The sequence below is a fragment of the Tasmannia lanceolata genome, unplaced genomic scaffold (genome assembly GCF_043159265.1).
Source record: "Tasmannia lanceolata isolate RefF3 unplaced genomic scaffold, GAP_Taslan_0.1 ptg000011l, whole genome shotgun sequence".
In the NCBI taxonomy this organism is placed as follows: domain Eukaryota; kingdom Viridiplantae; phylum Streptophyta; class Magnoliopsida; order Canellales; family Winteraceae; genus Tasmannia; species Tasmannia lanceolata.
Window position 1 is genome coordinate 850,032 of NW_027518688.1, and position 72,089 is coordinate 922,120.

At 40.0% G+C, this 72,089-nt stretch overlaps 3 protein-coding genes and 1 long non-coding RNA gene across 5 annotated transcripts in view; 1 reads left to right on the forward strand and 3 right to left on the reverse strand.

Moving 5' to 3' along the window:
• The first annotated feature begins 22,516 nt into the window (after window positions 1-22,516).
• Window positions 22,517-46,379, forward strand: LOC143886356 (ABC transporter F family member 1-like). The gene is made up of 6 exons (XM_077390295.1): window positions 22,517-22,674; window positions 22,845-23,086; window positions 43,642-43,715; window positions 43,828-44,038; window positions 44,321-44,555; window positions 45,073-46,379. Exons 2-6 carry the CDS (start codon window positions 22,865-22,867, stop codon window positions 46,128-46,130), a joined length of 1,800 nt encoding a protein of 599 aa, XP_077246410.1. The 5' UTR covers window positions 22,517-22,674; window positions 22,845-22,864; the 3' UTR covers window positions 46,131-46,379.
• Window positions 46,380-62,202: 15,823 nt separating this feature from the next.
• Window positions 62,203-64,854, reverse strand: LOC143886358 (uncharacterized). Of its 2 annotated transcripts, none has more exons than XR_013253753.1 (4): window positions 64,788-64,854; window positions 64,037-64,144; window positions 62,609-62,805; window positions 62,203-62,499 (listed from the first exon to the last, which is right to left on the reverse strand). It is a non-coding gene; the product is annotated as an uncharacterized LOC143886358 (long non-coding RNA). The 2 variants fall into 2 exon arrangements; XR_013253752.1 differs by having other exon boundaries at window positions 64,466-64,842.
• A 2,298-nt stretch (window positions 64,855-67,152) lies between these two features.
• The window catches only part of LOC143886357 (uncharacterized), a 9,122-nt gene continuing 4,185 nt past the window's right edge, over window positions 67,153-72,089 (reverse strand). Inside the window, exons 2-8 of the mRNA XM_077390296.1 lie at window positions 68,760-69,488; window positions 68,591-68,683; window positions 68,411-68,512; window positions 68,005-68,304; window positions 67,840-67,913; window positions 67,516-67,740; window positions 67,153-67,418 (exon numbers count right to left, since the gene is read on the reverse strand). Of these exons, the coding sequence (XP_077246411.1) occupies window positions 68,041-68,304; window positions 68,411-68,512; window positions 68,591-68,641 (417 nt within the window). The 5' untranslated portion in view covers window positions 68,642-68,683; window positions 68,760-69,488 and the 3' untranslated portion in view covers window positions 67,153-67,418; window positions 67,516-67,740; window positions 67,840-67,913; window positions 68,005-68,040. The remainder of the gene's footprint in view (window positions 67,419-67,515; window positions 67,741-67,839; window positions 67,914-68,004; window positions 68,305-68,410; window positions 68,513-68,590; window positions 68,684-68,759; window positions 69,489-72,089) is intronic.
• Window positions 69,869-72,089, reverse strand: part of LOC143886926 (uncharacterized) — a 2,908-nt gene continuing 687 nt past the window's right edge. The window contains exons 1-3 of the mRNA XM_077391097.1: window positions 71,263-72,089; window positions 70,864-71,172; window positions 69,869-70,391 (exon numbers count right to left, since the gene is read on the reverse strand). The exon at window positions 71,263-72,089 is cut by the window's right edge and continues 687 nt beyond it. Coding sequence (XP_077247212.1) covers window positions 69,869-70,391; window positions 70,864-71,172; window positions 71,263-72,089 — 1,659 coding nt within the window. The remainder of the gene's footprint in view (window positions 70,392-70,863; window positions 71,173-71,262) is intronic.

Here is a 72,089-nt window from a genome sequence, read left to right on the forward strand (position 1 = left end):
GGCATACTGGCTTGATCAAAATGTTCAATGTGGGCCCACCAAATAGGTCTAAATTCTCTCTTGCTTGGATTCTTGTGAATTGCCCTTCTCAACTCTTGGTTGGAAAATGCAAAATATGGTGGAAAAGATTGAGAAAATGTAAGAGACGGAAACGAAAATGGAAAACACTGAAAAACCGATAGAAAAACACTAACTTCTTTGTTAATTAAAGCGGAGCAAAATGGGGGTGTCCACATATATATATATATATATATATATATATATATATATATATATATATATATATATATATATATATATATATATATATATATATATATATATATACATGTCTTTGTTAGGAAAGTAACAAGAGACAGTAAGAGAATTTTTTGAAGACAAATTGGAGCCGAAATAACTCCCATTAGATGTGAGTTATTAATCGATTAAATTATTAATTTATTTATTAATTAATTATTTAATTAATATACATTATTATGTATTATTAATTTGATTAATAATTAGCATAATAATGTGTAATCCAAAGGAGGATAGTATTTCCAAACCGGTTTTGCAAAAGTTGCAGAATTGGAACGGAATTGGGAATTGGGATATGACTACACATTTGGATAAGGTTTGTGGGGCCCACAACACTCCTAAATCAGTTGGAGATTTGGGAAAAAGAGTTCCAATTGCTCAAGGACTTTAAGTTGCACTCAAACTCTTTATTGGATAAGAATTGCTAAATTCTAGGATTTACAAAGCAAGCAATTTGTTTCCAACACCAACTCTTATAAGATAAGGCCACAAGAGCTGGAGGGAGGCCTCCATACACGTTCTCCCATGTATCTTTAGTGTCCTCACATAGCCTTGCAGGTTTGGGAGAGTCTCATTCACTCGAGGAGTCTCAATTCAAGTCGGTTTCTCAATTGGATTGGAATTGGGAGAGAGAAACAAGGATTTATCAAACCAAAACTCTACTTTATATAAAAGAGAGAGGGGAGAACGAAATTTCAAGTGTCGAATACTCAAAAATTCGTTCTCCCTTGCTTCCCCCTTGGGAAAATAGTTTTCCATCTCTCTCTGCCTTTCTCTCTTCCAATTGAAATAGTTTCAAAGAGAAAGGGTTTCAATCAATTTATCTATTCTCTACAACAAAGGTACTGATTAGATCAGACCTTAAATAGGTGAATAAGAGTTATTCACATCCACAATAGTCTAAGCAAAGAAAAAGAATCCATCGGTTCAACTTGCGGGGTCCGCGACGTTTAGAACGATCGCAACCATTCGAGGAGTAGATCAAGCAGCATGATTCCTTGATTTCTTCTTCAAAGAGGTATTTATTTATGTTTGATTAATATAATTAACTAATATAGACTCTAGGATCTTGGGCAAAAGCAAGATCGAAAAGAAAAAATTAAAGTTCTATGAGATTTTTGTTCCGCTAGGCATAGCGATCTTGCCGGAAAGGGATAACCTTCTTTCAATTTGCACTATGGGATACATTGGGAACACCAAATGGTTAAATATTAACCATAAGGGTATTTTGGGAATATCATAAATTATGTTGGAGCTTTAATCCTATTGGATAGGATTGGATTACATTTATTTAATTAGGAATTGAAAATAAAATGAGATTTTGAATTGGATAAGTGGACCCACATGGGACGAATTTGGGTGGGACCCATGGCCACATGCCCCCATGTGGTGTGCCATTATCAATTTTGAATTCAAATAATATTTAAAATATTATTGCTTGATTTGTTTTCTCAAATTAAAGCAACACATGTGTTTAAATTGGAAAGAGAGAGAGAGAAAGAAAGAAAGAAAAAACAGAATTAGAAACTTGGGAACCACATGGGGCAACCAAGGGTTGCTTGGGCAGCAAGCAAACCCTTAGAGGACGTCCCATGTGGCTTTCCCTAAGTGGGGTTGCTTGCTTTCCCAATTGGAGCTTCCAATTGTGGCTAGTTTCCATTGTTTTTTAGATTTCTCTAGAAACTTTAGATTGTGCATATGGAAATTGAAAACTCTATAAATACAAGACATATTGCTGGAGTTTTCAAGAGCTCTTCCATAATTCCATGTGCTAGGAATTGGTGGAGACACTCTAAAGTCTCGCTTCTTCTTCTCCTTCAATCCTTCAACTAGTTTTATCTTTTCTAGGTCAAAGACAAACATCCAATCAAGCTCCATTGATCTAAATACATATTCCCATATTATAATCTGATTTGGATCAGATTATAAAGTGAACAAACAGCTGTATACAAGATCCTTTGCACAACAAAAGGAATCCATCGATTCAACTTGTGGTTTCGCGTCGATTAGATCGCCGACGAATTTTCGAGGAGTATATCAAGCGAACGAGTTCTTTTCTACATAAAGGTATTTATATTTGTGTTTATTAAATCACAATAAAATCAATTAGTCCCTAGGAATCCTAGGTTAGAGCAAAACTTTTGTTCTACACGGTTATTCTTCCGCAACGTATAGCAATTTTGCTCGGGGTTTTACAACCAATCTAACAAATTCGGCAGAACAACAACGCTATTTGGATGAAGGGACCCCGAGTTTGCCGAGATTTTGATAGAACAACGGCGCTATTAAGACGAGAAGGGCCTCGAGTTTGCAGAGATTTCGACAGAACAATGGCGCTATCTGGATAAAGGGGCCTTGAGTTTGTCAGGATTTCGACAGAATAACAGCACTATTTGATGGATATCGCTCTGAATCTTTCGAAATTCGGCAGAATGCCGACGCCTAGTGTGATCTACCTAAGAATTTCTCTAGTATCTCTCTCTCAAGTAAAGAAACTAAGAATTTTTTAAGACCAGATGAGGTTTTAGACTAAAAACCAAATATAAAACAGAAGAAATCTCTCCAAAAATAACTTCTGAATTCAGTAAACTCTGAAATCTGATTTTTACTTTACCCCCTATTTATAGGAATCCGGGTGGGGATTTCGCAAACTGCGAAAAATTTCACAATTTGCAAAATTTGAAAAAACCATTTTCGTAAATTGTGAAATTGGACCTGACCTGGCATGTCAGTGTCAGGTCGGCAACATTTCGGAAACTGTGAGTTTTTGTCTTTTTTGGTGATTTTAGGGGGAATTTCGACGGGCTGTAACTCCTCCGTTTGGACTCCAAATCGCACACGGTCAAATCCATTGGATTCCTTATTTCGGAGAGATTCCAACGAGTCTAATATCACTAGCTTTCGAGACGTGAAGTATTTTTGGGTAAAAACGGATGGTTTTTTTACTCAAAGTTAAATACTCAGTTGGAATGCTATGTGAAAACAGGCTCTTTGGGTGTGCCATAAAAGGCGGGTGCTGTGTAAAGACAAGCTTTTGTCGCATCTCTGGGATAAAAATTATTTTTGAAAAGTATTCTCATATGAGAAAAGTGTTTCTAGTCTGCCGACTAGAGATCATTCTCTAGTCCAGTGACCAAAAACACTGGGGTCCCACATTTTTTGTGGTCATCTAAAGCATTCATTTGATAGGCCCCATCATAGATAGGGTTTCCACAAAAAATCAGCTTCATAGGATCATCTTAACCCTTCCATTTGTGGAGCTAAAAAATGGACAGATTTGTGCCAATTTATAACCATCCATTTTAAGCTCCACAAATCACAGAATTGGGATGATCCTATGGAGCTGATTTTTTGTGGACACCCTCTCTATGTCAGGGCCCATCAAATGAATGTTTTGCATCACCCAAATAAGGTGGGACCCAAGTGTTTTTGGTCGCCGGACTAGAGAATGATCTTTAGTCGGCAGACTAAAAACACTTTTCTCTTCTCCTATTTCAATAACCTAGAGAGAGAGGTTGAGGGAAAATAAAGTGCTTTGGGACTCGTTATGAGACTCTTCCTCGCGACAACCTATCATTAGTTCCACCTTGACAAAATTGGGTGTCTACAACCGCATCCCAATCGGACCAGTGAAAAAAGGGACCTGATCGTGCACTCAAGCGGATCTGGGCCCAACAAAGAGTAAGGAATGAAAAAATGAGAAATGAACAAGAACAGCATTTTCCACCTGCGATTTCCATCATTTTAGATAAGGGTGTCATTGGATCCAGACAGTCCGATGGATCATCCGAATCCGACTGATAATGAACAGGATTTGGGCATATCAGTAGGATCCATGGGCATATTTTGGATCCCCAATCATAGGATCCGAAAATTTTCGGATTGGATCTACGCATTTAGCAAATGTTCAATGGATAGTCACAATACGAACTTACCTTACAAAAATACCCTCAAAATCTCTGTAATAGCAACTGTTTCGTGGGGGCTATTTTCATATAAATACCCATATTTCTATAATAGTTTTTGGTTTCCATCTTTTACAAACAAAATCTCCTCTTCCTTGTCGTAATCGTCGAACAAAATCACCTCTTACTTATCATGTAATTGTGACACTTCCCCCATTGTTGAAAAAACATCTTACCAACTGCGAGGCTAATTGGCATCTTGCAAGCATCTCAACTTATCTTCAACCCCCACTCTCAGGGTATTGATTACTCTTATCTTGTTTAAGTTGTCCTTTTTCTGGTTTTTATCTACTAAAAACTTAAGTTTTTGGATTCCTTTATTTGTTTTTTTTTTTTTTTTGAATGGCTGGATTCCTTTATTTGTAATGGGATTTCTTTGATTTCTCCCATGGCGGTGATTTTGGATTAAAATTGGTGTTTCTGTGGTGTTATATTTTGTTTCGGTGTCGATGAAATTGCCAGCCATTATAAAAAAAATGTTTCGGCGTCTAGGTAATGTTTTTTTTTCCTGATTTTATTGGTGGTATTCCGTTGAAATTTGTGGTACTTTTGGCTTCTTTTCTTCGCTTTTGTAATCAGTCTTCTCTAATTTTCGATATGGTGGTGATATTTTATGGAAGTATGGGCTATTTATGCTCTCTTTTTATTTCAAGTTTAGGGTTTTGTCTCACTGCTATTGATGATGCTATTATAGATGGGAAGCCAGAACAACTGGTCTCTAGAGGAATGCAAGCGGGCTCTAGAGAGCTTTTCCCATAACACCTTATTGTTTAAGCTTTATAATACTGTTAGGCCTAAAATTGGTAACAGATATGACAGTGACGTAAGAGCCGAGCTGGAGGACCCAAGAAGCCGAGGTGAGGGAGCTGAGTAGCTGAGCCCTGCGTAAAGAGCAAACGAGGTCAGAATGATCAACCCGGAGTGTTACTCCGGACAGGCCCTTCGATACTCAAGTCAGTATGAGAAGGAGTGCAGAGCGAGTTTAAGAGTGGTGGGTGAGAAGTTCTTGCATTACCCTTTTTATGAGCTTTGGAAGCCCTTTTATAGAGGGAAAACTGGGGTAGTTAGGGAGTTATTACTCCAGGACAGGTGTCGGCCAGCTATAGGTTCGAGCTCACCTACTCTGCTGTAATTACCAAACTACCCCTGCTGACGCGGGGTCTGCGGTGGGCCATCCTCGGGCCACGTGTCGATAGCTAATAGGCTGCTATTTTTATACCCCATCAGTTGCCCCCCAGTTCTCCAAGTCATTATGGTGACTTGGGGAAGTGTGGTGAGTTACATCTCTGATCGGTGGGAGTCTGTCCGGCCTGGGAATCAGTCTGGAAATTTGTCAGTCCGGCCTGGGAATCAGTCCGGAAATTTGTCAGTCCGGCCTGTGAGTCAGTCCGGAAATTTGTCAGTCCGACCTGGGAATCAGTCAGGAAATTTTGTCAGTCCGGCCTGGGAATCAGTAAGGAAATTTGTCAGTCCGGCCTGTGAGTCAGTCCGAAAATTTGCCAGTCCGGCCTGGGAATCAATCCGGAAATTTGTCAGTCCGACCTGTGAGTCAGTCCGAAAATTTGTCAGTCCGGCCTGTGAGTCAGTCCGGAAATTTGTCAGTCCGGCCTGGGAATCAGTCCGGATGTTTGTCAGTCCGGCCTGTGAGTCAGTCCGGAAATTTGTCAGTCTGGCCTGGGAATCAGTCCGGAAATTTGTTAGTCCGGCTTGTGAGCCAGTCCGGAAATTTGTCATCTAGCGGACGCGTCATATTCAGTGCGGATAAGCCGTCAGTCCGACCTGGAAAAGCAGTGCGGCCAAGTCGTCAGTTCGGCCTGGAAAAGCAGTGCGGCCAAGCCGTCAGTTCGGCCTGGAAAAGCAGTGCGGCCAAGCCGTCAGTGCCGTCAGTGCGGCCTGGGAAAGCAGTTCGGCCTGGAAAAGCAGTGCGGCCAAGCCGTCAGCCCGGCCCGAAAAATCTGATTTTTGTCATCTAGCGGACGCGTCATATTCAGTGCGGCCTAAGATGAAGTGAATTTTGTCCTGTAGCGCTTTGCGCTATATCCAGTTTGGCTTGAGATGAACTGAATTTTGTCCTGTAGCGCTTTGCGCTATATCCAGTTCGGCTTGAGATGACCTGAATTTTGTCCTGTAGCGCTTTGCGCTATATCCAGTTCGGCTTGAGATGAACTGAATTTTGTCCTGTAGCGCTTTGCGCTATATCCAGTTCGGCTTGAGATGAACTGAATATAGCGCAATCTGCTAAAAGATGAAATTGAATTTTGTCTTGTAGCGAATCACACCGAGTCCTGGTCGGCTTTAGATGACCAGAGTTTTGTCCTGTAGCACACTGCGCTATATCCAGTTCGGCTTGAGATGAACTGAATTTTGTCCTGTAGCGCACTGCGCTATATTCAGTTCTGCTTGAGAGGAACTAAATTTTGTCCTGTAGCGCTTTGCGCTATATCCAGTTCGGCTTGAGATGACCTGAATTTTGTCCTGTAGCGCTTTGCGCTATATCCAGTTTGGCTTGAGATGAACTGAATATAGCGCAATCTGCTAAAAGATGAAATTGAATTTTGTCTTGTAGCGAATCACACCGAGTCCTAGTCGGCTTTAGATGACCAGAGTTTTGTCCTGTAGCACACTGCGCTATATCCAGTTCGGCTTGAGATGAACTGAATTTTGTCCTGTAGCGCACTGCGCTATATCCAGTTCGGCTTGAGATGAACTGAATTTTGTCCTGTAGCGCTTTGCGCTATATCCAGTTCGGCTTGAGATGACCTGAATTTTGTACTGTAGCGCTTTGCGCTATATCCAGTTTCGGCTTGAGATGACCTGAATTTTGTACTGTAGCGCTTTGCGCTATATCCAGTTCGGCTTGAGATGAACTGAATATAGCGAATCTACTAAAAGACGAAATTGAATTTTGTCTTGTAGTGAATCACACCGAGTCCTAGTCGGCTTTAGATGACCAGAGTTTTGTCCTGTAGCGCACTGCGCTATATCCAGTTCGGCTTGAGATGAACTGGATTATGTCCTGTAGCGCACTGTGCTATATCCAGTTCGGCTTGAGATGAACTGAATTTTGTCCTGTAGCGCTTTGCGCTATATCCAGTTCGGCTTGAGATGACCTGAATTTCGTCCTGTAGCGCTTTGCGCTATATCCAGTTCGGCTTGAGATGAACTGAATATAGCGCAATCTGCTAAAAGACGAAATTGAATTTTGTCTTGTAGCGAATCACACCGAGTCCTGGTCGGTTTTAGATGACCAGAGTTTTGTCCTGTAGCACACTGCGCTATATCCAGTTCGGCTTGAGATGAACTGAATTTTGTCCTGTAGCGCACTGCGCTATATCAAGTTCGGCTTGAGATGAACTGAATTTTGTCCTGTAGCGCTTTGCGCTATATCCAGTTCGGCTTGAGATGACCTGAATTTTGTCCTGTAGCGCTTTGCGCTATATCCAGTTCGGCTTGCGATGAACTGAATATAGCGCAATCTGCTAAAAGACGAAATTGAATTATGTCTTGTAGCAAATCACACTGAGTCATGGTCGGCTTTAGATGACCAGAGTTTTGTCCTGTAGCGCACTGCGCTATATCCTGGTTTGCTGGAGATGACGGATGAACCTTCTTCAGGTTAAGTTTTACCCACGCGTTATATCGAGTCTGGCTGGAGATGTTCTGAACGGCTCAGGATGACCAAGTTTTATTAAACTTGGGTTTCCGAGCACCGAGTACCTTAGTTTTAGCGAACTTGGAAGAGTACCCTAGTTTAAGCGAACTGGGTTTCCAAGTAATGAGTACCCGAGTTTTAGTGAACTGGTATTTCCAGAGTACCCGAGTTTTAGTGAACTGGGTTTCAAAGCGGCGTTGGTTTTTGCATCCGGGCTGGTTCCGGACCAAGAGTGCGCTCCCGATCTTTGCGGAGAGGAGCCGTGGCAAACCAAGCAGCGAGGACCCAGTTTTAGCGAACCGGGTTTCCAAATAGCAAGTACCCGAGTTTTAGTGAACTGGGTTTCCAAGCGGCGTTGGTTTTTGCATCCGAGCTGGTTCCGGACCAGGAGTGCACTTCCGATCTTTGCGGAGACGAGCCGTGGCAAACCAAGCAGCGAGTACCCGAGTTTTAGCGAACTGGGTTTCCAAATAGCAAGTACCCGAGTTTTAGTGAACTGGGTTTCCAGAGTACCCGAGTTTTAGTGAACTGGGTTTCCAAGTTGTACGAAGAGATTTGCAAAAGAGCTTCTATCATTCACATTCAGTGTATATTTACAAAGTCACTTTGACGCCGGGTAGCCTACTACTGATAGTATTTTGCGGAGGTCTTCGGCGGGTTCTGTCACCTGTGCTTCGTCTCTCAGATCAAGTAGTTCAATCGGCAAGGATTCCGATGCATTTTTGCCTTTTGAGTGCCATGGCATAGCACTCCCTGGACTGTGGTTGATCTCCTCTGACCTCACCCACGCCATTTAGCGTTATGAACTTCATTTTCTGGTGATACGCTGAAGCGACTGCTCGGATTAAGTTCTGCCCGGGTCGTCCCAAGATAGCGTTATAGACCGAAGTGGCCCTCACTACCTGGAAGTTGACCATGGCAAAAGCTTGGCAGGGCGGCTCTCCGACGAGGACTGGGAGTTCAATCTGTCCCTCCACTTTGACGACCTCTCCTGAAAACCCGAACAGACCTGAGTTCACCGGCCTTAAGCGATCGTCACCTATCATCATTCTCTCGAAAGCATGATAGTACAAAATATCGGCCGAACTCCCGTTGTCGACCAGGATTTTCTTCAACTCCCAGTTTGCGACGAGCATGGTTAGAGAAATTAAATAACCGCAAGTGCACGGATCGTGTAAATACGGGTCGAACTCTGGGAAGAGAAATCTAGTTGTCAATCCTATTCTTTTACCGATTAGAATACTAGCTATGATATAATGTTGCCTGGAATGGACTCAGGATTTCCGTGGACTTAGACCTCGGAGCCAACACTATATATAAGCGTATATTCTATTCAATCTAAGAATCAAATTCAACTAAGATCTTTTTGATTTAAAATCCTAATTTAGGCAAAGTGTACCAAGGTTCTAATGATCTCTTTTAACTACTTATCTAATTTAATTAGAAAACCAAAATTCTAAGGGCCTAAGTAAATTGGAAAATTACAAAAGTAATTTGGAACAGTGTAAAATCCTTAATTCAATATAAAAGATTACTTAGGGTTAGAATCCACCATGGGCTTGGATTAGATTGATTAATTAAAATATTTTTTGTGTATTGAATTGTATATTTGATAATTAGTCTATGGGAAATAAGATCAATGGATGTCATTGCCCATGAGTAATTTATCAAAGACACACTCCAATTTTAAAGGCTATATAAATATTTATAATGTTCATAGAAATCACTCATACGAAAGGGGAAAGCCAATGGCATGAATGATTGGTATGCAACAATTATAAACCATTAATTCCATACCATTAAATTTAATTAAAAAACCTTTCTCCTTCCCCATGGTTTTATCTAAACCCTAAGTATATAGAATTTAGTTACTCATGAAGAAAGTCAAAGAAACAAAAAATAAAAAGTAGAAAGAAGATAATTGCCATTAAGAACTTGAGAAGGAAAAAGAAAACAAAAAGAATTCTTCTTTAATTGAAATTGAAAGCAAAAATACATCAAATTGTAATTTAAAATAAAGAGCAAAATAAGAAAAACTTATTCTTTTTCTTCTTCAATGGTTGAATTATTGTCCTCCTTCAAGCCTTGATCGGATTCCTCTCGTCGATATGAGTCCAACGGATCCGACCACGCGCGAATCGGAGCTAAAACGAAGAAGTTATGGTCCGTTGAACTTTTAGAAAAAATATTAAAAAAACTGCTGAAGACGCGACGAGACGCGACGAGACGAGACGAGAATAAAAATTCAAGAAGATGGGAGAGAGTTCAAGAGAGATTGATATATAGATTTTGGGTGAGAAAGGTTGCTAAATTAAGGGATTGAAAAAGATGTAAGGTGGAGATTAAAAACTAATCTTAGGAAACAAATGAAAGGACAAGATTAAGGCTTGAATGGGCTTTCTATATCTCTTCTAAAAAACACATGGGTTGCTTTCCTTTTTTTTTCTTTCCAAAGGTTTGTCTAAAACCTTCTAATTATTTTGTCAATCAACTTTCTAAATGGTAGAAAAATAATGGGGAGTTTCCAAGTTGAGGAATATGTGCATGAAAGGACCAAATTGTCCCTATCTTTCGAATGAATTGCAACCATGCCATATACTTTCGCAAATGGCAAATCTACCCTCCCTTTGTAATGCACATAAACAACAAATAATTCCCTTCTCCTCTCTTGATCATTTCAATCTCAACCATTGGAATTAAGATCATTTCTCTTCTCTTGTTTTTCATCATCCATCCTTGAAATTTCATCTTTCAAAGCAAAGTAAGGGGGTGTGGCATTATCAATTTGATCCTACTAAAGCATCATGCCAATTCGACCAACTAAGGCATCTTGGAACTTTGGATTCTCATGGCAATTGATCATTTCTTCACTATTTTCATATGTTAAGCTTCATTTCCTTCATAATTCCAATAAAAATCCTGAAACAACAAAAACAACAAAAATACCTTAGTAGCACCGCTTAAAATATAAAATATACATGCATCCTACCATTATCATTCCCACATAAATGTCTTCATCAAATTCCCCCATACTTGAGCTTTGCTTGTCCTCAAGCAAATAAGAAGAAAATAAAAAAAATAGAAACAAAATAAAATCCTAACTCATTTTCGTAGGAATCACGATTGCACTTAGCATGTGCAACAAGCCTTTAAACCCCTAGGTTACCCTAGTGGACGAGTTGTGTCTCGTGAGTGTTTGCAGTGAATATACACACAAAATTTCAAAAATTTAACTTTCTAAAAATAAAACTTTCTTTTACAAATTCAAAATATAAAATAAAGCCAAAGATTTCTGATTCGTTTTTCTTTGATAAATTACTCAAAATAGAAGAACAGAATTACCCCCATACTTAAACTTTGTATCCTATTCCAAGTTGGAAAATTAAAAAGATATTTTAATCAAGGAATCATCTTTTGAATTTGTCCTACTTTGCTCCCTTAAAATTGCCTCTAATGTAATCGTACCATAAAAAGAATTTGATTCGGAAACTTCGTAGAAAACTTACAAATTTATATGGTCCACCATACTTTCCAATTTTCTCATAGTTTCTAAAAATAGAACTCACTTTTTGTAATCCTCTACTGCTTTTGGCGTGAATGACATGCAGTGCATGCACCAGACACCCAGGCTACTAAGCAGTGTCCGACTAATCTTTGATTTGCATATATCATAGACATTGATGCATATGAGTTCAAGTTTTACCTTTGATTACGTGCAATGCTTTGATTTATTAAGCTTTCTAATTGACCCATGTATGGAGTTTTCAGTCAGTTGCTCTCAAGCTAGTTGGCTTTAAGGAACTAGGCATACAAACCCTTCAGACTTAATAGCTCAAGTCAAAAAGGCTACAAATCGAAACTATAATCAAGAAGCAAACTTTCTAAAAATAATTCTTTCTTTCTTTTGTTTCAACATTTCTTTCCTTTTTAACCATACCATATAAAAAGTAAGTTTCTATTTCTATTTCTTATTCAAATCCTTTTAAAAGAAAGATTCCAAAAGAAAACAAAACTAAGAAAGGAAAGTATTCTTTCTAATTTTTAAATTCCAAAATTAAAATATTTACTAACTTTCTTTCTTAAAATAGGAAAACAACTTTCCTTTTAAGAATACCAAGTTCTTTCTAATTTGAGAAAAATACCAAAAACAAAAGGAAAAGAAAATTTCTAACTTTAACTATAGAAAAGATTAGAAAAGAAAGTTTCCAAAAGCTACCCCCCATACTTGATTTATGCATCGTCCTCAATGCATTAGAAATAGAAACAAAAATATGAGGACTAAAACTAGAAAGGAGGGTACGTACCGTATTTTCTTAAGTAGAATTGGAATAGGAAAGTTCATGGAGATCCATGACTTCTTCCATATTCGGCTTTGACAACTCAATAAACGGCTTTAAACGTTGACCGTTAACTTTGAAAATGTCACCATTGGTTGGATTTAGAACCTCGACCGCACCATGGGAGAAAACTTTATTAACCACATATGGTCCATCCCAACAGGATCTTAACTTACCTAGAAAGATATGCAATCTTGAATTGTAGAGAAGCACTTTTTCGCCCTTTTGAAACGATTTTCTCAAAATATGTTTGTCATGAAAAGCTTTTGTCTTCTCTTTATAGATCTTTGCATTCTCGTACGCTTCATTGCGCAACTCCTCCAATTCAGAAAGTTGTAATCGCCTTTGAACACCTGCAGAAGACAAATCAAAGTTTAGTTTCTTAATAGCCCAAAAAGCTTTATGTTCCAATTCAACCGGGAGGTGACAAGCTTTGCCATACACAAGGCTGTAAGGAGACTGACCAAGATCAGTCTTGAATGCCGTCTTATAAGCCCACAAGGCATCCACTAATCTAATGGACCAATCTTTGCGGTTTGGATTCACTGTCTTCTCCAAAATTTGCTTAATTTGCCTATTTGAAACCTCCACTTGGTCACTTGTTTGAGGATGATAAGGGGTGGCCAACTTATGAGTAATACCATATTTCTTCATAAGAGTTTCAAACGGTCTATTACAAAAGTGCTTACCCCTATCACTAATGATGGCACAAGGTGTACCGAAGCGTGAAAAAATATTTTCTTTAAGAAACTTGACCACCACCTTGTGGTCATTGGATTTGCAAGCAATGGCTTCAATCCATTTTGACACATAATCTAACCTAACAAAATATACAAGTTTCCAAAAGAGTTGGGAAACGGACCCATAAAATCAATACCCCACACATCAAAGATTTCTACTACTAAGATCGGGTTGAGGGGCATCATATTTCGCTTTGTAACTCTACCTAATGACTGACAAGATCTACATGCCTTACAAAAATTAAAAGCATCTCTAAAAAGACTTGGCCAATAGAAACCACATTGTAAAACTTTGTGCGCAGTTTTCTTTGCACTAAAGTGGCCACCACAGGCTTGATCATGGCAAAAAGATAGAATCGGTTGGTGCTCATGATCGGGCACACATCGTCTGACAATTTGATCCAAACAAGTTTTGAACAAATAGGGATCATCCCAAAAGAAATACTTTACCTGTGAGTGAAACCGGTATTTGTCTTGGTTGGACCAATGATCGGGTGTAGCACCTGTAACCAAGTAATTCACAATATCCGCATACCATGGCTCACTAGAAATAGCAAACAATTGCTCATCAGGAAAATATTCATTAATTGGACCTTCGTCATTCTTTGCATTAGGAAGTCTAGACAAGTGATCGGCAACCAAGTTTTTCGTACCCTTTTTATCTCTAATCTCTAAATCAAACTCTTGAAGAAGTAAAACCCACCGAATGAGGCGAGCTTTAGCATCCTTCTTACCAACAAGATACTTGATTGCCGAATGGTCGGTATAAATTATCACATGCGATCCAATCAAGTAGGACCGAAACTTCTCTAATGCAAACACAACCGCTAAGAATTCGTTTTCCGTAGTGGTGTAGTTGAGTTGTGCATCATTGAGAGTCCTACTTGAATAATAGATTACATGCGGTAATTTATTGAATCTTTGACCCAACACGGCTCCTATTGCAAAGTCGGAAGCATCACACATAATTTCAAACGGTTCGGTCCAATTGGGTGCTTGAATGATGGGAGTCGTAGTTAACTCCTTTTTTAAACACTCAAAAGAATCGAAGCATTCTTTGGAAAACTCAAATTTTTGATCTTTTGCTAACAAGTTGGTAAGAGGATTAGCATTTTTAGAAAAATCTTTTATAAAACGCCGGTAAAAGCCCGCATGGCCCAAAAATGATCGAATATCCTTCACACTTTTGGGTGGTGGAAGATGGACAATGAAATCCACCTTGGCTTTATCAACCTTAATTCCCTCTTTAGAAATCACATGTCCTAGAACAATGCCCTCTTTTACCATAAAATGACACTTTTTCCAATTGAGGACAAGGTTCTTTTCTCTACTCCTTTCTAAGACCAATTTTAAGTGATGTAAACATTCGGCATAGGTGGAGCCATGAATAGAAAAATCATCCATAAAAACCTCTAAGAATGTCTTCACCATGTCAGAAAAGATACTCATCATGCATCTTTGGAAAGTTGCCGGTGCATTGCATAACCCAAAAGGCATGCGTCTATAAGCAAACGTTCCAAAGGGGCATGCGAATGTCATTTTCTCTTGATCTTCAGGAGCTATGGGAATTTGGTTGTAACCGGAATATCCATCAAGAAAGCAATAATAATCATGACCCGCTAACCTTTCTAACATTTGATCAATAAAAGGCAAAGGAAAGTGATCCTTCCAAGTAGCAGCATTAAGCTTTCGGTAGTCAATACAAACCCGCCACCCTGTTTGAATACGAATGGGAATAAGTTCATTGGTGGCGGATTGTATAACGGTAACTCCCGACTTCTTAGGCACTACTTGGACGGGACTCACCCATTGGCTATCCGAGATGGGATAAATGATCCCATTATCTAACCATTTTAAAATTTCTTTTTGGATGGCTTCCTTCATCACAGGATTAGCCCTTCTTTGATGTTCCCTTGAAGGTTTGGCACCCTCAACGAGATGGATGTGATGTTGCACAATCGAAGGGCTAATTCCTTTGATGTCGGCCATTGTCCAACGTATGGCTTCCTTGTTATCTTTTAGCAATTTAATGAGTTCCTCCCCTTGAGGGGAGGTTAGGTCTGCAGCAATTATTACAGGCAAAGTACAATTATCACCCAAAAATGCATAACGTAAATGAGAAGGCAAGGGCTTCAACTCCAACTATGGCGCTTCTTCGATTGATGTCTTTGGAAGAGATGTTGCTAGTGGTCCAACGGCCTCCACGTTTTGGATGGCAAAAGCTTTGGAAAAGAAATCGCTTCCATCATTTCCTAGTTCGTCCAAGCATTCTTGGAATCCTGCATCAAAATCAATTTCAAAATTAGAAACAATATCGTCAGGAAAGGAATGCAACATATTGATTTCTTCATAAAAATTAGGTTGCTTACCCAATCTAAAGACATTAAAATCAACCGATGTGTTTCCAAAAGACAATTTCATTAATCCATTCTACAATTAATTAGATCGTTGCTAGTGGCAAGGAACGGCCTACCAAGGATGATAGGAATTTGATCCTTGATATTAGCAACAGGCTCGGTATCTAGCACAACAAAATCTACGGGAAATAAAAAATCACCTACTTTAACTAACACATCCTCAACCATTCCTTTGGGTGTTTTAATTGATCTATCCGCCAATGGAAGAGTGATGGTGGTTGGTTTGAGGTCTCCTAACCCTAGTTGCTTAAATACAGAAAAAGGCAAGAGATTTACACTTGCACCCAAATCCAAAAGAGCATGTTCAATATTTGTGTTACCAATAGTACAAGAAATAGTAGGACATCCTGGATCCTTATACTTAACCACCATTTGTTGAGACAAGATGGAACTTATATTTGCAGCCAAGAAAGCTTTCTTGGGCACATTAGTTGTGCGCTTTTGTGTGCACAAATCTTTCAACACTTTGGCATAAGTAGGGACTTGAGAAATCGCATCTAATAAAGGAATGTTAATTTGCACTTGTTTAAACACATTTAAAATTTTATCCATGGCATCCACCTTCTTATTATTAGCAAGTCTCCTTGGAAAATGAGCTTTAGGAATGAAATCTCGTGCAGGGGGAGAAGTTACATCTTCTGGACTTACCTGTTTGGGCTCCTCTTCTGAGCCTGTGGAGGAAAGTTCTTCACTTACCTCCTTTGGAAGATCTTGCGCATTTTTAGAAGGTTCAGATCTGACCTCTTCCTTGTGGTAATCTCTACCACTCCTTAAAGCATATACGGCATTACATTCGTTGGAGGGCTCTTGCAGCGGCAAAATTGGTTGAATGGCATTCAACTGATTTGGCTGTACATGTTGATTCACATTCATATTCACGTTCCTTGGATTAGGAACGGGTTGACTTGGCATCTTCCCCTTTTCCTTCTCATGCAACGCCATGGCAAGTTGGGAGATTTGCTTCTCCATGTTGTGTTGGTTTGTCATGAAAGTGCTAGTGAGAAGTTCTATGCTTTTTTCTAAGGAAGCTATGCGTGCCGACTTTCCTTGTTTTTGAAAACCCGGCGTTTGCTGATTTGAAACATTATTAATCATAGGGTTTTGAAAAGTAAGAGGGGAAGCGGATGGCCGAACAAAAGTGGGAGGGAAGGTGGGCCTAGGTTGGCCTAATTGGCCTTGGCCTTGGAAATTAGATGGCCCACCTTGACTCCAAGAAAAGTTAGGATGATTTCTCTATCCCGGATTATAAGTGCTAGAATAAGGATTATTAGCATAAAGAGCACTCACCTTTTCATTAGAATTATCAAATTTAGCAAGAGTTGGACACTCTTCCATGACATGGTCCGTGGCTTGACACCAATTACACATGGGAACACTATGTACAATTTGATTGACTTGTGAAGGTCCTTTAACAACTATTGCTTCTAGCCTTTTGATTAAGATATCAAGATGAGCCTCTTTTGCCACGGCACCCTCAATTAGAAATCCCTTACTTGAAGTGGCTCTCTCACCGTCTTGAGTGGATTCTCACTCTCTTGTTTTTTCCGCCAAATCAAGTAAGAAGTTCCATGCCGCGGCCTCATCCGTAAAAGATGTAAAACCGTTAGGACACATGGACTCAAGAAGTTGCTTTGTTTGGTAATCTATGCCCTCATAAACAATTTGGCATAAGTGCCACAAATCAATTCCATGGTGAGGACACTCTTGGAGTAGGTCTTTGAACCTCTCCATAAACTTAGAAAATGACTCTAATGGCTTTTGTTTGAATTGTAAAATATCGTTCCTAATCTTATTAGTTTTATGTAATGGAAAATTTTTTTTTAGGAAAGCGACGGCGAACTCCTCCCAAGTGGTGATGGAGTTCGTTGGTAAGCCATAGAGCCACTTCTTGGCTCCATCCTTGAGTGAAAACGTAATAAACCGCAACTTTACCGCATCATCGGTAAGTTGTTGCAACTTAATCAAAGCACATACATCTTCAAACTCACGCAAAAAAAATAAGCATCCTCCGAAGGGAGGCCATGAAAACGAGGAAGCAAAGAAATAAATTACAATTTTAGCTCAAAATTATTGCCCTGTGCAACCGGCAATCGAATCCAAGAAGGTTGCGCGGTTCGGGCCGGATAGAAGCGATCGCGCAAACTTTTGGGCGGCTCTTGTTCTTCCGCCATGACTACTTGATTTGGATTTGGTGTGATGTCTTCCGTCGTCTCTAACCGGTTTGCTCTTTCTAGTCGATTGGCCGAGTTCTGCACCCAACCTGCACTCATAAACACAAGAAAACCAAGTAAGAGAGATGGATAGGCAAGAAACCAAAATTATAACTAAACTAAAAATAACTACTAATCTAACACTTCGAATAATTAAGATTCTAATGCAACTCTCTTCCCCGGCAACGGCGCCAAAAACTTGTTAGAGAAATTAAATAACCGCAAGTGCACGGATCGTGTAAATACGGGTCGAACTCTGGGAAGAGAAATCTAGTTGTCAATCCTATTCTTTTACCGATTAGAATACTAGCTATGATATAATGTTGCCTGGAATGAACTCAGGATTTCCGTGGACTTAGACCTCAGAGCCAACACTATATATAAGCGTATATTCTATTCAATCTAAGAATCAAATTCAACTAAGATCTTTTTGATTTAAAATCCTAATTTAGGCAAAGTGTACCAAGGTTCTAATGATCTCTTTTAACTACTTATCTAATTTAATTAGAAAACCAAAATTCTAAGGGCCTAAGTAAATTGGAAAATTACAAAAGTAATTTGGAACAGTGTAAAATCCTTAATTCAATATAAAAGATTACTTAGGGTTAGAATCCACCATGGGCTTGGATTAGATTGATTAATTAAAATAATTTTTGTGTATTGAATTGTATATTTGATAATTAGTCTATGGGAAATAAGATCAATGGATGTCATTGCCCATGAGTAATTTATCAAAGACACACTCCAATTTTAAAGGCTATATAAATATTTATAATGTTCATAGAAATCACTCATACGAAAGGGGAAAGCCAATGGCATGAATGATTGGTATGCAACAATTATAAACCATTAATTCCATACCATTAAATTTAATTAAAAAACCTTTCTCCTTCCCCATGGTTTTATCTAAACCCTAAGTATATAGAATTTAGTTACTCATGAAGAAAGTCAAAGAAACAAAAAATAAAAAGTAGAAAGAAGATAATTTCCATTAAGAACTTGAGAAGGAAAAAGAAAACAAAAAGAACTCTTCTTTAATTGAAATTGAAAGCAAAAATACATCAAATTGTAATTTAAAATAAAGAGCAAAATAAGAAAAACTTATTCTTTTTCTTCTTCAATGGTTGAATTATTGTCCTCCTTCAAGCCTTGATCGGATTCCTCTCGTCGATACGAGTCCAACGGATCCGACCACGCGCGAATCGGAGCTAAAACGAAGAAGTTATGGTCCGTTGAACTTTTAGAAAAAAAAATAAAAAAACTGCTGAAGACGCGACGAGACGAGACGAGAATAAAAATTCAAGAAGATGGGAGAGAGTTCAAGAGAGATTGATATATAGATTTTGGGTGAGAAAGGTTGCTAAATTAAGGGATTGAAAAAGATGTAAGGTGGAGATTAAAAACTAATCTTAAGAAACAAATGAAAGGACAAGATTAAGGCTTGAATGGGCTTTCTATATCTCTTTTAAAAAACACATGGGTTGCTTTCCTTTTTTTTTTCTTTCCAAAGGTTTGTCTAAAACCTTCTAATTATTTTGTCAATCAACTTTCTAAATGGTAGAAAAATAATGGGAAGTTTCCAAGTTGAGGAATATGTGCATGAAAGGACCAATTGTCCCTATCTTTCGAATGAATTGCAACCATGCCATATACTTTCGCAAATGGCAAATCTACCCTCCCTTTGTAATGCACATAAACAACAAATAATTCCCTTCTCCTCTCTTGATCATTTCAATCTCAACCATTGGAATTAAGATCCTTTCTCTTCTCTTGTTTTTCATCATCCATCCTTGAAATTTCATCTTTCAAAGCAAAGTAAGGGGGTGTGGCATTATCAATTTGATCCTACTAAAGCATCATGCCAATTCGGCCAACTAAGGCATCTTGGAACTTTGGATTCTCATGGCAATTGGTCATTTCTTCACTATTTTCATATGTTAAGCTCCATTTCCTTCATAATTCCAATAAAAATCCTGAAACAACAAAAACAACAAAAATACCTTAGTAGCACCGCTTAAAATATAAAATATACATGCATCCTACCATTATCATTCCCACATAAATGTGTTCATCAGTCGTTGTGTGGCAGTATCAGATTGTCGAGGTCCGCATCTGAAAATGAGATCTCATTGTCTGTCTTCATCTTCTTGCTGCATGTGTGCACGACGTTGACTCGGCATGCGTATGCTTTTCGAGCAGCAGATGATGTGCCCCAAGCGGCAGGTCCGCCCATAATCGTGCCGATGACTCCCCTTGGCTGGGATCGGTGTGCCTCTGGTTGTGGACTGGATGGCAGAGGAGATTGACCCCGGGCAGGGGGCGGCTGTGACCGCTGAGGGCTCCGGCCTTGGGGACTTTTCTCCTTGCGCTCTCTTCTGTGGCCGTCACTTCGGACATACCTTTTCAAGTAGCCCCGGCCAATCAGCAGCTCGATTTCTTCCTTGAGCTGCCAGCATTCGTCCGTGTCGTGACCGTGGTCCCTGTGAAACCGACAGTACTTTGATTGGTCTCTCTTATTTTTCTTGGAGATCATTCTGGTTGGCCATCTTACGAATTATTCTCCCTCGATTGCGGCCAATATGCTTCTCCTGGAGGTGTTGAGAGGGGTAAAGTTCTCCTCCCTCCTCTAGGGGGACTTTTCTTTTCTGACGGCCTTGTCATCCCTATGCTGCTTGGTAGGGTTCTTGTCTTCAGAGGTTCTCCTCCGATTTGCGTCCAGGGCCGCCAGTGTCTCTTCTACTGATATATATTCTTCTGCCCCGGCCATTAGATCTGCTAGTGAGTGCGGATTCCGGCGGGTCACTGCTCGGCGGAAATCATTAGATCTAGCACCTGCGAGAAGCACGTTTGTAGCGGCTGAGGGATCTAGACTCGGCACTTGGAGTGCCTCCCTGTTGAAGCGGCTGACGAAGGCTTTCAGATGTTCATTATCCTCCTGCCGCAAGGTCATCAAGGATGCTGTTGTTTTCCTTGGCCTACGGCTGCTCATGAAGTGGCAGACCAGATCCTCCCTGAAGTCATCGAAGTTGCTGATGGAGTTCGGTTTGATCCTTGAGTACCAGTCTCTTACCGCACCAGTCAGTGTGGTCGGGAAGGCTCTACAAAGGAAGCCGTCTGACGCATCGTGGAAGAGCATCATTGTCCTGAACGTCTTCAAGTGGTCCACAGGGTCAGTGGTCCCGTCGTATTGCGGGACGGTTGGCATTTTAAATCCTTTGGGTGCTGGGGCACCATGACGTCGTCGGTGAACGGCGTTCTGCTTGAGAACGCCCTAGAAGCGGGCCGGCTCTGATCCTTTGCCAGCTCTTCTATTCGGTGGTCAATTTCTTCCATTCTCCGTAGCATCGGGTCAGCTCTACGGTCTGGTGACCTGTTTCTTTCCACCGAGCCAGCTCGCCGCGGAGCCGGACTGGCTTTCCGGACTCCTATGATGAGGCCGGAGTTTCTCTTGCGGCGTGCGGTCTTCTTGGGCTCGATGCTTTCGTGCAGAGCGGGACCGCGATCTCCGGCAGTGGTGAGGTTCAGTATAGGCGTGCCTGGCTTTGGAGTGCTGGGCTTGTCTCGTGTAGTGATGAGTTCGGTCCTCACCGTGGCGCGCTGACTCTCTCTTGCGGACATTTGACATTTCCTGGACAGGTCGTGGAGCTTCTGGGGGAGGTTGAGGACGTGCCTGGAGTAGCTGCTGGTACTGACCGACGAGAGCCGTCATTTGTTGGAAAAGAGCTTGCACCTGATCCGGAGTAGGAGTAAGGTTGAGGTGTTCCGAGTGAGCAGGGCTCTGCTCGGCTGTAGCAGAAGTAACCACCACCTGTGAGGCGATTCGCTCACTCCGGGTCCTGTGAGGTAGCAAGGCGCGGGTAGTCCCTGCATTTGGTACTCGAGCATTCCTCCATCTTGCCATTTTTGTAAGGGGATTTGAACAGCTTTTAGTTCGCGGTCCCACGGATGGCGCCAATCTGTTAGGCCTAAAATCGGTAACAGATATGACAGTGACGTAAGAGCCGAGCTGGAGGACCCGAGAAGCCGAGGTGAGGGAGCTGAGTAGCTGAGCCCTGCGTAAAGAGCAAACGAGGTCAGAATGACCAACCCGGAGTGTTACTCCGGACAGGCCTTCGACACTCAAGTCAGTATGAGCAGGAGTGTAGAGCGAGTTTAAGAGTGGTGGGTGAGAAGTTCTTGCATTACCCTTTTTATGAGCTTTGGAAGCCCTTTTATAGAGGGAAAACTTGGGTAGTTGGGGAGTTATTACTCCAGGACAGGTGTCGGCTAGCTATAGGTTCGATCTCACCTACTCTGCTGTAATTACCAAACTACCCCTGCTGACGCAGGGTCTGTGGTGGGCCATCCTCGGGCCACGTGTCGATAGCTAATAGGCTGCTGTTTTTATACCCCATCAAATACCTTACTATTAAATATGTTATTTTCATGGTTTGTTCACCAGACTTCTTGGTTTCTCCATTTGGATATGGATGCAATTTTACTTTGGTTATGCTTGCTTGTTTATGTCTTGTTGTTCATTTAACAGATTGTGGACTGGACAATCTAATTCTTTTTAAAATTTTTAATCGGGTACAATGCTTAGTAGGACCTACTAGGACACTCTGATGGATAGTCGAATTTGAAATGGATGGTGACCGTGACCCAGGAAGTATGATCCGAAGAACAATCCGAATCAAATCCGACCGAGAAGGAATTTGAATGGATCGTGACTAAGACGGTGGATCCGATCATTTAAAGTGTAATTATTTCGTCTTTTCCCCTTTTTTAAAAGAAAGGTGGAAACGTCAAAATAAGGAAGCAGCCCACAAAATTTTCCCACGTGGAAGATGGGCCCGAAGAAAAACCTTGTTGCCAAAACCAAATTGAAAACGCGACCGAACGCAACGCTATATAATCAAACACACACCTCCCCCTTTCTCTCTCTTACCCTGACTCCAAAGTCCAAACCCTCAAAAAGTTTTAACGCCGCCACTCCACAAAGAACGAAACCCTAATAAGCAGCTCACAAAACCTTCCCTCCTCTTCCATTCGCCATCTCGTTGTCATCTCTCTAAAGGTTTTCTTTCTAATCCCATGTTTATTCTTGATGCAGTCCCGATCCGTCTCTCTCTGAATAATTCCTTAAATCTCAAATTCCTTTTTTAGGGTTTCAATTTTTTTTCTATCTGTTTTTGCTTTTTTCAGATCTTGTCCTAAATTAATTTACCGATTTTCGGTTTTTCCTAGGGTTTGACGGATTGATAAGTATGGTTTCGGATGCAAGCAAGAAGAAGGCAGCGGCAAAGAAGGCGGCGGCTGCTGCAAAGAGAGGAGGGAAGTCTGTTGCTGCAGCGTCTTCCAAGTCTGAGATCGTCTTGGACTCTCATAATGGAGTCGATAAACTTTCGAATGGAGTCGGCGCTCTTCAGATATCTGACCGGACGTGTACTGGCGTCCTCTGTTCTCATCCTCTATCAAGAGATATCCATGTGAGTAGTCAGTACATGCATTTTTTGTTCTCATTTTTTTTAATATCAAAGATACTTTCTGGTTCAATAATTTGACAGGGAATTGGGAAATTGGAACTGCAAATATTTTTTTCTTGAATTCTGCAAGGTCAAATAGATTGGTTACCTTTTCATGCTATGGTTCCTTGATAAATGAAGATGAAATGCTTGGATGGATTTGACTTGATCTTCCAAAACTGAGATTGCGGAGGTTGCCTATGGGTTTTACAAACTTTAGATCTAATTTGCATATGGAACTATGATTTGGTTTTTGTTGTTGGCATGGTTGTATAATTACGAGACATGTTGTTTGGTTTTGGGGACTTTATTCGATCTAAGTTGCTTGTTACATATCCGAGATCCTTCGTCTACATAGATTTCTTTGATTTCCTTATTTCGTGGATTTATTTATTTCTTGCTATAGATAAGATGTTCCCTTTTATATTAGTTTCCTCTATTTTAGTCTTGTTTCCCAAGTATCCCTTAGGATCTTGGAACTGTTGATTGTTTCCTAAATAGTAGGAATGCTAAGAATAAGAATGTAATTTCTTTCTGTTTCACATAATGAATGGAATAGCAAGGATGTTTTAGGAGATTTGACCGTCTCGAAGAGGTCTCTATTATCTCTTTCTCCCTTGTCTTACTTTTCACATGACTTTGATTCAAGGAGTTGACCCATTGCTTTCATGTTCTCTCTTTGCTTTTTCTTAGGAAGATTTGGAATCAACCAGATGATTTTGTTGGGGATTATATTTTCTTTATCTAGACTTGATGTAGGCATGTTATAGGGTGCTATAGGATAGGTAATCAATTCAAGAAAGTTATGAAAATTGCAGGAAATTACTGGTCTGGAACCTAAAGGTAACTTGCTTGTTACAAAATCTAGATAAAGGATTGGGATCAGCTTAATAATTTTTTGGCATAAATGTAACCCTATTGGAACTACAGATGAAAATAGAATCTTTAGAAAGATTGGATACAATCAAGAATGGGTGTAACAATCTCGTACAGAAAATACATCCACTTTTGATGGCAAAGATAATAAAAGTCTTAACCTAATGATATAAAACACAAGATAAAACTTACTATGTAACATATCTAAAATAGATAAGGATAGGGAACTAAAGGGATCCACCTTTGATGCTATAGGAAATTAGGAATCCACATAGAGAAGAAACAAGCTGGATACAAAAGAATCCTCCTTAGGGGCTTGATTCATTGTAATGAAATTCACCGTTGATCACCATGGATCCACGTCATAAAGAAAAAGGCTGCAACAACTCTTGAATCAAAAGAATGGCCAAAGGCCTATGCATATATATATATATATATATATATATATATATATATATATATATATATATATAGAAAACGGTTCCTACACACATGTGTAGATAAGTTATCCACTAGCTTAAAATACAGTGGGGACCACATTATTTGGGTGATCCAAACCATTCATTTTTAAGGCCCTCTCATAGATAGGATGTCCACAAAAAATCAGCTCCATAGGATCATCCTAACCATTCGAACTTTGGAGGCAAAAAATGAACTAATTTGTGAAGGTTTAAAGACATCCATTTTACCTCCACAAATCGTAGGGTTGGGATGATCCTATGGATCTGATTTTTTGTAGACACCCTATCTATGTGAGGGCCTTTAAAATGGATGGCTTGGATCACCCTAACAATGTGGGCCCCTACTGTATTTTAAGCTAGTGTGTAGAGAACTCTCTACACATATGTGTAGGAACCGTTTTCTCATACATTTATATATGTATATTTATTCTCTTGTGACTTCTAGAAAATTCTAAACAACTTAAAGCCATAGTTCTAAAACTCCCCCGCGTCAACTCCCTTTTACCTTGACCTGCGTTCTGCGTTGCGCCTCATCTGCGTTTCGCGTTTTGCCCCTCAAAGTCAATAAAAACTCCTTCGACTCTCCCAAATTATGACGTGTCCATTATTTTGAAAATCGTTTGATTTACCATTCGATTTTAAGATTCAAATCAAATATTATGCCTAACGTTTTGAATCCCATGATTGGATCCTAATTGTATGAATCTTAAGATTTTCGATTGAATCTTACGATTCGAGTGTAAATCGTACGATCTATGCGATTTATCCAAATTAAGTTTTGTTTAAAAAAGATAAAACTTTCTTTCGAAATACCTCATTTCCTTTCTACATTCCACGAAGCCTTCGAAGTCCCTCTCATTAGAACGAAGAAGACAAAGGATGAGTGGCAGTTCCAATGAATCGAACAAGTCAAGCGTAGTGCATGTGCTCGGGCGCATTACTTACATTGAGGCGAGAGATGACTATAATGAAGACAACATCTACGACTCCAGTCTTTTTGATATTTGTCATTTGCTGTTTAGACTTTGAAAATTGTACCTTTCATAGTATTAATGAAAATTGTACTCTTTGAGTCTCTTCTTCACAAATCTGAGTTTCTCCCCAATTACAAAATCCACCGCCCCATCAACCTTGTGCGAGACCCACCATCCCCCCATCATCTCTTCAATCTTCGTAGTTTCAAGCCACGCCAAATCAAATCTGAATGGAGAAGGGCCCCAAGAATCCAATCTTGGATCAAGCAAGAGCGGGCAATGATCTAAGACTGAATGGACGAGCGCCTTCTGACACGAATCAGGAAAAAAGGGATTCCCACTCTGGACAAAACAAAAAGTGATCTATGCGACTCTTACTGGAGTTTCTGGACCAAGTATATTTAGCCCCCATCACTGGAATATCAATCAATTCATTATCTGCTATAAAGTCTTAGAAATCAACCATATACTGATTAGATCTTCTACACCCCCGCCTTTCTTCAACGCATCTGATTCATTGAAATCTCCCCCCCAACACCAAGGATGAGCCCACTTACTTCTAACTACATTAAGATCCTCCCACAACATTCTCTTCTCCACCCTAACTGTAGGACCATATATACCTGAAAAGGTGACAATAATCTTTTTCTTCGGGATACTTAATGTAGTAATTTCATTCCACTTTCTAAGAATTATCTCGTCTCCATTGTACAATCCTTAAGTTATTTGCTGACAGCTGCCTAACTTGCCAGTAGTAAGTTAGTCTTTCATTCTATTCGTGTTTACTACATGATTTTCCTTCAAATATCCAGACGGTACTGCTCATTCCATATACTCAACGTAACAAAACATGAAGCTATGAACCTCAACACCCTACCATCTGGTCTAAGTGACAACAGCCCCATAATTCCAGCAGCTCCCTTGTCTTGTTTGGCAGTATGCACTCAATCCCAAACCATTAAAATCACCAGTGACTATATGAATGATGCACCTTTGCAATGTAACAAAAGGTGACCTGTCAATTCTTTGTGATATTTCTTATGTTGTGATTCTAGAAGGTTTGAGGCTTTGAATGTGTTTGTTCTTATTCTCTAAAATTATTCCGAAACCTGGTACAGTTTTCCAAATCAAGCTATGCATATGAATTGAGTGGAGGCTACTTCTTCAAATTGATTGAGATGCATTGAAAAATTTTGTGTGACCTGTTGTTATTGATGTCTTCTTTGTTGGAAGCTAGTGTAGATTTGGGGGCATTTTCTTAGAAATTTATTTGGTTGAATTTCGTGATTGAAGGTTCATGTGACGGTTTCATTGTCAAAGTTTCTTGCAGAATGTGTGCGTGTGTGCATGTGTGTTATCGTGTGTGTGCATGTGTGTTATTGTTGCTGGAAATTGCTTGTTGCATTGAAGTTGGGTGGCTTTACTGCTCATATTATTTTTTTGTTGGAAGTTATTTATTTCTTTTCTCGTGTTTCATGTTTGTAATTAGAGCAAGTTTTTGGTTCCATCATTGCGTCTGGTTGTACTGAAAATTGACAATCATTTTAGAAATGATCTGGTAATTCTCAGTATGATGATTAGACAGGGGAGTGAATTCAGAGGGAAATTGGCAGATGCTGAGTAAGAAAAATGCTACATAATCATGCAACTGGATCAATAAACACACCATATTGATAGGTTGAATGTGGAAATTAAATAGATATACTGCACAATGATTCATCCTTTTCTTGTAGTAGCATCTGTTGACTTTTTCTTCTTATGTCCTCTAAGCAATGGATCAATGCAGTATGTGGCTCATGGGGTTTGGAAAGTATAACATCTCTTCACTATTAATTCTTTTTGGCAGCCTAAAGCTTGACTTGTTTTTGCTTCATCAGCTATTTTTTCACAATGACACTTATTGGAGAAAACAAGTATTTTTGGATATTTTGTTTGAATTCTTGAAAAAACTTTACTAAAGTTGAATTCAAAGGAAAACGAAAGTATTTTGAGTACTTAACTGTTAAAATTGTCAGATTTGTCGACAGAATTCATGAAAACAATGTATATGTCTGTTGACTGTCAATCGGTTGACACAATCCCAAATGAACATTTAGGCCCTTTCAATTTTGGATTTTTGCACTTCTCAAACCAACTTAAGTCCGAAGTTGATTATTGGACTGAAAATTACAAAATCCAAAACAAATAGGGCCCAATAATCTGTTTTGGACTAAATCAATTTTCAAAATCCAAAAAACAAACAAAGAGACAGATACAGAGAGAGAGAGTAACAGAGAGAGAGAGAGTACCAGAGAGGGAGAGGCTGAGAGAGAGAGAGAGAGAGAGAGAGAGAGAGAGAGAGAGAGAGAGAGAGAGAGAGAGAGGGTTACCTTGTAGGGGCCGCCAGAGGGGAGGAAGCTCGTCGGAGGGATGAAGCTTGCCAGAGGGGATGAGGGTTAGGGATTTAGGGGAGAGAGGTTGAGAGAGAGAGTTAGGGTTAGAGATTTAGAGGGGGGGAAAGAATCGGGGGTTTCTTTCCCCCCTTTAACTCGTAAAACAATCCCCGCCCCCCATATTATTAAACCCACCCTCTAACCCGTTAAACCACCCCCCTTTAACTATTTAAAACCCTTTAAACGTGTCGGGCACGTGTGGGTGCTCACCCGCGATGCACCCGACACGCACCCGGCCCAAAAAAATTGGTCTTTTATTTAATAACCGGGGTGCGTGCCCGGGGCGTACCCGCACCGGGTACGGGTGTGTGGGTCCATTTTTGAGTACCCGTGCTTCCTTGGTCAAGACCATGTCGAGAAACAGAGTTAATCAGGGGTTTAGGCCCCAAACTAAATGGCAAAGTTGATTATTACCTTTCTTGTGAGATTCAGATTCTCATCCCAAATTCACTAGAAACGCAGATCATGGGTCCTAGGCCCTAACCTAGGTGGCGACTCTGAGAACCTCTCTTTTCCCGTGAAATTCGGATCTTTATCCCAAGTTCACAGGTAACGCAAACATAAAGACACCCTGACCAAAAGGGGAACAAGAGAGAACAACTAAAAAAGCACGACAACACCAACACACCCCCGAGTGTGGGGAGATACAGGGAAGCATAGGCTGCAGCAACAACACCCCCATTCCCCCTTCCCACCCCCACCCCACCAACACACACACACACACACACTATCTGGGATCTACAATGTCATAGTGCATTAGATATGTTGAATTGGTCAACCCATGGTCTTAATGATACATCCTTTCCTCTCACACATCTTTCTATATCTTAGCTGTGTCAACATAACTTCTAATTCTATGATGCAGGAGCAGTAATAACACCTTCAAAAAGAAGAACTATTCTTCTTTCTCTTAGGAGTTGTTTGGATACGCGGATTTTAGAATCCAGGTTTTTAGTTTGAAAACAGTGTGAAAGAGGGTTCATGATCAAGCTGCTGGGTGCTGTCCTGACAGTGTTTCTTGGATTTTAAGTGAGAAATTCAGGTTTTAAAAATCTCTCCTGCATCCTGAGATTTCTAAAACCTGGAAATATGGGAGGATATGCTACTCTCTTGGTGACAGAAAGAAGGGCGAGAAGTAAAAAACGAGTCAAAAACGACGGCTGGTCAGCTTCTTCTCTTGTCTCTTAGCTACAATTTTGAAGAAATCCCGGATTCTAAAATCTGCGTATCCAAATGGGCCCTTAATCTTTTAATAAAAGAGGTTGTCTTTTAATTTCATATGGGGTTTGGGTTTCTTTTTATAAATTGACTTAAAATGTTCATTGTTTTTTTGTCAGTTTTAAAATGTTCATTGGTTTTTTGTCAGTTTGCTTTTAGTTCGTGTGATTTTTTTTAAAAAAAATTCGTTTTTGAGGTTTCAGTGACTTAAAATAGTGGGCACCATCCACTTAAATTAGTACCTTATAACCTGGGTGAGCTTTCAAAAAGTTATAAGTGGTGAGGACTATCATTTTTAGTTTATTTTTGTGTTAGGTTGTATTGTTGAGAGTAGATTAGTCTCCATGGCTTAGATTGCTTTTAGTGTTAAGAGAACATTATAAGGAGGAAACGAAAAGTGGAGGGGAGAAGAGGAGGGAGGGGTTAGTGTAACTCAGTCATTGATACAGATTTCAGAATTGAACAACAAGGTTTTTCTTTCCTAAGAAACTGTCAAGCAGCAACAACACCACTTGGAATGTTTTTCCTCATCTCTACTCTATTTTCTCTTGCATTTTCTCGTTTATTCTTTATAGATCAAATATGCCCATATCTATGTTTTTTTTTTGTCTGCACAAATTGGTATCAGGTTAAATCGATTCTTGGCTGCACGTGTTAGAGGTCATGCTTCTCGTGTGAATCAAGAGACATCCTGAAATTAAAAACAATAGTGGAGCGTTTCATGCACTGAGTTACAAATCTTGCAACGTTAGGAGCCAGCAAAAACCTGAATGGAGGTACTTCAAGGTAACCACAATGATGGAGATCTTGTTGATCATTCGAAAAGGAGAATCAGAGAACGTAGCAATGATGAGATGGAAAACCCTTTTCACAAGCTCTCATACCGTTCACAACACAAACACAGAGGCCTTTATTGGCTAGGGAATTGAAATTAAATTCAGGTGGGTTGCAAATTGTTGTGCTAGATTTTACCAGAAGAATGCACATGAAGGAATTTCTTAATTGAGAACAAGTTTCGGGAATTATTTTGAATGGAAACCGATACCAGCAGAGAGGAAAGTGCTATTCATTAAGAAGTTAAAGAGGGTCGCTTTCCAATGATGGAAAAAGAATGGAGGAATGGCGATCTAGGCAAGGGAAGTTAAACATCAGCTCATGGGAGCATGTGGAGAAAACATTTATGTAAACAATTTCTGTCGACTGATTATGATGTCATATATGACAAACTTCATGGGCTGTGACAAAGGGACATGAACGTGCGATACTACACAATCGAGTTCAATATTCTATCCATTCATGTATTTTTGAATTAAGCAGATGAACAATTGACGACACATTATATTTCAGGACCAAAGACTTCGATCAAAGATAATATTGAAATCATTAGGGTTTCTAATATTGAATATGCTTACTAATATGCAAATCAGGCTACGAAACTGCTGGCACATTTTATGAATAGGAAGAATCCAACTAATCGTAAAGGAAAAACAGAAAATGCACAAAGTTTTTGTGCTCGTCGGTGTCTTTGGACTGACCAAACATCAGCTAGGATTGACCGAAACAGGTCAACAAAAGTGGCCAACCCCTAAAACGCTCGAGCACATGCATTGTGCTTGATTGGTTAACCCGGAGTCCAAATGACGAAATTCAAACTTGAAAAGGGTTTTTCTGATTCTCGAAGAATGATGGGCAAAGGGATTGATCGAGAAAGATCCCTTCTTCTTATGATAAGATCGTGATTTGATCCACATATTTTGGTAAAAAGAATAATCTTCTCCTCTGATCATAATAAAAAATGGAAAGTGTTCAATTGGAACAGGAAAACATGACTGAATTGGTCCTAGTTACTCTTCGAGACGGAGTGGCTGGTTTAAACTGGTTCAATTCGTTCTAACTTCATTTTGTTTTTCCTTCTCACGAGAGGGTTTTCAAAGGCTTCTTCTAACACAGAAGGGAAAATGGGTCTTTCGAAAGAAAGTCCTATTTTATTTTAGGGATTTGCCAGCGTCCCTCGCAGAAAGCATTTCGCAGATGGCCAAGTGATGCAAATTGTTGGCCCAATAAGAGTCATAATTTCCCATTAGCACTTTTAGGGATTTATTTCCATGCTATTTGGTTTCTACGATTTTTTTTTCATGTTATTAGTTTTAGGGCTTTTATTTTCCATGATATTGAGTTATGACTTTTATTTGTAACCATGGAAATTTATTTCCATTTGTTAGAAGTATGTTTTGTTGTATGTGTGTATTGCCATAAGGGCATAGTGGTCATTGTATGTTTTTCTCTCTAAAGGAAAAACAGAAAATGCACAAAGTTTTTGTGCTCGTCGGTGTCTTTGGACTGACCAAACATCAGCTAGGATTGACCGAAACAGGTCAACAAAATTGGCCAACCCCTAAATTTGTTGCAAGCGTGGAGAACTAAGACATGTTTCTTGTGCCTGTCCGCACCATCTTTTCAACTTGGTTAAGGATGAAAGTGAGGAGGAAGAGATGGAAGCACCACTATATGACCAATATGATGATAAGGAAGAAGAGATCGATTACTGCCAGATGATGAAACCCGCTAAACATGAAAGATAAAGATTGACGGAGATGGAGCATATTCCACTCGAGGGTGTCATATTAATGATGAGGAGGGTAGCGAGAATATTTTGTCAAAGGAAATGGTGGAGAGGTTTCGACTGCCTTGTGAAAAGCATCCACACCCTTATAAAGTCACTTGGTTTCGAAAAGGTAATGAAGTTCTTATTCCTTCAAGGTGTTCTGTTAAATTTTACATGGGGAAATAGTATGAAGATGAAGTTTGGTGTGATGTAGCACTCACGGGAGGGCATGGGGGAGCAAAAAGGAAAGAGAGGTTATAGTGCTACTAATACTTACACTTCAGTGGAAAGGAAATATTAAGTTGAAGGGTATGGTTCTCAAATGTGCCACGTGTACAGTGAGTTTTCTGTCCAAATTTATTTTGACCATGGCCAATATGTAGGATATTTTCTTGATTACTTTTTATCACAAATTCACGCCTCAAAAACTGTTTCTTGATTTGACAGCTAAGGAATGCTCTGGTTTGTAAAGCTTTTTTTTTTGAATGATTCTGGTCTGTAAAGTTTAGATTATTGCATTTTATTATTAAAGTGTAATCTCATACTTTTTTTTTTTGTTTTTTTGCGATAATTTTCCAAAAATGAAAAAGAAAAAAAAAGAATAGAAAAACTATTGTAGACTCATAGGACCACAATATATTAAAATTTCAGCTATATCCAATGGTTGGATCTTGACATATAAGCTTCTGAACAAGTCTTACATTATCCAAAAAGATTCTGAACTCAGTTCATAAAAAATCAACATTAGAGTTGATTGACATCACTTTCAAGTCTTATCCCAGTGACCTAATATTTAGTACACCAATTGTAGACTTGTTGCACCACCAAATATGAAATATTCAGCTAAATTCAATGTTTAGGTCGATATAAGCTTCTGTGAATGGCTGTTATTAGTAAACTACCCTAAAAGATTCTGGAAACAGTTAAAAAACAACTATATCAGAGTTGACTGATGGCACTCTCAGTCTTATCTGACTGACCTAATATGCTGGGTAACTCAAGGTAGCAATAATAAGTTGGGCAGCAATATTTACACACACAAACTTACTTTCAGCATGTAGATTTGAGAGCGAAAGTAAAGAGATGGATGTTATCTATGCACTAGTAAGCATAGTCACTAATACTTGTTTTGGGAATTTCTGGGGAAGGGTGTGTATCTTCGGATATATTAACTATTTTGTTATTTTTAGGTTTATTTTGGGAACAAATTGAAAAAAAATAAAATATTTAAAATATCTAGTAATATAAAAATGGAGAACAAAATTAGGATGACAAATAATATTGTAAATTTATTGCGATATTTTTTGAAGTAAAAATTAAAATATGAAGACCTCAACTCAACTCAACTAAGCCTTAGTTCCAAACTAGTTGGGGTCGGCTATGAATCCTTTAGAATAAAATATGAAGACCTACTAGTGATTTTTTTTAGAATCTCAGGGAACTTTTGGGACATTGTACTTTTATCTTAAAATCGCAATATATCTCAAATTTTCAGAATTTTCGGTGATATTTGTGACTTTGTTTGTCAATAGACCTACTAGCGAGGGTGAAGAAAACAACAAGAAACAAATCATCGATTAGATCCATTCAACACGCTAGTGATTCGGTGCATGGAGCTGTGTTACTAAATCAAGCAGCATACAGTATGTATCTCTTGCATCTGTTGGAGATGAGGTGGTTTGTAGATGACCTCCTACATTGGTGTTTAGTACATTAGGGTAAAAGCCCAGTGCTATACCATTTTACTGATGCCCAAGAAGGATGGTTTGTAGAGGATGTTTGTAGATAGTCGCGCTATTAATAAGGTCATGCAAACATCCTATCCCTCCATTGGAAGATATGTTAGCCATGACCGCAGGTTCTGTGGTGTTCTCCAAGATCGACTTAAGGAGTGATTATCATCCAATTCATTGGTGTAAAAATTGTATGATTTGCGATTCTAATCGTACAATTCAAATCGAATCGTTCCTTAAACGACTCAAATCGCAAGGGTGAATTGTTTTCCAGTTTAATTGCATGATTCAATTTCGTCTTAGTTTTTTTAATTGATGGGGTCCCTTACAACACAAATAAAGGCCCTAAAACCCCATTTTCTAATCTCCATCTTCCAGCCCTTCGTTTTTCTCTCCATAGTCGAGCTTTTCCGAAACTCCAAAATGAACAACAGTTGTTTTTCTTCTCATTTCTCCTCCTCTTTCTTGTTCTTCTCAACAGCAGAATGTTTTTGTTTTGTTCCTCATTTTTTCCTTTCTCTTCTCAGGAGTCAGCACCCATTTTTTCTTCCTCTGTTTGCAATGCTATGTTATAGCGCTGTTTGTTTGGATTTTGAGAACCTGGACTCACAATCAGTTCTCAAAATCCAAACCAGGGTCTCAAATATGTAAAGTCCTCATCCAAGCCGCAAGCCATAAGCCGTGCACGTTCTTTGAAAAATGGGGAGAAACTCTGGCTTGAAGAGGTTTGTGGTTATTAATACCTTCCATGAAGAAACTAGTGGATGATCATCTGTTGCATGAGTTGGTCGATTACAACTTGAACATGTCATTGACAGATCCGTGGACACTTGATTCATCTGTTCTTGGATGACCCTTTGATCTCACTCACAGATTGCACATATTTTACTGTACAGATTGCTGCTTGTTAATGCACAGATTTCATAGATGATTTTTTCTGCCACTTTATTTATGCTTCTTAATGCATAGATTTCAATAATTTTACGCCGCATGCTGTTTATGGAATATTGCATAGATTGTATATTTATTTTTATATTGTGGCCACGCTGGTAGGTATATGCGTAACAAAAAGTAGAGTAGAGCCCACATGATGAATGATGATCTAAACCATTAACGTTGCAGATAGGCCATGGCCCCCAAAATGGTGGTCATAGGATCCTAACCCTTCGATTTGTGGTAGCGTAAAATGGACGGCGTATATAAACCTTCTCGAATTGAAGGGCTAGGATGTCCTATGGCCACCGTTTTTTGGGCACAGCATATCTACGACGGGGACCAACAAATGAGTGGTTTATATTATTCATTCAAGTGGATACGACTGTGCCTTTTTGTAGTGCTTTAAGTTTCATTTCCCTCCTTTTTTGTTCTTTTTGTTTCTTTCCAAATAAATTTTTTTCTGATTTTTTAAATACCTTAGATCTATGTTTTAGAGGATTCATAGGTTAGATCTAACAATATATGAATGTATCTGTGGCACAGGGAGTTCAGAAAATCACTTCGCTATCAGTTTCTTGTTTAAAGATTCCCTTGTTTTTTATTCAGTGGCTATTTTCACAATGCCATCCATTGGTGCAAACAAGTATTTTGACTACTTAAGATTGTTAGATGTGTCCTTAGACTACGTGAAAACAATATATCTGTTGCAATGCTTTTAGAAAGGTTGAATTGGTCCAATTACATTAATAATACAGCCTTTCTTCTCACACACCCTTCTTTTCCTTGTTGAAGGCAATGTTTTGAAAATCAAAATCGAATCATGGTCGAATCGTATCAGATCACATAAATCGTATTGTAAATTGTTAAATTTATTCATATGTATAGATATTATATACATATAAAATAATGAGGAATAAGAGTGTGCGGTCGACCGCACCTAAGCTTAGGTGCGGTCGAGGGCCTAAACACATGGGTCCCACACTTTTTTGTAGTGATCAAAACCATTCATTTGCAAGGCCCCATCATAGATAGGGTGTGTAAAAAAAATCAGCTCCATTGGATCATCCTAACCCCTCCAAAAGTGGAGGGCAAAAATGGGCAGATTTGTGGCAAACGGTGTCTGTCCATTTTGCCCTCCACTTTTGGATGGGTTAGGATGATCCTATGGAGCTGATTTTTTGTACACACCCTATCTATGATGGGATCTTGCAAATGAATGCTTTGGGCCATCCTAACAATGTGGGCCCACATGAGTTTTTGGCCCTCGACCGCACCTAAGCTTGGTGCGGTCGAGCGCACACTCTTATTCCTCTAAAATAATGTACATATCAAAAAATATAAACAAATATAAAAAAAATTAGAGAATAATAAAATAGCTAATTATTCAAATTTTATCCAAACCCATTAATTATAACCAATTATTCATTTTTCATCCAAATTCAATACTTTAAAAATAAACTACCATGATTAGTTTTGCAATATCCTAACATGAATTGGTTGTTAACAAACTTGTAACATACTAACCATCTATTTTCTTTACAAACCCATGCATTATAATATGAATTGTTTGCTAACAAACATTTTTTTGGAATGGCTGTTTGCTAACAAATTTATCATATAATAATCATTTATTTTCCATCCAAACTCGGCATATTTGATAATAATATTAAAAATGATAAAAGAGAAGATCATATCAATTCTCATATTATTAGGTATCAAATGAGATTTATCAGTTATAAAAATTGCCAAGTCGTCGATGTTGTTCTCATTGTAGTCGTCTCCATCATTGATGCAGATAAAACGCTTGAGCACATGCATTGTGCTTGATTGGTTAACCCGGATTCCAAATGACGAAATTCAAACTTGAAAAGGGTTTTTCTGATTCTCCAAGAATGATGGGCAAATGGATTGATCGAGAAAGATCCCTTCTTCTTATGATAAGATCGTGATTTGATCCACATATTTTGGTAAAAAGAATAATCTTCTCCTCTGATCATAATAAAAAATGGAAAGTGTTCAATTGGAACAGGAAAACATGACTGAATTGGTCCTAGTTACTCTTCGAGACGGAGTGGCTGGTTTAAACTGGTTCAATTCGTTCTAACTTCATTTTGTTTTTCCTTCTCACGAGAGGGTTTTCAAAGGCTTCTTCTAACACAGAAGGGAAAATGGGTCTTTCGAAAGAAAGTCCTATTTTATTTTAGGGATTTGCCAGCGTCCCTCGCAGAAAGCATTTCGCAGATGGCCAAGTGATGCAAATTGTTGGCCCAATAAGAGTCATAATTTCCCATTAGCACTTTTAGGGATTTATTTCCATGCTATTTGGTTTCTACGATTTTTTTTTCATGTTATTAGTTTTAGGGCTTTTATTTTCCATGATATTGAGTTATGACTTTTATTTGTAACCATGGAAATTTATTTCCATTTGTTAGAAGTATGTTTTGTTGTATGTGTGTATTGCCATAAGGGCATAGTGGTCATTGTATGTTTTTCTCTCTTTATATAAATACTTGAGTGAACGGGAGAGAGCCTCAACTCATTCTCTTCTCTCATTTCTTTGCCTCTCATCATTGTATCAGAGCCCTAGGGTCTGTGTGCACTAGGGACCTTCATAGGAGATCCATCTTCTTCCTCCACACCTCCCGCATCGCTCTCGCCCCTCCCTCCCTCTCTCGGCCCTCTCTCTCGGCTCCCCCCTCTCGCCCCTTCCTCTCTCGGCGGCCCTCTCCCTCTCGCCTCTCTCTTGCTCTTCCCCCTTTTCTCGCCCTTCTCTCTCGGCCTCACTCTCTCTCTCTCTCCCTCTGGCTCTCCCTTCTTCCACCCACCACCTCCCTCTCCCAGTCTCCTTCCCTCTCCCCTCCCACCGTCACTTCCCTTTAGAAGCCCTTAAACCCTTTTTGTCTACCATCTCTTTTCCCTTTTTCTCCTCTCATTCTTGCGGCTCCGTTTCATTCTCCTCGGCACCCCTTTTCCCTTTTTGGGCACCTTCTTTGTTCTCGTGCTATGACTCTTCGTAGTCTTCTCTTTATCGGAGCCACGTCATCATGTCGGCATCCATTCTGTGATTCTCTCAGTATATTTTCGTTTGTTTTTGGTGTAGTTGTGAGCTTCTCGTCTTCCTATGGATCCTCTCGTTACTTCGGATCCTCTTACCAGCCTCTCACCTACTGACAGTGTTACTGCTCTCCCATCGGCTCCCTCTTCGAGCTATACTCCGGCTGTCTATTCCCTCTGTCGAGTAGTCGTTTCCTCAGATGACTTCGGAGTGTCTCGACGGCTCCAATTATCTCATCTGGCGTCTGGCTGTTGGGACCTATCTCCTTGCTCGGGGCCGAGTTTCCTTGATTGAGCACGGTCCTCTCTCCACTTACCCGACTTATGATCGGTGGCGCCAGGATGATGCGATGGTTCACACCTTATTATGGTAGAGTATGGCTCCCCACATAGCTCGACTGATGATGGACTTGGTGACGACCAAGGATATTTGGGATCATGCTGCTCTACTTTTCTTTGGGGCTGATAACCTCACTCGTAATTGTCCCACATATTCAGAGTGGATTCGATTTGAGCGTGGCGATTTATCTCTCCTCCCATTACTTCCGGTTCGTCTTCCTCTGCCAGCAGTTGGACGCATTTATGCCCCTCATTTTTTATCTGACCTTTCTTGCTCGACAAAGGGACTAGCTTCAAGCGTTCTGCTATCTTGAGTCTTAGGCCCAGAGTTTTTACATTTTCGGCAATAGCTGATCGGCTCGGGTTCTCTCCCCTCTCACCAAGATTTACTCCCATGCACAACAGTGCCTTCCTGCCGGGTTATTTACCACTGCCTAGTGACGGCTCGGCTCTTGCTACATATGACGACGGGCAACCCTCCAGCCGAGGCTCTAGTTCCTTTGGTCGTGGTCGCGGCCGTGGCCACACTTGGTGGTGGTCTTAGTACAGGTGGCCATGACCTCCATTTTGCTCTCACTGTCAGAGGGAGGGCCACCGAGTTGAGACCTGCTTTGTTCTTCACCCCAAGCTCCGTCCGTCCAGAGCCACGCATCTCTCTGCTTTTGACCTCTCAGAGGGCACATCCGCTGCCTCTGCTCATGGCCTTCCAGATGATCCTTTTCACGTCACCAAAGCTGAGTATGAGGAGCTTCAACACCTTCGCCTTAGCATCCGCCCGCCCACTGCCGGTGTTGCCCAATCAGGTAGTTCGCCTGCCTCCCTCCTCACTTGCTCCAGCTCCTGGATCATTGATTCCGGAGCATCCAACCATGTGACTGATAACTCTTCATCCCTTACCTCTTTTAAGTCATTCGCTTCTCAGTCTCGCTCTGTTACTCTTACTGATGGGACTAAAGCCCCCCTCTGGTATTGGTACTATTTCATCCCATGAGGGTCTGACCTTATCTTCGGTCTTTTTTGTTCCTACATCTCCCTTTAATTTGTTATCTGTTGGTCAGCTTACTAAAGTGCTTAATTGTTCTGTCTCATTTTTTCCAACTAACTGTCTATTTCAGGATCTCTCAACTGGGGCGACGATTGGATCGGGTCGTGAGCTGGTAGACCTCTATCACCTTCAATGTCATTCATCTCCCACCATTTTGCGTAGGTCTGTCGATGCATATCAGTGGCATTGTCGTCTTGGTCATCTTTCTCTTCAGAGACTCCAACAGACCTCCATTGTCTCCTCTACCTTACAGCTGCGAGTCTTGTGAACTCGAGAAACACCATCGTGTGTCATTCCCTTCTAGGCTTGTTAGTAGAGCTTTGAGACCCTTTGAGTTTGGTCCATTCTGATGTACAGGGTCCCTCGAGGACCAAGTCGGTTTTTGGATATACATATTTCATTATCTTTGTGGATGATTTTTCTCGAATGACATGGGTGTATTTACTTAAAAATCGATCTGAAGTCTTTACTGCTTTTCGCACATTTTATGCTGAAATTACTAATCTATATGAATTCTCACTTAAGTGTTTGAGAACGGATAATGAAAGAGAATATTTTTCCTTGACAAATGGGATTCAGGAATTCTTAGCCACTCATGGCATCATTCATCAATCCTCTCGTGCATACACTTCTCAACAAAATGATGTAGTTGAGAGGAAGTTGCGATATCTTCTTGACATGGCTCGCACCACACATTACTCTTTCAGATGCATGTTCCTAAAGTGTATTGGAGCGATACTATCCTAACCTCATGCTTCCTTGCTAATCGTCTTCTCTCTTTTGTACTAGGAAACAAATCTCCCTTCTCGGTTCTACAACCTCAGGGAGAACCCTTTCCTATTACCACTAGGGTGTTTGGGTGTGTTTGCTTTTTCCGTAACCTGGGTCCAGGTTTGGACAAATTAGACTTGCATGCAGAAAAGTGTGTTTTCCTAGGATACTCCCGTACTTAGAAAGGCTACAAGTGTTACAGTCCTAGACTTTGTCAGATCTTTGTCTCCGCCGATGTCACCTTTTTTTGAATCTGTCTCGTATTTTACTAGCCCTGCTCCTCCCGCCTTTGAGTCCCCGATTCCTCTCTTCCCACTCCTCCTTAGGCCCCTTCTCCTTTGCAAGTATATCGGCGCCGTTCTCGACCTCCTACTTCTCCAGCTCCTCTTGAGCCCATCTCGTCCCTGGCTGTGGTCCAGACGTCCACTTCTCAGGTATTGCCTCCATCTGATAACCACTTAGACTCTCCTATTGCATCCCGTACACGGTCATGTACTACGGCTCATCCCATATCCTCTTATGTCTCTTATGATCTCATCTTGCACCTACTTTTCGTAGCTTTGTGTCATCATTGTTGTCTATTTCCTTGCCTAAGTCCATGCAGGAGGCTCTTGATCACCCTGGGTGGCGTGCTGCTATGGATGATGAGATAACCGCCCTTCAAGTGATTCATACTTGGGATATAGTGTCTCCTCCGCCGGGTGCCCATCCTGTTGGTTGCAGGTGGATTTATGCCATCAAATACCTTCCTGATGGGACATTTGAGCGCCTTAAAGCGAGGTTGGTTGCAAAAGGCTACACTTAGACATATCGGGTCGATTATATCATGCTTTTCTCCTGTTGCCAAAATTCCATCTGTGTGTCCTTATTTCTTTAACAGTTAACTGTGGGTTGCCATTATACCAGCTCGACGTCAAAAATGCTTTCCTCCATGGTGATTACCTTGAGGAGGTTTATATGGGGCGACCTCATGTATATGTTGCTTAGGGGGAGTTGACCACCTCAGTTTGCTGCCTTTGCAAGTCATTGTATGGCCTAAAACAGTCCCCATGAGCTTGGTTTGGGAAATTCAGTGATGCCCTTATGAGATATGGTATGAAGCAATGTGCGGTTGATCACTTTGTGTTTAGCCATAAGTCAGATGCTGGTCATGTTTTTCTCATAGTTTAGACATTATCATTAAAGGGAGTGATTCATGTGGCATACAAAGATTGAAAAAATTTCTCCAAAAAGAATTCTCTACAAAGGATCTTGGTCGCCTTCGATACTTAGGGATTGAGGTCTCCTACTCGGGTACCTCTCTCTATCACGGAGGTAATATGTGTTGGACCTCCTAGATGATACTAGGTCCTTGGGAATAAAACAAGCTTCCACGCCCATGGATTCAAATACAAAACTTCTTCCTGAAGAGGGTGACTTATTAGAGGACCTTTGTAGATATAGAAGACTTGTTGTACAAAACTTCTTCCTGAAGAGGGTGATTTATTAGAGGACCTTTGTAGATATAGAAGTCTTGTTATACAAAACTTCTTCCTGAAGTGGGTGATTTATTAGAGGACCATGATAGATATAGAAGACTTGTTGGGAAGCTTATATATCTCACCTTTACTCGCGCTGATATTTCATATGACGTGGCGGTTGTTAGTCAATTCATGAGTCATCCTCGTACTTCACACTGGGCACTAGTGATTCAGATTCTTCGATACTTGAAAAGTGCTTCAAGGAAATGGCTACTTTTCAAGAAACATAGCCATATGAAGTTGGAAGCCTTTTGTGATGCTGACTGGGCTGGGTCACCAGCTGACAGGAGATCTACTACTGGCTATTGCAGCTTTGTTGGGGGTAACTTAGTGGAGCAGCAAGAAACAAAATGTAGTTTCCAAGTCTAGTGCTGAAGAAGAATACCGAGCTATGTCACATACCTGTAGTGAGCTTATCTGGCTGCGCTCTCTCATTTCTGAGATTGGATTCCCTTCATCTTCTCCAGCCTAGTTGTATTGTGACAACAAATATGCTATCTACATTGCAAACAATCCAGTTTTTCATGAGTGTACCAACTACCAAGCACATCGAGGTAGATTGTCATTTCATCCACCACATGATCCAATAGGGTGAACTATGCACTATCCTCACTCAATCCGCAGATCTGCTAGCCGATACCTTTACCAAACCCTTGAGCAACGCAAAGTTCAATGACATTTACCAAACCCTTGAGCAAACCAAAGTTCAATGACATTTGTAACAAGCTAGGAATGCACAATGTTTACATTCCAGCTTGAGGGGGAGTGTTAGAAGTATGTCTTGTATGTGTGTATTGCCATAAGGGCATAGTGGTCATTGTATGTTTTTCTCTCTTTATATAAATACTTGAGTGAGGAGGAGAGAACCTCAACTCATTATCTTCTCTCATTTCTTTGCCTCTCATCACCATTGCCTATATATAAGTCTCATGTATTACTGATTTTAGTTTTTATTTAAATAATATTGATTGAGATTTCTCCTCTAATTTGCTCCCCTCTTATTTCTTATTTCTCCTTCCCCTCTTTCCTCTCTATTCTTCCCCTTCTCCTCTACTTCTTCTCTTCTTCTCTTCCTCTTATTCTTCCCTTTTCTCCAGTTTCTTCTATTTCTCCCCCTGGCCTACGTCAACTAGTCATCCCAATTAGAATAAGCATTCAGATATTTCTCCTCGAAGTTATAATTTGGGAGATGTAATAAATATATCTTTCGCCAATCCATGCATCAGTTTATGCTATCATTTCTAGAAAGTAAAAAAGAGCGACCTAGTGCACGAGGCTCCCGCCATTGTGGGGTCTGGGGAGGGCTAGATGTACGCAGCCTTACCCCTACTTTGCAGCTGTTTCCGTGACTCGAACCCGTGACCATCAGGTCACAATGGAGCAAACTTACCATTGCGCCAAGGCTCGTCCTCATTTCTAAAAAGTAAAAAAGCAAAGAAAAGAAAATATCTAGTAAAATATATGTTGCATCAGTATGGATATGAGTGTCGGACTCTGACATGGGTATATTGAGTGTCGGATTCGGCAAACATGAAAAAGAACGATTCGTGGATTCACCAAAATATTTTAATTATTTTTCAAAATTTATTTTTTTACATGATAATATGGTTATTCAAAAACAAATAAAACATAATAATATGGATATAACAAGTAAAATAATGAGGTTTGTGCAGTACACCAAGGGTTGGAGCTTATATTGAAAAATTAACATAACAGAGTTGTGATAGAAGGTGATGCTTTGAATTTCATTCGATGGCTCAGAGGTCATCAAAAACTGCTGTGGAGATTTGATAGATCGTTTGATGAAATGAAAGACTGGATGAAGTCTTTGGAGGTTGTTTTCCATCATGTGTGGCGCTCCGCTAATCATTTAGCGGATGGGTTAGCTAGAGAGGGTGTATTGAAGCAATCATTGCCTCTCTCCCTTCCCCCGTGATTTCAGATCTTATTTTGTACATTGGACTGTTGATGTATCTTTCGTTCTGTCTTGTATCTTGTTCAACTCGGTCTCTTTTTCAATATGTATGGTTACCATTATTTTAGGAAAAAAACAAGTAAAATAATGAAAATTTAAATAGGTTAAGTAGATATAATATTTTATTTTTATTCATGTAACTTACTTTTTTGGTAGGTAAGCTGGTAAAGAAACTTACAATTAGGTTGGGTAAAACAAAAAACATGCAGCAATTGTAAAGTTGTGGTAGTGGTATTCAGAAAAAAAAAAAAAAACAGATAAAGGAGACCTAGAAGTGTCTTGGAGAATCCTGAAGTATTGGAATCTGAGACCTATCCGACACGCATTCTTCTCCCATTTAGAAGAATCCATTTCAGAGAGTAAATAGTAAGAAATTAATATCAATGCCGATTTCGGTATTGCATTTTAATATCTTTGTGAGATATAATAAATAACCTTCAATAGCATATGTAAGTTTTTGTAGTAAGTTTATGCTTGCATGGGAGTAGGCCAGAATTGTGCTTTCAGGTTTAGATTAGAGACACCCTTGCCATTTGGCAGAGTCATACTGATGCCAACTTGTTTATTTTGCATGTGGCAGATAGAGTCTTTATCAGTTACCTTCCACGGGCATGACCTCATCGTAGATTCTGAACTGGAGCTCAATTATGGCAGGTCTGTTAATGCTTACTCAATATTATTATCTTTCAAAAAAATGCTTACTCAATATTATACTTTTTTCCCTGCATTTTTTCTTCCACTGATTGAACATCATACTTCTACTCAGGCGCTATGGTTTGCTTGGATTGAATGGCTGTGGAAAGTCCACGCTTCTTAAAGCAGTAGGATGCAGAGAGCTCCCCATTCCTGATCACATGGATATCTACCATCTCACAAGGGAGATTGAGGCTTCTGACATGTCATCACTTGATGCTGTCATAAACTGTGACGACGAAAGGCTACAATTAGAGAAAGAAGCTGAAGCCTTGGCAGCAGAGGTGCATTCAGATAGCTTTCTATTTTTAGGGAAATGTTATCAACACAACCATATTTTGATATTTGCACAAACCCAGCTGTCTCTTCTTCTTTAATTGGCTCTTTGAGAGCTTTTTGGGAAACGTAATATACTTTTTGACAGCTCTTTAGATACTAAAAGGCAAGATGGTTTGTGAAAATATCAAAATAGGGTTGTGCTGATATCATTTTCCCTATTTTTAATATCCCAGGGCTGGGATTTATAAGTTTCTGATACACTTCTCAAACTCTTCATGTGATTGCAGGATAGTGGCGGTGGGGAAGCCCTGGACCGCATTTATGAGCGGTTGGAAGCCTTGGATGCAGCAACTGCTGAGAAGCGTGCTGCTGAAATTTTATTTGGTCTTGGTTTTAGCAAGCAAATGCAAGCAAAGAAAACTCGAGATTTTTCTGGTGGGTGGCGAATGAGGATTGCATTAGCACGAGCCCTATTTATGAACCCAACCATCCTTTTGCTTGATGAGCCCACAAATCACCTTGGTAAGGTTTAAGGTTTAATGCCTATTCTAGCTTTTGGATTTTTGACAATTTAACTTGGCCTCATATAAACTTACTCCATTGCTAATTTTGAGTTTTTGCATTTATTAATCTTGCCTAGGTCTAAAGCTTTTGTGGCACGTTTTGTTGTTTTCTTGCGTTAAGCCTACCTTAGACATTGACATAGAAGCCATCTTCCTGAAATTAGACACTAAAATTTTCAAGACAATTCATGCTTGGAATGATGACAGCTGATTCAGCGGTCAAGGCATTCTCGAACACTTACAATTTGAAATTGTTTACAAATAAAGATGAAAAATTCCATTTCTTTTTGGAAATTTATCTTGGTCCCATGCAAAATACCAATAAATGTTAGCCAATATGAGCTTGAAGGAATAAGTTCACTTAAAAGAGTTTTAAGCCCCTAAAAGCAACGATTTCTAATTGTTTTATTACTTATCAAATTTCGTGGTTATTTCATCCACCACGATTTTCTTGACAATTATTTCCTTTCTGACAGATTTGGAGGCATGCGTCTGGTTGGAGGAATTGTTGAAGAAATTTGATCGTATCCTGGTTGTGGTGTCACATTCTCAGGATTTTCTGAACGGCGTCTGCACGAACATCATTCACATGCAAAGCAAGAAACTAAAATTCTACACTGGTAACTATGACCAATACGTGCAGACTCGATCCGAACTGGAAGAGAACCAAATGAAGCAGTATAAATGGGAGCAGGAACAGATCTCATCAATGAAGGAATATATTGCTAGGTTCGGACACGGGTCCGCAAAGTTGGCTCGCCAGGCCCAGAGCAAGGAAAAGACACTGGCAAAGATGGAGCGAGGTGGGCTCACAGAGAAGGTGGCGAGGGACCAAGTCTTGGTCTTTCGCTTCACCGATGTGGGGAAGCTTCCACCTCCAGTACTCCAGTTTGTGGAAGTCACTTTCGGCTACACCCCAGAAAACCTCATCTACAAGAACATTGATTTCGGGGTGGATTTGGACTCGAGGGTCGCATTAGTGGGGCCCAATGGGGCCGGGAAAAGCACATTGCTGAAGCTGATGACTGGAGATCTGGTCCCTCAGGATGGCATGGTTAGGAGGCACAACCATTTGAGAATTGCTCAGTTCCATCAGCACTTGGCGGAGAAGCTCGATTTGGAGATGTCGGCACTTTTATACATGATGAGGGAGTATCCTGGGAATGAGGAGGAGAAGATGAGAGCTGCGATTGGGAAATTTGGGCTGACGGGAAAAGCACAGGTGATGCCGATGATGAACTTGTCGGATGGTCAGAGGAGCCGAGTGATCTTTGCTTGGCTGGCATGGAGGCAGCCACACATGCTTTTGCTTGATGAGCCGACGAACCATCTGGACATCGAGACTATCGACTCGTTGGCAGAGGCGCTAAATGAGTGGGATGGGGGTTTGGTTCTCGTTAGCCATGATTTTAGGCTGATCAATCAGGTGGCCAAGGAGATTTGGGTGTGCGAGAATCAAGCAGTTACACGGTGGGAGGGTGACATCATGGATTTCAAGCGGCATCTGAAGAACAAGGCTGGGTTATCAGATTGAGGTATGGATTCAGGATCTATATATATATATATATATATATATCTATCTATACATATATATAAATGATATGTATTCTTCTGATTAGTATGTTTGAGACCGGGCATTATATTATTTGTTTTGAGTAGTTGGGGGTAGCTCCATTTCATGTTTTATTAGTTTTAGCTTCAAAATATATTACAATTTATTGTAATGTATTCGTACACTTATGAGCAATACTCTTTAGTTGGTAACAATGTTTTAAGAATCGAACTGGGGACTGAACCGGAAAAAAAGTTACAACCGTGAAGAAAACATGACAGTTAACAGTTGTTCAGAACTGAAAGACTATGGAATCTGAAATGAATTGGGATTTAGAGCCTGTAAAACTGTTTTAAGACACGTGTGACATAGGACATGAGCCACGAGAGTTCTTTATTTGAATTTTTTGTTTTTAATCCCATTGAGATTCTTATTAAGAAAAAAAAATCAAGAAAAACAGCTACAAAACAAGAAGTTTTTCTTTTTACAGGTTTTACCTACCGAATCAAGCAAGCATGCAAAAGATAAAAATACTGGTACGAACCTGGAGGATCGCGAATAACTACTAGGATTTTATGAGCTTAATGGGACCAAATCTTCATATCCATACAACCATCCATAACCCATAAAGAAATAGAGAAACATTTAATGGTAAATCTCAGCATAAATAAAACATGAAATGAACTGTAAGCAACGGACCATCAATTATAAATACTTCTACTTCAAGTAGTTATTGAACATATCAAATAAATGACTCAAAGATTGGATTTTAAGGCTCAAATAACTAAATTTATTCACTGATTCATTGCTGGCCATGACAGAAAAGAAAGATCTAGGGCCCAAAAATTTATTAGAAAATGATAAAAGGCTCAAAACATGCTAGGGTAACTTTTGGGTAAGGTTCCTGCGGGTTGTCAAAGGCAAAGGGTCCTAAAAGGGCTGAAATCAAGGAAAAATCTCACCATAAAATTGCAGCAGTCTTTTCATTTTAAATCTTGCTAGCAAAGAGGCCAAGAGAATGGGGGAGAAGCCCGTTGCAGCGTTCAAAAACTCTGGACAGCAGTGCTCCCACAAATAAATTTTGAAATAAGGTTGAGGAAAGAACAAGAGAGGAAGATAACGAGATGAGTCAAAAAAGTCTAAAATAGAGGGAGTAATAGAAATAGAGAGATCAAGAGGGAAGAGAGAGAGAGTGCAAGAGGGAGTTAGGGGTGACAAAAGAGAGAGATTTGAGAGAAATCAGAGAGAGGGATGAGAGACAGGTGGAGAAAGGGAGAAGAACCAGGGGAGCAAGAGGGAGAACTCACCTTGTAGAAAGGAAGAAGGGGAGAGATAGTGACGCCCTAGAGCGTGTTGGAGAAGGGAGGCCGTCGGTTCCTCTTTTCTTCTTTTTCTTCACAATGTTTCAAAACTAGGTTTTCTCCCCTCTTGCTATCTCTTTTATATTGCTTTGTTGGTGGGCCCCCTTGCTAGCTCACTTAAATGAAAGCGAAAAGATTGCCCCATACCCCTACTAACGAAGAAGAAGAATTAATAGCATAAGGACATAATAGGAAAAAACTAGCTAAACAAAAGAGAAAAGCCATAAGTGGTGGGTGCAAGGGTGGGCCCTGGATGATGTGATGATGTGGACACCCCCCACATCTAGGATAATCCAGTAATGTCAAATTAGTCAGCATAAACCAAAATAAATAAGTGCAAACATAATAAAATGACAATCCAACGGTCAGATCACATCAAATACTAATTGCTTGATTAAAATTTTAACTTTCATATTACGATAAGTAGTGGGTCAAGTGTTAATTCGAACCTCTCTAGTGGGGATGTCATGTTCCTTTTTTTTGCTATTGGTTAATTACTAAAGTACCTCGTATGGAATTAAATGGCCAATTTTCACTTCAGTGTTTGGTCCAAACAGTTCTAATGGTTCGCCTATATTTACCTGCTTTGCTAGCTGTCATATATTGCAGACCAGCAGCAAGCACGAGCTGGTTTGTTGTCTGGTTCATGATAATACATAGAAACTAGCGAATTAGGAACTGATAGCTCTTCTATATATATATATATATATATATATATATATATAGAGAGAGAGAGAGAGAGAGAGAGAGAGAGAGAGAGAGAGAGAGGTTTCTACACACTAGTGTAGATAAGTTATCTACACACTAGCTTAAAATACAGTGGGGGCCACATTGTTTGGGTGATCCAAAGCATTCACTTGATTGGCCCTCACATAGATAGGGTGTGCCTAAAAATTCAGCTCCATAGGATCATCCCAACCCTACGATTTGTGGAGGTAAAATGGATGTGTATAAACCTTTACAAATCTGTCAACTTTTTGCCTCCACGGTTCGAAGGGTTAGGATGATCCTATGAAGCTGATTTTTTGGGCACTACCTATCTATGTGAGGGCCCATCATATGAATGCTTTGGATCACCCAAACAATGTGGCCCCCACTGTATTTTAAGCTAGTGTGTAGATAACTTATCTACACTAGTGTGTAGAAACTGTTTTCTCATATATATATATATATATATATATATATATATATATATATATATATATATATGAGAAAAGTGTTGAGCGCACCAAAAAAATGGTGCACTTGAGGCATTATAACACCTTCCATTGGTTTAAATGTTTGGGTCTCACATAGCAAAACTAATGGGAGGTGTTATAACGCCTCAAGCGCACATTTTCTTGGTGCGCTTGAGCGCACAATCTTATAGCTCTCTCTCTCTCTCTCTCTCTCTCTCTATATATATATATATATATATATAGCGTTCCTGCTCAACTGCACAGGGAGTTACCTGCGCATTAGTGGCTTGAAAAGCCACCGATTGGTTCATATGGCGGGTCCACCTTTGCGGGGTCCACAAAAAGCGACCAATCAGTAGCTTTTTAAGCCACTAATGCACAGGTAACTCCCGGCGCAGCTGTGTAGGAACACCTCTCTCTCTCTTTCTCTGTATGTATGTATGTGTGTGTATAGATATATATGGTTTTAAATTTTGACCGAAATTTTGGATTTCGGTGGGGACCGAAACCAAAATCTGCCGAAATTCATTATTTCGCCATTTAATTAAAAAAAAGTGTTATATATATGAAAAGTGTAGCTACACATACGCGAAGCTAACTTAGCTACACCGACGGCTTAAAATAGAGTGGGCCCCACATTGTTTGTGTGATGCAAACCATTCATTTGATGGGCCCTCACATAGATAGGACGTGCCCAAAAAATCAACTCCATAGGATCATCCCAATCCTACGATTTGTGAGGCAAAAATGGGCGTGTAAAAACCTTCACAAAATTGTCCATTTTTGCCTCCACAGTTTGAAGGGTTGGGATCATCCAACGGAGCTGATTTTTTGAGCACACCCTATCAATGTGAGAGCCTATCAAATGAATGGTTTGGATCACCCAAACAATGTGGGTCCACTGTATTTTAAGCCGTCGGTGTAGCTTCACTTAACTCTCTCAAATATATATATATATATATATATATATATATATATAGAGAGAGAGAGAGAGAGAGAGAGAGAGAGAGAGAGGTGTAGATACACATAGGTGTAGCTAACTTTGCTACACCGACGCCTTAAAATACAGTGGGCCCCACATTGTTTCGGTGATGCAAACCATTCATTTGATGGGCCCTCACATGGATAGGGTGTGCCCAAAAAATCAGCTCCATAGGATCATCCCAACCCTATGATTTGTGGAGGCAAAAATGGACGTGTAAAAACCTTCACAAATCTGTCCATTTTTGCCGCCACAGTTTGAAGGGTTGGGGGGATCATCCAATGGAGCTGATTTTTTGGGCACACCCTATCTATGTGAGGGCCTATCAAAGGAATGGTTTGGATCACCCAGACAATGTGGGCCCACTGTATTTTATGCCATCGGTGTAACTAAGTTAGCTACACGTGTGTGTAGCCACACTTTTCTCATATGCGAAGCAATCAACAATCAATGAGGGCTGTGGAGACATGTAGGAGGAGGTTGGCCTGATTCAGGTGAAATCTTAACCAGCACGGAGAGCGGAGTTCCACTTTTATCAATTTCGGAGAAAGAAATAGACGAAAGGCGAAATCTTTTAGACGCCTGTTTGATAGGACGGACGATGGAGACGGAAAGGAATATTGGGGAGCTTTGGAGCTGGTCTTGGAAGCAATGGGGCATTCCATCCCTGCCTTGGCCCAGCATTCTTGCCAAAAAAGAAGTCTTGTTTATGTTTGACTGCAAGGATCTAGCTCTAAAGGTCCTAAAAATGGGTGATGAAGCGTGTGACATGCATCTTTTATCCCTTAAAAAGTGGGATCCCGATTATCAACGAGGAGCGGAGGAATTTTCCGTTAATTTTTATGGCATTCATTTTCATGTTTTGGCAACTTCCATCGTTGAAGCTCTGGGAAGATGTCTCGGATTGGTGCTGGAGATAAGAATGGGGGAAATCAATGGCCAGTGCATGACTTATGCATCAGTGAGAATTTACACCCCAAAATAGAAGTTATCATTACCATTTTTACGTCTTCAAAACTCTTATTTTATGTTTGGATTGGAGGTTCAAAACCCACATCCATCGCCAATGGAAGGGTCTCAAGGGGGAAAAGTGTCTCTCCCGTCAGTACTGACAGATTCCCGCCGGGAGGATACTCAGGCGTGCACCAAGGCAGGACCAACGATAAATCATATCCCTACAGCTGTCAAGGAGGGAGTCCTTGTTGGGATGGGTGATAGTAGAAACCGACCAAATGTCATGGACACGGGACTTCTAACGGGTCATTGCGAAGCGTTTTCTAATTTCAAATTTCAAATTCAAAAAGCCAACCTAGATAAGAATACATAACAGATGACAGTTGGAGAGAGAAAGAGATGGTGTGGAAGAAAAAGTACTGAAAGTGCCATCTCACCTAGATTGGAAGCCAAAGTCAAGCGGGCCCTGGGTATTCTTAAAAGCAGCACGGGTGGGTCCAAATTAAAAAAAGGGGCCTCAAAGGAGAGAAAAAATCACAAACGTGAATGGAAGCGAAAAGGTGAGTCCCCTCTTTTTGAAGCTCAGAGTATGGAGAACACTTTTGCAAACAAAAACGGAAAGCTAGTTACTAAGGATCACAGGAAAACGGATCCCCATTCCCCGCTTCCGACGAAAAAGTTTTTGCCTGGCCCTCTGGAAGGGTTGGTTCTCATAACCCTTCTAAGAGGGCGGTGATATTCTCTTAAACAAAATCTTTGATTCGTTGGAAGTCTGAATCCTCGATCCCGATGAGGATGGTATTTTGGAATATAAGAGGATTGGAGGAAGATAAAAAGATACAGTTAATCAAAGATTTTGTCTTTCAGCGTAAGCTAGATCTCGTGGTAATTACTAAATAAAAAATAATGGGAGTCACAGACTAACTCATTAATAAACTATGGGGCAGTAATCATCGGGAATGGGTTGCTTTGCAATCGGTGGGGGCGGTTGGGGGAATTATTGTAATATGGAAGGAGGGCAAATTTGTTAATGAAGAAACCAGGATTGGCAGGTACTCAATCACAATTTTCTTTACTTCAGCAGAATGGGATGAGAGGTGGACATTTACAACAGTATATGGTCCAGTAAGAGCCAGGGAGAGGAACGATCTGGAGAATGAACTGTGTTCAATTCAAAATGCATGTCAGGATGCATGGATTATAGGAGGAGATTTCAACAGAATTCGGTTCCCTTCGGAAAAAGAACACTTCAACCAGAATAACCACAAGCATGAGGAAATTCTCAAATTTCATACAAGAAATAGAGCTAATCGATCAGCCATTTGTTGCACGCTTTACTTGGTCAAATAATCAGGATCGATTAGTAATGTGACGTCTGGATCGAGTTCTTTTAACCTCAGTGGGAAAACCGATTTCCTTTGATCAATCAGAGGGCTTTTCCTAAACTTCTATCTAAACTTCTATCTGATCATAATTCTATTGTACTGAAAATCTCGGATTTTTCTGGAGGCCCACGACCATTTAGATTCAATCTGGATCTTCTTGAAATTTCGGAATTAGATGAAAAAATCAAGCAATGGTGGGATGATATTTCGATACTAGGTTGGAAGGGTTATATTCTCTGTAAGAAACTCAAGCCTATAAAGCTGAAAATAAAAGTGGCAAAAATCTATGGATGAGGAGAGTCATTGTAACAAGGCAGAGATTTTGATTGCTTTGGAGTTTTTGGAATAAAAAGAAGGTGCTAATTCTCTTTCGAATGCTGAGAAAGTGGAAAGACTAGAGCTTCTGGAACAATGCGAGGAGATTTTGCGTAGAGAAGAGATTAGGTGGCATCAAAAATCGAGGGTCACTTGGCTTAAGGAAGGCGACTGGAATACAAAATTTTTCCATGAAATGGCGAATTCAAGGCGACCTACCAATACTACTTCGAGTCTGAAAGAGGGGAGCTCGCTAGTTGAAGATATGTGCTTAGTTAAACAGAGAATTATTGACTTCTACCATTCTTTATACTCAAAATCGATGGAATGGCTGTCGAAATTAGAAGGGATTCAATTCAAATCTATCAGTCCTGGGTAATAGATTTCTTTGGATCGAGACTTCACAGAGGAAGAAGTGGAAAGAGCAATTTTCTCCATGGCAAAAGACAAAGCTCCGGGCCCGGATGGTTTTCCAATGGCTTTCTTCCAAAGGTTTTGGGGTATCATGAAGGAAGATATTACGACATTCTTTCTTGAGTTTCAGGAGAGAGGCATAATTAGTGAAGCGGACATAGCAACCTTCATAGCGCTAATACAGAAAAAAGAAGGGGTGATAGGGATAAAAGACTTCAGACCAATCAGCATAATCCATAGCATTCCAAAGATTGTCTCCAAATTGCTTGCTCGTAGGGTGAAGAGTTGTATGGGGAACATAATTTCTCACTTTCAGGGAGCCTTTGTGGACTCTAAGGCAAATTCTTGATGGAGTCTTAATAGCCAATGAGATCATAGATTCGGTCAAGCGAAGTGGCGGTTCAGGTCTGATTATCAAGATTGATATTGAAAAGGCCTATTGATCATATCGATTGAGAGGTTGTCGATTCCATTCAAGACCGTATGAGTTTTGGGAGCAAATGGTGAATGTATATGATATCGGTAATATCAAATAATAGCTTCTCAGTTCTTATTAATGGTTCGGCAGAAGGTTACTTTTAAGAGCTCAAGAGGGTTTCGTCAAGGTGACCCTCTGGCTCCTTATCTTTTCATCATGGTGGTGGAGGCACTTTGTCTAATGCTGACCAAAGATGGGGAATCTGGTTTGATCCATGGCTTGTCGGCAAGGCCAAGAGCTGACAAGATTGCACATCTACAGTTTGCAGATGACATTCATATTCTTGCAATTTACCCCTCAGGCGATTCCTAATGTCATAAGAATTTTAAGTGGTTTGAGGCCATTTCGGGCCTTAGAATTAATTTCGCCAAAAGTATGCTACTGGGCATTAATATGGAGCAGCAAAAGGTCCAGAATCTGGAGGCATTAGTGGGTTGTATTGCTGGGGTTTTCCCGGTGTCATACTTAGGTTTGCCACTAGGCTTTGGTATCCCGTCGGCATCGCAATGGGATCCGATAGTTGAAAGGTTGGAACATAAACTTGCTACCTGGAAGAAAAGATACATATCACTGAGGGGCAGAATAACGTTGATAAAAGCAGCCCTAGCTAATATGCCTGTGTACTTCATGTTGCTCTTCAAAATCCCGGTGAACGTGGCGTTACGAATAGAAAAATTACAAAGAGATTTCCTTTGGGATGGCAGTGGGGAGTCCAAAAAAATTAAGGCACCTAATGAATTGGGACATTGTAACCAAATCCAACAGAGATGGCGGTTTGGGAATATGGAAGTTACGACTGCGCAACAAATCATTGCTAGGAAAATGGCTCTGGCGATATGGTAATGAAAAGAAGGCTTTATGGCATACTCTGGTTGACTCAAAAGATGGTATGAAAAAGGGAGACTGGGCCATTAAAAAACCGACTGCTGGGAAGGGATCGGGCTCTTGGAGGTCTATCTGCTCGGTCAATGATGATTTTGATCTGAGAATTAGATACAAAGTGGGAAAAGGAAATGAGGTCAGATTATGGAAAGACCTTTGGTGCGACAAAGTGCAGCTCTCGGTTAACTATCTAAGGCTATATCGGATTGCAGTTAACCAAGAGGCTATGGTGGCAGACTATTTCTACGAAGGAATCTTAAAGATGAGGAAATACAGGATCTTGAGCGGCTTCTCTTATAGCCACAATCGGTGTATTGCTCCAAATCAGCAGATGATGAGCTTCTATGGGCACCGGAGTCGAATGGTATGTTTATGGCCAAATCGTTTTTTGCAGAACTGAGTGCGAGTAAAACATCGGACAAGAGGTGCATTTGGAACTCTTTGGCTCCACCAAGAGTAGTTGCGTTCGGGGTGGACTCTAGTACACCGGAAGATAAACACCTGTGACCGCTTGAAAAAAGATTTCAGCCTTGCAAGCATTTGTGTTCTCTACCATCAACATGAAGAAACTTTAGATCACTTGATGTTGCACTGTCCTTTTTCCTATCAAATTTGGATGCGAGCAATTGGCGCCTTTGGAATGTGCTGGGTTTGCCCAAAGTCTATTAGCTCGCTTCTCATCTATTGGCTGGGAGGCCCTTTTGGAGTGATTGGTAAACTTCTGTGGGCCACCTTCCCCTATGCTATCGTATGGAACATCTGGAAGGAGCGGAATAGGCTAATCTTTGATGATCAAAGTAGAACCTTGGGGTGTTTGGCAACTGATATGAAAGTAGAACTTATTGCATGGGCTAAGAATAAAAATAAATTACCTTATGGTGTGGGGGACTTGATAAGGAACTTGTGGGCAATCATTTGGGATAGAGCGATCCGAATTAAACCTAAACCTAAATGGATGGCCCCACCAAGTGGGTGGCTCAAACTTAATTTTGATGGAAGCTCGGTAGGAAATCCGGGGAGGGCCAGGATTGGCAGTCTAATCAGGGATGATAAACAATCGATCATTATATCTTTCTAGGGTCCAGCAGGAATTTGTGATGCGAATGAGGCAGAAGTCATTGCTCTTCTTTTTGGACTACGATGGGCTTATGAGAACAACTTGCGATAAAGTGGAAGGGAACTCGACTAATGCAGTGGGTTGGGCTTCAGGTACTTCAAAAGGGCCCTGGCGCCTTCAGGATGTGATAGCGGAAGTTCTTGACCTCATAAGGGTGCTGCACCCTAGAATTGAGTACTAAAGAAGATCGGCAAATGAAGAGGCGAATGTTTTAGCCAAAGCAGGAGTCCTAAAGGAGGAAACTATAGTCCTTACGTCTTTGTAATCCTTTCAAGGATTGTATTTGAACTTGGATCCACTTTTGTAATATGGCGGGGACAACTAGTCCCAGCCACTATTCAATAAAATGTCAATTTTCAAAAAAAAAGTGAGGGAGGGAGGGAGGGACGTCTCGCTGGTTGCTGCGGCAAGGTTGAGGAGCAGTGAGGGTGAAGGTAATTGCCACAAGTATTGATTTGCAAATAATGTCCTGTTGAACAGATTTGAAAATCCGATTTTTTTCACTGTTGTAGCTGATTTGGAAATCTTAGGATCTAATTCAGTTCCAAATCTCAACTGCAAATGTGAGAAATCCAAATCTAAATCTTGTGGGTATTCAAACGTGGCCTAAATGAAAACTGAAAAAATCATAAAAACAATACTGAACAATTCAACACACAATCAACATTACAACTTCCACCAAATGAGAAAAAAAGAAAAGAAAAAGAGAAAAATCATTAAAAACACCGATTGCATTGTTTTATATGTTCATCTTTTCTTTAGAAGTAGCAAGAACAGAGTATGATTTAGCATAATTATTTTCTGTAAGTTGCCTAATCTATCATTAGGGATTTGCTAGGCAATTTTGCAGAAATCTCCTGTCATTATATTGTTAGTATGATTTAACATAATTATTTTCTGTAAGTTGCCTAATCTATCATTAGGGATTTGCTAGGCAATTTTGCAGAAATGTCCTATCATTATATTGTTTTGTGTATGTTAAAGTACCATAAATTTATGTTTTGGATGGGGTTTTGTCATGTTTCTTTGATTATGGTTACTTTATGGGTTTTTTTTTTCTAATAAAATTTCTTAAATAGATCTTTTCGTGCATTTTCTTCCCTAATGGGTTCCATGCTTACATTTTTTTTCTCCTTTATAGATTTACTTTTCGTGCATTTTCTTCCCTAATGGGTTCCATTTCGCAGCTGACTTTTTGCATGAGAGAACAGCAGCCACCTCAGATGTATTAAATCAGTAAGACAAATCTGATGTAAAATGAGCCTGTGTGGCTGTTCTCTCATGTAAAAGTCAGCCGCAAAATGGTTTTCGGCCAAATTGCTTAGCAAATCCATACTTAAAAATCTCTCTATCCTACCATTGAAAAAAAAAAAAAAACGAACAGAAAAAGAATCTCTATAGCAGAATTTCCATTTACACATCATGTTTGATGGAGTGGGTCCACCATCTCCATCCAAACCATGCATAGGGTAGGCATAGTAGGGGTGTAAACGAGCCGAGCCGAGCTTGGCCAGGCTCGGCTCGGCTCGTTAAGCTCAAAAGCTCAGCTCGGGCTCAGCTCGGATTAGTCCCGCCCTAAAATGGGATGGGGATACACTATGTCATCATAAAAAAAAATAAGTAGGAGATTAAGAAAACAATATCGATTTGGTTACTCGACTGGTAACCTCTGTTTGATCTACTCCCCCAGCAGCTTGGAATCTTCTCAAGAAATGACGTCTCGAAAGTCGAAGTAGTGGCTCCCTTCAATTGCTCAAACAGCTGTGGATTTGATGAACACTTCTTCCTTTACTTGGCTCCAAGCAAAAAGTAACATGGAACTAAAAGAGGGATAAGAGACATTCTTTTTTTTTTGTGGAAAACTTGCACAAGAGGAGGGGTGAGAAAAATCGTCTAAGGGCTCCCTCCAATTTCTCTTTGCTGATATTTATTAGAGAGGTGACGTTCAAGTAGAGTTGGACGTTTTTTCCCGTAAAATATCTCATCGTTCCTTTTTTTAGCAATTAGCTTTCATTAATGGGGTTGGGCCTGTAGCTCAATCGTTGAGGCTCTGTAAATCAACCCTGAGGTCGTTCAATCCCAGCTTACTCTTCCCCCCGCCCCAACCAACAAAATAAATAAAAATTAAAAAATTAATTAATTAATCAATTAATTAATTAATTACCTTTTGATTATTCATTTCCAAAATAGACTTTTAAATAAGAAAGCTCTCTCTCTCTCTCTCTCTCTCTCTCTCTCTCTCTCTCTCTCTCTCTCTCTCTCTCTGTTATTCACCAATAGGATTTCGAACTCTCTGTTATACACCATATATGCACTAAAAATGCTTACACCATATGTATACGGTGTAAATCGTCCTTGTATATCATACAATGGATCTAAATGTTCCGTGCAATCTATAAATCTGTGATCCTGATCCTCCAAGGATCATAACGGGTCAAGGGAGTTATGAGTGGGATCAACGTAGGGATCCGATGGTAGATCCTACATAACCAAAGGTGGGCACCACTGCAACCTCACGCATCATAGTAACACTACGATCGCATTGGCCAATTGGTCACCACCATGACATTACCCTGAAGATGATTGTCAGGTCATCGAATACCCCTAATCACATCCATTGGGTACATCATTTACCGGATTAGGCTCTATAGGGGGTGGACACTAACTATCCCCTGTACCCATCCAATGGTATACCTTTCAATCTATTAGCTTGGGCCCCCAAATGCATATCCAAATCCTCTTTGAAAAACAAACAATTGTTTTATAAATCCTTTTGATAAACACTTTATCAAATTGTCTTGCTAAACATATTTCAAAGGACTACACTGAGATTGAAACTTTAAATGACTTTCTCCTTTGACTGAGGTGGAGGATTCCTTATTGGATTAATCCCATGGGTTACCCTAAGAACCAGTGCTACCCTTGTCTGATCCAAACCAGAAGTTAGATAGACCAAAGCCATAGAGCGGGCTGACAGATCAATATGACCCCTCAAGTTTAAGGACATTTAAAGGCTCTTGACTGATAGAATAGCCTTACCCATATCCTTATCCATAGCCTATTCTGGAAATGATCCCGTTCAGTGCGTGAACCATTAATCACACCCATGCTACATGCTTAGGGTCCACTACGCTAATGACCGAGATAAGCAACCCCAATGCGTGTATGGAGGCAGGTCTAATGCTGTGTTGAGAAAACTTGCCGGGAAAATCCGATCTGATCTTGCACCAATTTAATGGAAAAGTAAAATACACGAACAAGCCACAAGATGAACACCAAGATTTTACATGGTTCGGCCAAGCCTACGTCCTCGGGCAAAAAACACGATCTTCCACTATGAGAAAATAATATACAAGGATTACAATGGATTAAACCCAAACCCACAAAGCCGCAACCCTTTTCTTGCTCTCTCAAACCCAAGACCGTACAAGAGTAACCCGAGAAAAACCCACAATAGAAAACCCCGAGCAGGAATCCCAAGAAGAATCCCACGTCCTCTTTCTTCTTCTCTCTCATTTTCTCTCATTTCTTCTCTTTCTCTTCTCTCTATTCCCCAAGAGACAGCCGACACACCCCTTCACTCTTGCTTTGCCCCAACTAGGGGTGGACAGGGTTCGCGTCCAACCCCAAGAACCGAACCGAACTTTGGTTCGGTTCGATTTCAAATTTAAGTGGTTCGATTCCGGTTTAGTTTGGGAACCGATTGCAATTGGTTCGGTTTTGGGTTTGGGATCTTGGAACCGAGAACCGAGCTGAGAGTGATGACATCCCCCCCAACGGATAAAATCACCCCCTCCCCCTAATGGTTCCATGAGAATGGTTTACTACTGCTTGAGGATAAATTCACCCCTCTTTAGCGTTTTCTTTGCCTTTTAAGTTTTAAACCTAACGTTTTTGGTTGCCTTTTAAACTTAATGTTTTTAGTTGCCTTTTAAACTTAACGCTAATTTTAAACTTAACGTTTTTTGTCGCGAATAAATGGAAATTTTTTATAAAATAAAGGTTGGGCAAACACAGAACCGAACCGAACCGAACCGATCAAGTTCGGTTCTGGTTCCAAATTCTGGGAACCGATTGTAATTGGTTCGGTTATGGGTATATCCCTAGCCATGTCCACCCCTAGTCGCAACCGACTCTCGTTAAAGAGCTTGCTTTTGTACCTAGGTTTTCTAAAAATCTAAAACCTAAAACATAGTTTTTATTCTTTTGCCTCTTGCCTTCCTGCCCAAGAAATCCGCCGTGGGTGGGAAATAAGGCAACTTTCCCAACATGCTAGTTGTGTACAAGAAGTGATATCCAGTCTCAATCTCAACTTGGAACTTCTAGGTCTGCAAAGAACTGGAAGGCCATATCTCCCCGCCCCTTAGAATCTGTCAATCCATGGGCATAACCCTTCCTACGATGGTAGCTAATGACAAACATGTGTTAATAGGCACATCACACACTCCTATATAATACCCAATAGATGCCATGAAATGTTAATAACAATGATTTCAATACAACAATGACTGGATTATAAGGCATACACCTTAACAAATGGGAGATATGATATTCAGACTCTTTGTGGACCTTAAAAGTACCTTGGGTAGTGATGATGCCCGAAATCTGACTGCACAAACTAGCTTGGCAGAACCTGTAATCCTATGCTCACAGAAAAAGCGTCAGCGGGCCCGGAGTTGTGGCTCCGGACAGCCACTTCGACACTCAAGTCAGAGATAGGCTACCACAGACAATGGATGATGGATAAGGGGAGGGCCAAGACAAGTTACCAGACCAAAGAAGGGGAAGGAGAAGGAGAATTCATTTTCAATTGCCTTTGCTCGAGTGTGTAGACCATTATTTATAGGAGAGGAGGCCCACGATCTTGAAGATATCAATTAAGCCTTTGATTTAGCCCACGTGGGGCGTGATGGATGGAGGATAAGATCGTGGAGATATGACTTCCTGTGATTCGGGGCGGAGATCTTGGACGGCGGCTTAGGCGGGACGTTTTGACTTTGAATATTGCGCCTTGAGTGTAACGGTAGTCCAGATTGGTCGCATAATGGTGAGATTCCCACGATCGTGTTTGGCTCCTTTTGAGGTTCATTACCATACGAAAGGGAAATGTGATGGGCGTGACTCGTTAATGAGTGTTGCTTGTGGCGATTGAGTTGACTTAGTCAAGTGGTCAAGAATGGATTTGAGGGTCGGTACCGGGTATACCGTTATTACCCATAACATATTGCCCCCCTACTTTCTTGTCCCTTTGTAAGGGTCAGGGAAGTAGCTAAATTTTCAAGCGGTGGACCGGTGTCGTCTCTTTGACGATGACGGAGTTGAAGTGTCCTTAGCGGGAATCGGTGGGTGAATTCGATGCGCCACTTCATTTGATGGGCGTGGATTCTTGATGAGATGGCTCATAATGAGGCATGTTTTTCCTCCGGTTTCTGACCGTTTTCGTCATTACGGGCCTTTGAGGAACGGCGAAAACATTGAATCCCGCCTAATTTTTCGCATGGTTTTTCGAAAATGGGTGGGGATGTTATTTTCCCGCTTTAATTGAGGCTTCAAAAATCGGCGGGACATTAAATCCCACCCAATTTTCCCGCCCAGCGAAGCCTATAAAATAGGAGTGAGGGAAAGGTTCTTTGTCATCTCCCTTGCCTTTCTCCTTTCTCTTTCTTCTTCAGTCTTTACCTCTTCGTCTGGGATGTCTCAAGAGCTTGCCGGTGGTGATCAACCGGGGGCGATAGTTCCGGTGATGGAGTACACTCGCCATCGGATGTAGAGGAAGAGAACCAGCCCACCATCAGAGAACCGGTGGTCCGTAGGACGAGGAGATCACAGAGGATGAAAAGCGCACCGGCGATGGAGTCTGGTTTGCTAGAAATGGTAACTCCGGTGGCCATGGTTTCACCAGTGGCTTCCTCGGGGACTGGAGAGGAGGAGGTGGATCGCGGCTCCCAAAGCAAGAAGAAACAGAAAGTTGAACCCGGCAATGGCTCGGGTTTTTCATTTGCTGGGAGTTGTCTTACCCCCGGTGCCGTTCCTAGTTTCGCCACAAATTATAAGCGGTCTCTGAAGCACACCATGGAGAGGGGATGCGGGGTGGCAGACCAACTCCTTCGGCTGGGCGCGGAGGTTCTTCGTCTGAGGGCTAGGGTCGGTGAGTTGGAAGATGAGAGCGAAGCTCTGAAGGCCTAGTTACAAGGGGCATTCGAAGGTGACACAAGGGCCGGATCCGTGTCCCCCGGTGTCGAGCCTCATCCAAAGGAGGATCCGGTGGAGGAGGATCTTGAGGAAGACCCCGAGGAGGATTCGGCCGAGTGACTGAGCCACCAGCCGCCATTTCGGTAACGGCACCACAATAATCAAGCTCCCTTCTGGCACTACAACAAAACCAATCTTTACCAGTGGTCATAACCGCTGGTAATATTCGGTAACACCGCTGTTATATAATTTACCCACAGTTTCATTTCTGCTGGTGTATGTCCCGTCGGTCCATCATTTACCAGCGGTTATAACCGTAGCTATTTCCACCGCTAGTATATGTCAACATTAGCAGCGGTTATAACCGCTGGTATATATCGTTATATACCAGCGGTGTAAACCGTGGCTAATAACACCGCTACTGTATTGTAATCATTAGCAGTGGTTATAACCGCTGGTATATGTCGATATATAATAACACCGCTAATGTATTGTAATCATTAGCAGCGGTTATAACCGCTGGTATATGTCGATATATACCAGCGGTGTAAACCGTGGCTAATAACACCGCTACTGTATTTAATCATTAGTAGCGGTTATAACCGCTGGTATAGGTCGATCTGGCAGCGGTTTAAACCGTGACACCGTTACTGTATTGCATTAATTACCAGCGGTTATAACCGCTGGTAAAAGTGAGAATTTTTTTTTTTTACAAATACAGAAACGCTGAACCTGCTTTACAAAAGTATAACCTGTGACACATGCAGGTTACAAAAATATTGTCACACATAGAGAACCTGCTTCACATATTCTGCAAAAATATAACCTGTCACACATACAAAAATATTGTGACACATGCAAAACCTGCTTTACAAAAGTATAGAACTTGTAGACTTTGACAAAATAACTTTTAATTTATTTAACACAAGAAAATTTACAAAGGATGGATCAAATCAATGGGGATGCCTTAAAGGCTACAAGTATGACATTTAAGTTCCACACCCAAAGCCTGCATTTTTTTCAGCCCAGTTTGATAGTTTGGACCGCCTCTTCGAACGTAGATGTGCATTCTTGATGCCTTCAGTTTGGATTCCTGAAAAATCAAGAAGATAGGCATATAAGTAATATATACTGATGAAATTTCACATTTTATCATACAATTGAATACAAAAAACTTGAAATAAATTAAAAACAAAGGTTACCAAAGTTGGCATCGATGTCATCAAACGATAATGATATATTGTTTCCAATCAACACCACAGTTGCAGTAACCCTAAGCAATCCAAATCTTCTCTCTATATATATCTATTCCCTAACCCTAAATCAAAATAAATGAAACCCACACCATGGTGGATTCTATGGATCAAAACACCAGCTTCCATGCTTCGTATAGCATAAACTGAAATTTAAAATAAAGGGCGTGTGTTAATATTCAAAATATGGGGGTGAAAATCATTAACACCCTGATAATATCTATAAAAGAAGTAAAAGAAATCATATGGAATAGAACTTAACTAGAATAGCCTCTAGAATACAAGGCGACCAAAGATAGGGTCTTATCCATGAAAAAATATACCACAATCAACTGGTATAACACTATAACTGCTTGAAAGGGTTTGCAAACATAATGTATAAACATTCAAATACTTTCATAGTTATGATGGAAGGCTTTGGAGCGAAAAAAAAGGAGTCAATAAAGGAAAAGTGAGAGAATCTTTTAAATATCTATGATGTGCAGTTAAGACTAGCTATTTTGAGGGATCCCATTGGAGGAAAGCAATTGGACCCACTTACCCTTAATTGAAAATCATGCAAGTCACGTGTCGATCTCCCTCATTCCACAAGTGGGTCACATAATTTTTCCACTAGACAGGGCCCCATGTGGTAGCTAATTCAGTACCCTTATGGGGCACAATCCTTTTACCCACCAATATAATAGACATCAGAGATCAATTAAGACATCTTGTCTAACTTTTCCATAGTAAAAAGTTAGACATTGTCTTTAGAGTTTTTCTCTTTAGAGTCTTATGTACATTATTCATTGTCTTCCAATAAAGAGAAAACAGGAAAAGACAAGAGGGAAGATCATCAGTATATAAATACACACATGGTGAAATGTATATAAATACACACATGGTGAAAATGCTGGGAAAGGGGGTCATTTTCAAAAGAAACTCATATAGGAATATGCAATGGGTATGCCATTTTTAAATAATTAATATCACATGCAAACGAATAGTTGAGTGGTAAGATATCTATAATACCTGAACTTTTGGATTGTTAAACAGGGCATTCACAAGACACTCTTGATTTGCATTCTAAGTTGTAAACAAATTATAGGGTTCAAGTTAAATATTAATAGAACTGAAGCCAACTTCTACTGCAGGACTGGTGGAGAATATTATTTCATGATACAGAGTGAAATGTTTGATTAAGAAAGGACCAAAGTTCAGTTTACAGTTAAATTGTATTGTCTGTGATTCATGTGATGCAGACACTCTTGGGTGAGTCGATTTATGTGGCAATTTCTCCATTAAATAATAACAGTAAATTCTATTTTTGATATTTGATGCATGCACACAAATCAAATAGGATACAGGTCCTTCACGGTGGGAAATAAATAAGCACACCTGTTCTTTTCCAAGCCAATAAGGAATCCAGATTCTGCCAATGCTGCTAAAAAACTTCCCTTGCCAGCATCATTTCCAGTCACAGCAGATTTAAGCAATGACAAGTACCTGTTAAGAATAATATGACAAATAAAGAAATCCTAAACCAAATTAGAGGGCAAGAAGTTTTAAAATACTACACATCTTCCCAGCATTATCATAAATTATAAATGGGATTTGCTAGCGTCCATCGCATAAGGCATTTCGCGGATGGCCTGTTGCATTTGAGAGCAGCCATCTCGTGAATGCAGACAAAATCTGCTGAAAAGTAAGCCGCTGTGGCTGCTTTCAAATGCAACAGGCCATCCACGAAATGCCTTTGCGATGGACGCTAGCAAATCCCATTATAAATATTGTTTTTCCATAAAAAAGTTGTAACAAGTACTAAACCTCTATAATATAACAATTATGCTGGTTTAACATCCTCTCACTTGTGTGGGAAAAATCAAGCATCTTCTGTGGAAATCATGCACAAATGAAGTGCCAAGCTCCATCTCGCTTTTATGAGGGGCACCGGCCCCTGTATTTTTCCCACACCCACCTTGCTAAATTGGTGTTTCTGGACCAGTATAGTTTGCGGGGAAATCTCTGTAGCTCCTTATTTTTAATCAGTTGTTCCACCGTTTAAAAAAAACATGTAGCTAAGGGAAGCCTGCCATACCATATCACTAAATTAATAACCAAAGAAGAAAAGACATCCGATGCCACTTACAAAAGGCGTTGGACCATAAGCAGCCAGTACCCCACCAAAGTATGGATCAGCATATGATATGTGAGCCTGTATAAAAGGAAGGGAAGTATTAATGCCCAAAGGAATACATATATGCCACAGAGTCGCAAAAATCAATCCCACCATGAGCCAGAGCTGCCCCTTTTTTTTTTGAATGGTTCCAAAGCTGCCACCTCATTCCGGCCAAACCACCTCAACAGTTGACATTACCATTGCATGTGAAGCCCCCACCACCTCATCATGTGACCCACCAACTTTGCACAGGAAGCAACCACCCACTGCCCACTCACAGGCACCCCCCACAACAAGGGCAGTACCCACCACCGTCACAGATTTAAAACGAATCTCTGCGGGAGTCACAATCGATTCTCGAAATCTAAAACAGGGCCTTAATATATAGTAGAAAGTCAAGTGTGAGTTTTTGTATTGCACGACCATTGGGTACAAAAGACTAGGCAAATTTCAATGGAAACCATAGATGCTCAAAAAACAAAAAAAGGACGGCAGCAAGTGTAATTTGTGGAATGAATAGACCTGTTTGAAGGTAGGACAGTTTTATCATTCAACATAAGGTTAAATTTTGGAAATATACAAGAGTTTTATCCAAAATGCTACTATTATGCATAACCTGCAAATTACAGAGCAATGTATGATTTGGCTTTGAACAATTAACATACATGTAAACAGTACCACACATGTTGATCAAGGGCCTAATAGGGATTATCCTAATCATTTCATTATTGACTTGCAAATGGGAATTTTAAAGTTAAAAAATGAATAGCAATTCGCATCCAACATGTAAAGGTCTATTTATCAAACATGCTTTATGTAGGTAAGACAAGCTGCTTTTCACCTCATACTACAAGAGAGAAGAAACAAAGCCCAACTCCTACTGACCAAAGAATTGATAGGGTAATACTAAATACACCCAAGTGAAAATACAAGGGATCTAGTACACAACTTCAACGATAGGATCAGTTTGTATTTTAACATGAATTGTGGGCAGACTTTAATTTGATCCCCCCCCCACCCAAAATCTTTTAACATGAATTGTGAACAGACTTTAATTTGATCTAAAAGTAGTTGATCTAAAAGTATATAACAAATTGGTTGATCTAAAAGTAGTTGTCATGTACAAAAACGACCATGACTCGGTGCATCTCTATTACCATGCTCCATTCATGTATAGGAGTGCTTGATGTCGAGGCTTTCCCAGTGCAAAGGCAGGTTGAACAACCTCTACCTGTTAAAGAAATGCAGATAGTGGAGAGAGATTAGATTAGTGACAAACACAACAAATGATGGTGAAAACCCTTCTTTTAAATGTAAGTGAAATTTTTTTCGTTCTTTGAACTTTTACATCTATCAAATATGCAAGCATGATTAAGTCTTAGAAATTGGAATACAGAGTCTTCACATGCCCATTTATCCAAGTTAACAGAAAGGTATTTAACTATCTTTATCTATTTGTTAACCAAAAAGTACTTATAGAAATGGCTGAATTCCGCTGACAATTAAATTTCGGGAGCTGAACTAGCAGGTTCAATGGCTATATTGAGATAGGAAGCTGATTTTTCATTTGAATTTTTATACCATTATCAGTTAACTATGCTCAGGAACCCTTTCCAATCCATGAACATGGTTGTATCAAGTTTAGAGGCTGATGACGATTTTCATTCATCTAAGAGGAGTGTTCTGGTATCATAGAGTTACAAGGTCACACGCATTCAAAGAGGGATTCCATTTAGTATTCAATATGGAATCATCCATACAAATTCACCAAAACTATACAACAGAGAAGCATAAAAGAAGCTAAACATTTACAGGTTTGAAATCATCCATACAAATTACGGCCATAAGCAAGTGTATAATGACTGATCAGTTGTTCAAAAACTCAACTAAAATATGCATAAGCTAGTATTAAAGAAAGGGTACCTTTTCATCCAATCCGTGAATAAAGCCTTTTGTAAGTATGTTAAGAAGCAAGAGAAATCTAAGAACACTCAACATAAACACAATAAACACATGAAGGTATACTAAAATATATGCAAAATTCCCAAATTTACACTAATGCTAATAGATGGGAACTAGCTTTCTCATCGTAGATCTCGTGTCTGTAGGGAAAGTGAGCAACAACTTCTCAACTCTCGACTCATGACCCATCCACAACTTGATAACTTCTTATTTACACTGAATTCCTAAAGGTAAAAGTTACATCATCAAGGAAAGTAAAGAAAAATTACATCAGAAAGGAAAGTAAAGAATAAACAATGCTGAATGCAATTCCTATCCCTTTGCTACCTGATCAGTTGTTCATATCAACCTCCTTATTTATGCACACTTAAGATATAAAAATCATTAAGCAAAAATAATATGACCACCGGCAAAATCATCCCTTTAGTACCTCGTCCACACAAAATTTTGGAATCGAATACAAGAGTTTAGCATATCCCCAACCACTGTTCACATGAAGATTATCTATAGTTTAGCATGTCCCCAATGATGATGTCACTCATCATCCATAACTACAAAAAACAGATGACATCGAAGTCCATAACTACAAAAAGGTACTACAAACATTAAAGTAACTTAATTGCTCGGTGCTTCTTTAACCTGCAAAGAAAGTAAAAAAAAACAAAAATAAAGAAAACGATTAGTAAATATATGATAAAAAAATATATTAAAAACCAAAATTATATCATAAACTTACACAAAAAGATGGCCAAACGACATGTCCTCCAGCCACGTCTCTAATAGTTTTCCGTCGTCCTGATGGTCTTATCAGAAGTTCATCGCCCACTATTATAACCCTGACACTAACAAGAGAGAATCCTGGCCCAATCGGTGTGCCATCAACTATCGTCGCCGGATCTTCGCTCACAAGAAGTCCTTTCGCTAATTCAATCCCCGGTCGTGCCAAGCTCATAAAAATAACCTAGGCAACATTAAGGAAATGAAAACTTGCAAATTACACAGTCAATGATAGCAGTCAAGTATTGGAATTAGCTGCATGAAAATGTAAAATCAATTATACCTCTGTGGAGGAGCAAGGCGGGTGAGTTGCAGGGGGGAAGTCACATCTCGTGATGGAGTCGCATTGGTAGTATTCTAAAATTATTATAAAATAGAAACGTTATGTAAAAAAACTCATTTTACAATTTTGTATCTTACTTGTATGCAACATAATTTCAAACATTACCTGGCTACCACTGAAATTTGACATGAAATTCTGAAGCTACTGGGTCACCTCCTCCTTAAACTGGCGAAAATCCTCCCTAATTTGTTCTTTGTCATTTCGCTCTTCTTCAATCATTCTCCGATAATCCATGCGATTTGGTGATGGCCCAAAACAATCAGTTGGGGTCGTACCAAACCCCATCATCCGTACCCTGCCATGTCTCTCTGATCCCATGAAATGGGCAAAAGCGTCGTCTCTGGAAATTGCAACGTTGCTACTGGAAGACTCAGGATGCTCCATCTCGTACTGTGTAAACTTTTGCTGAAAATAAGAAATAAAAAACAATAGAAATAAAGCTTAACATAAAACCGGCCAAATAAATAAATAAATAGCATATAGTATTGGCACATTATATTTAATAACATACTATCAGATCCTCTGACGCTTTATCAACAATCTTCCCATTTTTGTTTGTATGAGTAAGCTTGAATAGTTCAGGGCGGCTAAGAACCTTGCCACTTCCTTTCTCCTGTCAACAGGAAAACCATTTTATCATGTCAAAACCAATATATAAATGAGGAATTAAATTAGAAGTTCATGAAATTACCAGATCATAGCGTTTACATGCGAAGCTCTGAGTCCCATTTGTGTGCATCATCACTTGTTTGGATCGGTTAGCCTTGTTCGTTATACTGCGCTTCTAAAATTAGCAATCAAATATAATAATGTTAATTTTTTTATATTAATGTTAAAACCAAAATAAGATTACATTTTACCTGAGCAAGCGATGACTGCCAATGGGCACAGAGACCCGTCCACTAGTCACCAATTACTCTATCATCCGTGCATGGGAAACCAGGATCGAAGTAAGTTTTTCTCAAATAACACTTCCAATCTTTCCATTTTGTACCAATATTACTCAATGTTCAACTCTTATGCATCGCATCAACATCATAGTAATCCTAAATTGACGTGTAATAAGTCTTTAATACCATGGAATTATAACAAAATTTAAAATCAAAATAATACTAGCTTCTTAAAATAACTTGTAGGAAGTTAATAGTACAATTTATTTTCATCGTACATGAACAACTTCCCACGCATCTTCTTTCTTTTCGTTAGGCACTTGCCTCCAGTCGAATTGGTCAATTGGTAACTTAGCACCAAGTCTTGCTACAGTGCCCAAGAAATTTATGAATTTTTTCCCTATTTTTCCTACGGGCTGGCCAAATTTATTAAACACTACTCTCTTCCTTTGGCTCCTAGGGCGTCCCCATGTATCTTTGCAGTAAGTAGGACCATGTCTCTTCCAAGACATCCTCGACGAGGAGGCAACATTTTGTGTCTCAGGAACAGAGGAGGGCTGTGTATGCAAGTGCCCGACCTGGTCATCCAGATCCTCGGTCTGGTCATCCCCCTGTCCTACCTGGGAATCATCATGTGTATCTTGGGCCTGAGAATGTGAGGGTGGCATAGTGAGATTGCGTTTCCTCATGTCTGATCACCTGTACATGATTAACAATTGAGATTGATATCTTAAATAATAAGCATACAACTATTGCAAATTGATAACAATTTAACGATTTGACATTTAAGTGGAGATGATAATGTATCCATCAAATTTCAAAAGATACCAGGTGTAAGTATTTTAGTAAACAAAGCCTATAAATTTAAGAACATTAAGAATAGAGCAACATTTAATGATTCAAAACTCCCAAATATAATACCCCCTCAACCATTTCTTAGAAAAAGAACAGGTACAAGTGTTCCACTACACAAAGTCTACAAATGTAAGAACATTAAGAAAAGAGCGACATTTTGTCAAAATTCAAACAAATCAACCATCAAAGCAGTACACCAAATAGAGAAAGAGATATGATCCCGTTTATTTATCATTGGCAAAGGGACTCTCATCGCCGTCACTATCATCTGAATCTGTATCACATTCTTCATCATCCGGTATTGCCTGGGTCAATTGTTCCAACGGTTCATCAATTTCTGTCCCTACTATATCTATTCGTTCCCAGCTATTTACGTCTTCCAAATTTTGGATTTCTGCTGCCTCGGTCTGGACATCTCCCTCATCATTGTTCCCATGTACCTCATACAAGTCCCTAGGTTTTGTCTTCACAACCACATGCCAGTCTTTGTTACCGGGGTGATCTTGCACGTAGAATACTTGCTCAGCTTGAGATGCAAAGACAAAAGGCTCATTTTTATAAATATGACGTGTCATATTTATAACTGTATAACCGAGCGCATCTATTTTTATTCCCCTGTTCGGTGTTACAACATCAAACCAATCACATTTGAAAAGCAATGCCTTCAGGCGTCCAAAGTAGTTAAGTTCAATGATATCTGTTAAAACACCGTAATAACTAATATCTCCTGCTATTGGATTCTGATCCCTGGAACTTGAAAAACTTCTTGTATTTGCAGTGACAACAACTCCACAATTCTGTGTTTTCCTTTTCTGTTTGCGAGCCTACGTGTGAAAGCGGAAACCTTTACTAATAAACCCTTTGTATTTCCTAGCGACGGGCGCTGGCCCCCCAGCTAACCATCTAAGCTTTTCTGATATATGCTCACTCCTTGTCCGCTGCAAATTTTGAACCTATTCAAAATTTGATAATGATTAGCAAAGACCAACGTGTATGCTAAATAAAGTTGAAGCGTAGCTTAATGTGGGTGTGAGCTGACATCTGTGCCAAACCAAGTTGGAAATTTTTATTGTGAATTTGCTCTATATCCCTTGCCCTAGCACGAGGATGCAGCCTTTGAATATGGTTTACATGTTCTCTGCATAAGCATTAATGTACGTAAGAGAAAAGAGTTTCCAAGTATTTCCCGAATTGATTAAAGACAATTTAATTGGCTTACGCAGTAAATGGAATAACTGCAGGGCAGTTGAAGAGAACATATCGATGTGCCTGTTCAATTGTGGTTTGATCTAAAGGGCAACTCTTAACTTCGCCTAGAGGGCGTCCTGCTAGTGAGAATATAGAAAATCCTTCTTCCATTTCAACATGTGCATCTTCATCATTCCTTACCGGCCGATTCAACTTTGATTCAACACCTTCCAAATATCTTGAACAAAACGTCAAACATTCTTCTGCCAGGTACCCCTCTGCAATAGATCCCTCGGGACTACTTCTATTGCGCACATATGACTTTAATGTCAGAAGGTACCTACACAATCACAGCGTGCATTACTTTCACTAATATGAATTTATAGAAACCTTCAAGATCAAATCAAATTTTTTGATGAACTGTGCATACCTCTCTATGGGGTACATCCATCGGTATTGTACCGGTCCAGCCAACATTGCCTCATCCGCTAAATGAATAGGTAAATGCACCATAATATAAAAAAAGGCAGGAGGGAATATCTTCTCCATATGGCAAAGTGTTAGTGCAATCCTATCTTGTAGTTTGAGGAGGTCGCCTACATTGAGGACTTTTGAACATAATTCTTTGAAGAAGTTACATAGCTCAATCAATACGGAGCTGACGTTCTTAGGCAATGACGAGCGTATAGCTAATGGAAGTAGCTGCTGCATCAAAACATGACAATCATGACTCTTCAATCCCGAAATCTTGCGCTCTCGAACATTCACATGTCGCGAGATATTTGAGGAATAGCCATCTGGAAGCTTGACATCCTTCAGGATGTTGCAAAGAACCTCTTTCTCCTTTGGAGACATTGTGAAGCATGCTGGGGGCAAGTATGTTTTGTTCCTTATAGTAGTCACTGGGTGAAGTGTCCTTCTCAGTCCCATTTCTTGTAAATCTAATCGTGCTTTTACACTGTCCTTTGTTTTCCCTTCAATATTCAATAATGTACCAATTACACTGTCGCAATCATTCTTCTCAATGTGCATCACATCTAGGTTGTGGCGCAATAAGAGCGATTCCCAGTAAGGAAGACTGAAAAATATACTTTTTTTCTTCCAATTATGCTCCTTAGGAGGCTTCTCTTTTTTCTTAGCAGCGGAGGCAGAACTGTTTTCCTCCAAGGGAATCTCCTCTTGGACCCTCTTCTTCCCACGTTTACCTTCCTTCTTTGCACCGGTATCTTGCTTCTTGCCAAATGTGATGTTAATGCT

Coding starts and splice junctions, on each gene's coding strand:
- LOC143886356 (XM_077390295.1), top strand. CDS start 22,865: ATGGTTTCGGATGCAAGCAAGAAGAAGGCAGCGGCAAAGAAGGCGGCG. Junction 23,087..43,641: donor CTCTATCAAGAGATATCCAT/GTGAGTAGTCAG, acceptor TGCATGTGGCAG/ATAGAGTCTTTATCAGTTAC. Junction 43,716..43,827: donor CTGGAGCTCAATTATGGCAG/GTCTGTTAATGC, acceptor ACTTCTACTCAG/GCGCTATGGTTTGCTTGGAT.